This window comes from Rhodnius prolixus, unplaced genomic scaffold (assembly GCF_049639745.1).
Source record: "Rhodnius prolixus isolate KJV_2025 unplaced genomic scaffold, Rpr scaffold_14, whole genome shotgun sequence".
In the NCBI taxonomy this organism is placed as follows: Eukaryota; Metazoa; Arthropoda; class Insecta; order Hemiptera; family Reduviidae; genus Rhodnius; species Rhodnius prolixus.
The window spans coordinates 8,251,953-8,308,429 of record NW_027411594.1 but is presented as its reverse complement, the minus strand read 5'-3'; the positions used below and the strand labels follow the sequence as shown (position 1 = coordinate 8,308,429).

The following is a 56,477-nucleotide window of genomic DNA, read 5'->3' as shown; positions in this document are numbered from 1 at the left end:
CAAAATTTATGCTATGGTACGCGAGAATCTTCTACATTCATAATGTAATATACTCGTATATGCTTTGATGAAGTGAAACTAGCCTATGGAAGAAAACAGCGAAACATGCCTATTCAAAAAGCGATTCTGCTCCATGACAGAACGCTCGGCCACACACACACACACACACACACACACACACACACACACACACACACACACACACACACACAGCTGCATTAACCCAAGAAACATTGGACAGAATTCATTGGAAAACACTGGAACATCCGCCCTATTCCTAAAGTCTCGATCTGTCGCCGTGTGACTACCACCATGTTTGGGCCACTCAAAGAAGAACTGGGGAGTCATAACTTTGACGACGGCGATGGTGTTCGTGCGCAATTGGTTACCGACGAGACCAGATTCAGAATTTAAAAAAAAACAAAAAACTTCTGATTCGGTGAGAAAAATTTGTGAATAAAAGAGGAGATTATATAGAAAAATAACGGTTATGATGCAACAATTATGATGACGAAGCTCAACAGTAAACTCCACAAATTTTACAATACCCTGAAGAAGGTAATATACTGGGTGCTTCAAAAAAAAGTATACACACTTTGAACTATTGTAGTTTTCCCGCTCTACAAGGTTAATGTTATATTTCTTCGCCAGGTGCCAGCATGATCGTCCCTCTATGTTATATTATCAGTTGGAATTTGTAATATCAACATGGGGGACGTACGTTTGAGTTTTGAAGAACGTAAGCAGGTTATTAAGTGGTACTGGAAGTTTGAGAATGTAAATGAAGTTCAAAGACAGTGGAGAAGGGAGTATGATACAGAACCACCTTCAAGATTAACAATTACACGCATACGAGACAAATTCGAAGTTCATGGAACAGTGTGTGATGTGCATAAAGGTCATTCAGGTCGGCCTCGAACAGCTACAAGTGATGAGTCATCAACGGCAGTCTTGGAACTGTTTCAACGCTCTCCTAACAAATCTTCAAGGCAAGGGACACGTGAAAGTGATGTAAAGTGCTAGCAGCGTGCTACGCATTCTGAAGAGAGGAAAGTATCGTGTTTACATTCCAAGGCTGGTGCAACAGCTAAATGACGACGATCCAGATCGAAGGTTGCAATTTTGTGAATGGATACAGGAGATGGTGATACGTGAATCGGGATTTATGGGTAGCATCATTTGGTCGGATGAAGCCCAATTCAAACTTAATGGAACTGTCAATAGGCACAATTGTGTTTACTGGTGTAAGGAAAATCCTCACATTACAATTGAAAAAGCTGTAAATTTGCCTGGTGTAAATGTGTGGTGCGGTTTGTCTTCAAGGGGACTCATTGGACCTTTTCGATTTGAAGGCACTGTAACTGGTATTAATTACCTAACAATGCTTGCTGATTTCATATTTCCTGCCATTCGTGCATTATACGGTAATGATGATTTTTATTTTCAACAAGATGGTGCTCCGCCGCACTATCACAGGGACGTACGAGCTTACCTGGATCAAAATTTGTCGGGCCAGTGGATAGGACGCAGGGGGCCAATCGAGTTTCCAGCACGCTCTCCAGACCTTACACCACTGGATTTCTTCTTGTGGGGCACAGTAAAAGATGAGGTGTACAAACGTAAACCACGTAACCTAGACATTCTTTGGAATGAGATTCAAGCAGTGTGTAGAGAAATCTCATTGGACGTTTTGATACGATGTACAGAATCTGTGGTGACTCGTACTCAGAATTGTATTGATGCTGCAGGTCACCAATTTGAACAGTATTAACATTTGTTATTTATGTTTCATTTACATTGGACTTTCAGCTTTCTATTTTCCTGAAATTTAACTTTGTAGAACGGTAAATAAATTTTCTATGGAAGTTCAAAGTGTGTATACATTTCTTTGAAGCACCCAGTATTTACCGAAACGTTGGTATGAAGGAACAAAATTTGTTTTTGAATTTAAGACCACCTCAATATCAATATTCACGAAAATCATCAAAAATCATAGAAAAATAAGGTGTATTCAAAATTTTATTTACTGAACCAATAAATATTCTAAAGTAAAAGTCCATAGTATGGAAGGGAAATGAAATTAGTTAAACAAAACCCGTGCCATTGATAAGTATGAATGGCAGTGTCGAGTCTATTCGACTTACGCTCATCAAGTGGCATGAAGTGTTTCGACTTACGCTCATCAAGTGGCATGAAGTGTTTCGACTTACGCTCATCAAGTGGCATGAAGTGTACGTAAGGGTTCTTGGTTCAAAAAAAGAAAAATTGCTATTGTGGATGTTCTTTTGATGACTCGAGTTTTTTGGTTATGCAGCGAACGCAAGGTGATGTGCGCTTGGAGTTTGGGTTCAGTGAACGGACTGTGGGTGATTAGCGAAGTTTCTATAGAGGTGTGTATGGAAATTGTTTTAAATGTGAGCAGTATGCTTGGAGGAATTAGATTGTTGAAATTGATGATAACAAGTTTGGTAAAAGAAAGTACAATAGAGGAAAGCATGTGGATGTAGATGGGTGTTTGGTGGTGTGGAGAGAGGGAGGCGTCTAAATGCTTTTTCAGGGTCGTCGAAACTAGGGATAAAGGAACGTTGCTAGATATCATTAAGACTTTCATACTGCCAGGATCCACAATTTACTCGGACTGTTGGAAGTCATATGACTGTCTGGAAGACAAAGGATTTGAACATTTGAAAGTGAACCATTTCCTAAATTTTAAAAGACCCAGAAGAAACTGGTGTGCCCACAAATGTAATTGAGGGCACATGGAGCTCAATAAAAAGGCACCTTCCAAGAAGGACCGCCACTGGCCAGTTTGACTCCTATTTAGCAGAGTATATGTGGCAAAGGAGTAATTCTTCCCAGGGGCGATCGGATGAGAGCATTTATAGAAAGAGTGAGGAAAGTGTACACTCCTCAGGATAAGGATTTCACTGAATAAGGTAACTTTCTTTTTGTGTTGTTCTTTGTAATAACTGTAATGAATCATGTGACTCAACTATAAAATTAAGGGTGGTTTTGTAGATCAGAAGGGGTGAAAAAATAAAAAGTAGATCTGGGGAATGCTGGATCAGCAGGCGTGGGACGTCAGGAGGCGTAAAATTTAAATAAAATTATCAATTTTTAAGTAATAATTCGAAGTGATTTTGATTCGCTGTTAAAATGTAACCCGCCAGATTTAAATGTAAAGATAAAATTAAGAAATATTTGAATATGACGGGTTACATGGTAACAGCGAATCAAAATCACTTCGATATTAGGCCACACCTCCCAGAGCTATTGTAAAGATTTACCTATAATACCAGTAAATCTGGTGGACAGAAGACCATTAGAGGTGGCAATGAGATTTCACCCCTACTTTAGGGGTAAGGGGTGTGGGCCCGATCTTCGTCGCGCTGCTCCTAGTAAGCAGGTTCCTCAGGGAGATACGAAAACTCATCAGCAGAAACGCGACAAAGAAACGACCACAGCGAGGTGTACTCATGGCTTATCCAGCAGAGCTTGTTACGGAACGTACCTACCCCCCGGTTGAACTTGGGTATGGTTTATTTTTGAAAAATCCACAACATACTTTTCGGTAAAACCTAACATGAAGCATCGAATGTTGAACAAATATCTGCCGAACGTCTTCGGGAAGAAAATGAATGATTTTCAACATGGCCACGCAGAAAGGATAAAACAGGCTCGCGATCGTCAATAAGACAGCGGTTCAACATTATTTTATTACATCTTCTTATAGATTTCGTACAATTGCAACAAACCCAGTAAATCTTACTATTTAGTATTTTTTTTACATATAAAATGTACTAAATTAAAATAAAACGTTTATTCACGCTTTAAAGTCGATTAAAGTTGAGCCAGAGTTAGTATTAAGTGCTGCCTTGAGAAACTGAACTTCATTTAAGTTTAATGAAGTAATTTAGCGAGTTGAACATATGGTTGAGTTCACAATGCCATAGTGTTGAGAATGTTGTTGGCTGCTCTGACTTACCTTCACTCTTACTTACTTCTTAACCTCTAATAGAGAAAATGTGGTGTTCACATATATATGTACATATATCTAAGTTTGTTATATTTCTTTTATTAATAAATTATAAGATAATAAACTATAGTGCAAACAATGTGTTGACTTATGCCCAATGTAATACAACTACAACAGGTTATGGGCCCAGAATGCTAATATTCTTGGAGTGCTAACATTCTCATAGTTTAAAGTAATCTTTTCGTGGTTATTCTCACATCAGCGATTCTGTTTAATTTGGTGTGTAAAATAGTAACATTTATTAACCTTAAAAGGAATAAATAAAAACAAAATATGTCTAGCTCAAGAAATACTGCTTATCCACAAATAGAAAAATTAATTGGTCGAGAAAATTATTCAGATTGGAAGTTTGCTATTTGAACAACTTCTGAAACTTGAGGATTACTGGAACGTAGTTAAAGGCACAGAAAATGACGAAAAGAAAGACGTCAAAGGATTTGCAAAAATAATTCTCTACATAGATAAAGTTAATTATTCTCATGTCAAAGGAGCAAAATCAGCTAAGGAAGCTTGGAAAGCGTTGGAAAGAGCTTTCGAAGACTCAGGTCTAACTAGAAGAGTTGGATTGCTTTGTACTTTAGTAACAACAAAACTTGCTGACTGTCAATCTGTAGAAGAATATTGTGACACTATCATTTCTACGGCTTACAAATTAAACGACATTGGATTAAAAAGGGGACGAAGAATGGATAGGCACACTATTATTGGCTGGATTGTCTGACGACTACAAGCCTATGATTATGGGTATTGAAAGTAGTGGAATAAAAATAACAGGAGACTCAATTAAAGTTAAAATCCTTTAAGACGTAAGACCACCACAAGAAGTGAAACCCTCACAAGACAGTGAAACAGCATTATATTCTAAAGGTAAGAAACAAACTTTTAAACCTAAGTGCAATTACTGCCACAAATTTGGTCACGTTATGTCAAAATGTATAAATAAGAATAAAACTAATTTTGATACTAAGCCTGATAAATGGACTAAAAAAAACAGAAAAATAATGCATTTCTTGCATGTATGTCATCAGAAAATTTCAATCAAGAAGCCCCTGGTATCTTGATTCATGTGCATCCACTCATATTACCAAAAGTAGTGAGGAAATGTATAACAATACACCAGCTACTAATTTGCAAATGTATATCTAAGTTTGTTATATTTCTTTTATTAATAAATTATAAGATAATAAACTATAGTGCAAACAATGGGTTAACTTATGCCCAATGTAATACAACTACAACACATAGTACAACTACCTTTTAGAGGACACATAATAACGATTATAGATTTCTAGTCTTAAACAAAATAAATAGTTCAGATACATATATGATTAGCAAACTTTTGCAAAAACCAACAAACTTAGGCTTTACAAACAACCTAATTGTTCACAAATCTTAGGATTCTCTACTAAACCACAACAGAGAAGGTACTTAGAAGCATACAAGAAACTCACCACTGAAGAAGAAGAAGACCTCACATTCCTAATCAAATGTAAAAGCAACAATATTGAGTACATAAACAGTCAGGACGAAAGACACACCAACTTTTGATGTAAGGATCTAAATAATATTATAATTGTTAATTGCCTAAGCCCTGAAAATGACCTTTAGGTCGAAAGCTTGGCATAAAAATATAATGGGCGCATTCAGCAGACAAGAGCGCCGCTACCAGATCGCTCCCAAAGGGAGCGCTTTATTTCTCTGGACGCTTTGCTACTAATAGAGAGAAGCCTGCTACGAAATAAACATCAACCTTTTTTCGAATTGTTTAGTGAAAATCAATTATTATAAAAAATGAATATATATATATATATATTGATGTGTAGTGAAGTCTGGTGAAGAAGTGACAAAGTTCCAATAGAACAAGGAGTGGGGAGTGAGCTGCTGACTAAAGCGGAGTCAGTCGGGCTAGGTGTGTATAGTGAATGAGATGCTAAGTACAAGGGTGCACCCAGATGAATAACTTTAATTAATTTTAAGGTAAAATTAAGTTTGATTTGTTCTATTCTTATTTGAGTAACTTTTATAATAATTATAATTATATGTAAAATTAATAAAGAGTTGTTTTGAATTTATTTTGTACGAATTGTAGTTTTCTTGTTGATCCAAGAAACCAACCACATTTAAATTGCCAACGGACAGAGCAATATATTGTCTGTGTCAGATGGAATATTATTACCGACTAGTATTGTTCTTTGTATCGTCGGTAAAGTTACTACATGTAAGTTTTGTACATTTCTGTTAAGAACAAATTCATTTGATATCCCCTGTCTGGGGGGCTCATAGTTATTATTATTGAATTTATGCCTCGATACCCTGTGTGGTATTTATTATGCGCATAGAAAAGTCCCCTGTGCACAGCCCTGTACATTTATTACTGTAAAGCTGAATCTTTCCCCAATACCGTGCATGGTATTATTACTCAAAGAGAGTCAGAGCTCCATTAGTCTATTAATTGCCTTTAAATAATTATCCCCAAGTAGATATAAAGTGGGGATCCTGGCGCAGGGCAAATGAGCCAGGCCCCCCAGCCACCTCCGGTTTACGTTATCCTTACCCCTCTCCCTAAACATTGTGCAGGTAGTCCCCCTCTACCCCACCACCACTTTTTTTAAGTGGTTTCCGCATCCAACTTTAAAAAGGTTGCTCTGGTTGGTTTTTTACTTTTATTCCAAGTCTTAGAGAGGGGGTTCTCCGGCGTGTACAAAATAGGCCGGGTTTAGATGGAAGACATTGCACAACACCTGCACATACCGGACCATAATGTAAGTAGAAATAATTTTCTTGTTTTTTTTGGTTTAATTGTTCAGACATGTATAAAGTTCAATAGTATTTTTTTTTTTTTTTTTTTTGTGGCCAGGGATCTTTGTCAAGCCCTCAATTCTGCGAGCGCTAAAGGTGCGGTATACATAAAACCAGCAGATTTAATAACAGGAAGGAAGTATAGAATAAAGGAGATAGGAGTGCTGGACACCAGGTACGGGAAGTCATTGAGAGTGACTATAGCATACGACCAAGGGATCGCACATCTCTTCCTACCCAAGAGGATTCTTCAGGCAATCGATGAACAGCTAATTAACAGTTATAAAGGTAATCTTAACCTCATTTATCTGGGGGAAAAAGGAGGGTCCCAATTATACAAATTTGTAACTGTGGCTGATAAAGAAACGCAGTCGGGATTGGAAGAAGAGGAAGAGGAAGAGGAAGAAGAAGAATAATTAAAACGTAATAAGACATGTCTATTGTAAATTTAAATTGGAAATCGTTGTTACACAGTTTGTTTGTTTTTTAAGTGGTTTGCGCATCCAACTTTAAAAAGGTTGCTCCGGTTGGTTTTTTACTTTTATTCCAAGTCTTAGAGAGGGGGTTCTCCGGCGTGTATAAATAGGCCGGGTTTAGATGGAAGACATTGCACAACACCTGCACATACCGGACCATAATGTAAGTAGAAATAATTTTCTTGTTTTTTTTTGGTTTAATTGCTCAGACATGTATAAAGTTCAATAGTATTTTTTTTTTTTTTTTGTGGCCAGGGATCTTTGTCAAGCCCTCAATTCTGCGAGCACTAAAGGTGCGGTCTACATAAAACCAGCAGATTTAATAACAGGAAGGAAGTATAGAATAAAGGAGATAGGAGTGCTGGACACCAGGTACGGGAAGTCATTGAGAGTGACTATAGCATACGACCAAGGGATCGCACATCTCTTCCTACCCAAGAGGATTCTTCAGGCAATCGATGAACAGTTAATTAACAGTTATAAAGGTAATCTTAACCTCATTTATCTGGGGGAAAAAGGAGGGTCCTAATTATACAAATTTGTAACTGTGGCTGATAAAGAAACGCAGTCGGGATTGGAAGAAGAGGAAGAGGAAGAGGAAGAAGAAGAATAATTAAAACTTAATAAGACATGTTTATTGTAAATTTAAATTGGAAATCGTTGTTAAACAGTTTGTTTGTTTTTTAAGTGGTTTGCGCATCCAACTTTAAAAAGGTTGCTCCGGTTGGTTTTTTACTTTTATTCCAAGTCTTAGAGAGGGGGTTCTCCGGCGTGTATAAATAGGCCGGGTTTAGATGGAAGACATTGCACAACACCTGCACATACCGGACCATAATGTAAGTAGAAATAATTTTCTTGTTTTTTTTGGTTTAATTGCTCAGACATGTATAAAGTTCAATAGTATTTTTTTTTTTTTTTGTGGCCAGGGATCTTTGTCAAGCCCTCAATTCTGCGAGCACTAAAGGTGCGGTCTACATAAAACCAGCAGATTTAATAACAGGAAGGAAGTATAGAATAAAGGAGATAGGAGTGCTGGACACCAGGTACGGGAAGTCATTGAGAGTGACTATAGCATACGACCAAGGGATCGCACATCTCTTCCTACCCAAGAGGATTCTTCAGGCAATCGATGAACAGTTAATTAACAGTTATAAAGGTAATCTTAACCTCATTTATCTGGAGGAAAAAGGAGGGTCCTAATTATACAAATTTGTAACTGTGGCTGATAAAGAAACGCAGTCGGGATTGGAAGAAGAGGAAGAGGAAGAAGAAGAATAATTAAAACGTAATAAGACATGTCTATTGTAAATTTAAATTGGAAATCGTTGTTACACAGTTTGTTTGTTTTTTAAGTGGTTTGCGCATCCAACTTTAAAAAGGTGGCTCCGGTTGGTTTTTTACTTTTATTCCAAGTCTTAGAGAGGGAGTTCTCCGGCGTGTATAAATAGGCCGGGTTTAGATGGAAGACATTGCACAACTCCTGCACATACCGGACCATAATGTAAGTAGAAATAATTTTCTTGTTTTTTTTGGTTTAATTGCTCAGACATGTATAAAGTTCAATAGTATTTTTTTTTTTTTTTGTGGCCAGGGATCTTTGTCAAGCCCTCAATTCTGCGAGCGCTAAAGGTGCGGTCTACATAAAACCAGCAGATTTAATAACAGGAAGGAAGTATAGAATAAAGGAGATAGGAGTGCTGGACACCAGGTACGGGAAGTCATTGAGAGTGACTATAGCATACGACCAAGGGATCGCACATCTCTTCCTACCCAAGAGGATTCTTCAGGCAATCGATGAACAGTTAATTAACAGTTATAAAGGTAATCTTAACCTCATTTATCTGGGGGAAAAAGGAGGGTCCCAATTATACAAATTTGTAACTGTGGCTGATAAAGAAACGCAGTCGGGATTGGAAGAAGAGGAAGAGGAAGAAGAAGAATAATTAAAACTTAATAAGACATGTCTATTGTAAATTTAAATTGGAAATCGTTGTTACACAGTTTGTTTGTTTTTTAAGTGGTTTGCGCATCCAACTTTAAAAAGGTGGCTCCGGTTGGTTTTTTACTTTTATTCCAAGTCTTAGAGAGGGAGTTCTCCGGCGTGTATAAATAGGCCGGGTTTAGATGGAAGACATTGCACAACTCCTGCACATACCGGACCATAATGTAAGTAGAAATAATTTTCTTGTTTTTTTTGGTTTAATTGCTCAGACATGTATAAAGTTCAATAGTATTTTTTTTTTTTTTTGTGGCCAGGGATCTTTGTCAAGCCCTCAATTCTGCGAGCGCTAAAGGTGCGGTCTACATAAAACCAGCAGATTTAATAACAGGAAGGAAGTATAGAATAAAGGAGATAGGAGTGCTGGACACCAGGTACGGGAAGTCATTGAGAGTGACTATAGCATACGACCAAGGGATCGCACATCTCTTCCTACCCAAGAGGATTCTTCAGGCAATCGATGAACAGTTAATTAACAGTTATAAAGGTAATCTTAACCTCATTTATCTGGGGGAAAAAGGAGGGTCCCAATTATACAAATTTGTAACTGTGGCTGATAAAGAAACGCAGTCGGGATTGGAAGAAGAGGAAGAGGAAGAAGAAGAATAATTAAAACTTAATAAGACATGTCTATTGTAAAATTAAATTGGAAATCGTTGTTACACAGTTTGTTTGTTTTTTAAGTGGTTTGCGCATCCAACTTTAAAAAGGTTGCTCCGGTTGGTTTTTTACTTTTATTCCAAGTCTTAGAGAGGGGGTTCTCCGGCGTGTATAAATAATGGCGATTTTGTAAAAGAATGCTTAGAAATTGCCGCTAAGAAAATGTGTCCAGAAGCAGCAAAAAAGTTTGAGAAAATTCAACTGAATCGTATGACTATCCAAAGACGAATTATGTCTTTGTCAGGTAATATTGCGAAACAATTAATTGAAAAAACTAAGATCATTGAATTTTTTTCATTAGCACTCGACGAATCCACTGATATTAGTTCCACAGCTCAACTTCTCATATTCATACGAGGTGTTACTCAAGATTTTGAAGTCTTAGAAGAGTTATTAGGAATGTGTTCATTGAAAGGTCAAACCAAAGGAGTTGATATACTCAATGTACTTTTGGATGAGTGTTCAAAAACTGATTTGGACATCAAAATTATCGGGAGTTGCGACTGACGGTGCTCCTTCGATGATTGGTGTCAATTCCGGGCTAGTTACTTTGCTGAAAAAGCATCTGCAAGAAAAAAAACATAAACGCTGAAGATCTCATGCAGTTTCACTGCATTATACACCAAGAAGCCCCCTCTGTTCTAAAAAAATTGAATTTCAAAATGTCATGAAAGTGGTAGTTTCGACTGTAAATTTCATAAAATCACGAGGACTCAATCACACACAATTCAAACAATTCCTTGATGACATCGAAAGCGAATACGGAGATTTACTGTATTATACAGAAGTAAGGTGGCTAAGTCGTGGATTGACACTGGAACGATTTCTAAATTTAATAGAAGAAATTGGAATATTTCTGGCGGAAAAGCAAAGGGATGTCCCGGAACTTAAAAATCCTGATTGGTTGTGTGATTTGGCTTTTTTAGTTGACATTACAAATCATTTGAATGTCTTGAACACACGGCTTCAAGGCAAAAATCAACTGATATCCCAGCTCTACGCTCATGTATCATCCTTTCAATACAAGCTGACACTTTTCAGATCACAATTGAATTCTGGAAATTACAATCATTTTCCGAATTATAAGAAAATGGCTGAAAAATTCAACAAAACTGCGATTAATTTCAGTTATGTAGAAAAGCTAGATATTTTGATTCAATCTTTTCAAGACAGATTTTCGGAGTTTAAAAAAGTGAAACCTCTGTTGGACAAATTCAGCAATCCTTTCACGATTTCAGTTGAAAATGCGCCAGAGTCAATGCAGTTAGAAATTATCGACATTCAAAACGACCAAGATTTACGCAACAAATTCAACGAAGGAGACTTGCTGAACTTTTACCGCTGCATTGATAAAAATATGTACGAAGAGTTGCGCATAAACGCTCTGAAATGCAGTGGCGTACCTAGGGGGGGCGGTGGGTGCGGTCCGCACCGGGCGGCACTTACCTTGGGGCGGCATTTTTTATATTTACTTATAGTTGTAAAAAGCAACTTATTCATTTCATATTTATTTTCTTTCTTGAATAATAAATGATTATTATAAGTTTAATATTTGATTTATATAAATTATGATTAACTATATGATTTCGAATATTATTCCTCAGTGTATATAAATGCATTTTAGTGTAAATTTTGAATTCTAATTCAAGAACAAGATAATAATTTTATTTTATTGTATTCATTAAAATTCGTTGAATTCGTAAAAGGATCTTTACGATTTTGTTCGGCAATTTTTCCTAACTAAAATTTTTTGATATCAGTTTATAAATGTCATTTCTTTTGAAAAGTTTATATGATTACTTTGAAGTGATATATCAATATTTTTTTAAATCATCGATGATCGATTTTTCTTTTGAAAAGCAGGGCCGGCGGAAGGCGGTCTGCTAGGTCTGCAAAGCATTAGGGCGCCGGCATAAGAACTATCTTTTTCAAACAACAAAATCTAAACGAGACAAAACAAAAATACTGACGAAGTTACAATTTCAGGAATCGCAAATAGATAAATATACTCAGTCCGTTTTGAAGAATTGTATTTGGAATGATAAATTGCTTATAAACCATTTTGTTCATTCGCGATTCAATCTTTTAACAGTGAAGAGTGAAACAAATTATTAGGGTGCCAGTGCATTTGGAGAGTTTATTATAGGTAAGTATATTATATTACGTATTATAGATATAGATGTTATTCTAAATGCTATTCAGAGTAGTAAAATGACTTTGCCGTTTTCTATACATAATATACTATTTATTTCGACTTTCGACAAGTTATATTTTTATTATATATCCCTAGGATGAAACGAGTAAAAGAAAGTGGTGCGTCATTTAGAAAGAAAAGGAAGAGAAGGGAGGAAATACAGACTAAAAATACTGGAGCACTACTCAAATATATCTCCCATAAGTCAACTTCTAGTTCTTTTAGTATTGTTGCCTCAAATACGGGCGAAGAAGCAACCCTCGAAGGCGAAAAAACATTTTCCAATGTTGTTTGTAATGGTTTAGGAGAGAGATGTTGGTTGTAGATGTTGATTGATAAATAACACTTTTAGTATCGGTATAAGATATTATATTTATATGTGACTGACTGCCAAGGACTGTATACTTTACACAAGAACCGAACAGACTGACTGACGTGGCTAAACGATGTGTACAACTGAAGTGTAAGACTTTGAGCAGAAACTTCGAACTCAATATGTAACGCAATATCAATATGATCTATCACTGAATTGAATCCCAGTTGAATATCCTCTTGTTCTTATATACCTTCGTCGAGCCTCCCTTCTCTGTGTGCCAAGGGGGCTGAACCTCTCCCTCTGGCTAGAGTGGATGAGTGGTGGGGTTTCACTACCCCTACGCTAGGGTGGATGAGTTGTGGGGGGGTTCACTACCCCTACATGTTCAAGAGGAAAGACCTGCTTCACATACTGGCGAAGAAGTAGAAAGTTCATCAAGTTCTGATGAAGAATCTGCTGCACAAATTATTCCATCTATTTCTATGAAAGATATTGGATTATGGCCTAACAAAATTGACGACAATACAAGAGTATTTCTGGTACGTCAAGGTCCCTTTGCAATTCAAAATTTGTACGCCGACTTCAGCGAAGGAGTAAAACGTCCTAATAATTCAATCAAAGCCAAAGGTGAAACAAGTCAGGACTGGTTTTTTCAAATTTTGCCTAATGGCGAAAAGCTCTTAAGATCGTGGATGGTATATTCACCATCGAAGAAAAGTATTTATTGTTTCTGCTGCAAACTGTTTGATAATCTTTGTCAAGCAGGTTTTAATACGGAAAATGGTTTTAACAAATGGTGGAAACTTAATCCCAAAATTAGTCAACATGAGGTGAGTCCACTGCACATTCGATCATATTCCAAACGGAAGGAATTAGAATTAAGACTTGGACGTGGCGCAACTATTGACAAACTACAACAACAGAATATTGATAAAGAAATAAAAAAATGGAAGGAAATTCTAACAAGAATACTTGATATAATTAGATTCTTAGCAGAACAAAATTTGGCGTTTCGAGGACATCGTGAAAGTGTTCATCAGGAAAACATCGATTCAATGGAAAATAGAGGAAATTTTCTTGAGCTTGTTGACTTATTGGCTAAGTACGACCCAGTATTACGAGGACACGTAGTAAAAATTAAGATGGGTAATAAATATAGTATCTCTTATTTGTCGCCGAAGATTCAGAACGAATTCATAGAGCTATTGGGAGGCGCAGTCAGAAAAACAATTATGCATCAAATAAAGCAGGCTAAATACTTTTGTATTATATTTGACAGCACTCCTGACATTTCACACAAAGATCAAACCAGTCAAATTATTAGATATGTAGTTATTGATGGTAGCGAAGTTAAAGTTGTAGAATCGCTTATTGACTTTGTAGAAACTAAAGGAAAAACTGCTGGTGAAATCACAGATATAATTTTAACGAAATTAGAAAATGACGGTTTAGATATAAAAAATTGCAGAGGACAGGCTTACGATAATGCTGCCGTCATGGCAGGAAAGCACAGCGGTGTTCAAATTCATATTAAAGAAATAAATCCAAATGCAGAATTTGTAGCATGTACAAATCATTTTTTAAACCTGGCATGTTTACACGCAGCTTCTACAGCTATCAATTCCATCACATTTTTTGGAACTATCGAACAGTTGTTTTCGTTGTTTTCTTCTTCCACTCATAGATGGAATGTTTTACTTTCTGTCACTGGTCAAGGTGTTAAACGCAGTGTAGAAACTCGCTGGAGCGCTAGAGCTGCCGCGGTAACTATAGTAAAAAAACATTTTTTTAACATATTAAGCGCTTTGGAAAAATTGACATCTGAAGAAGAAAATAGTAAAACGAGATCAGATGCTGGAATATTACTCAATTCTATGCAATCTTTTTCTTTTCTATGTTACCTTCATTTATGGGAACCCGTCCTTTTGGAAATTAATGACGCTCAAAAATACCTGCAAATAAAAGGGTTAAATGTCCACCAATGCCATATAAAACTAAATTCTTTGCAAACACATTTCATGGAACAAAGAGATACGCTAGTACAGGGGTCGGCAACCCGTGGCTCGCGAGCCGCATGCGGCTCTTTTATCCCAATTGTGTGGCTCTTCAGCCTGCCCAAAATATAATGTATATTTTAATTTTATTGAAACGAATGAAAACTCCATTTATTAAAGGTATTTTTAAAAAAAGAAGATCAAAACTGGTGGAAGTACTGAGCAAGAACAAAGGGTGGGAGACCATCTGCCAGATTTCTGATATTATCAGTGGAACAGAAGTCACCTCAGAACATCGTGTACCCTTTACAACCAACGAGATAACTTCTTTCAGCAAGGCACCTATAACATCTGTAGATGTTGAATGATCTTTTAGTCGTTACAAGTCCATCTTACGCCCAGATCGTCGTCACTTTACGTTCCAACATTTGAAATTTCATGTGGTTGCAAACAATTTCGAAGAGTGAAGTTTTCAAAATTGAAAATTTAACACATCTTTTTATAAATAGTAAAAATGTTCTTTGTTGTATAAATCATTATAACTTGTAAAAACAAATTATTTTGTTCCTAATAAATTATTATAAATTGTAAAAATGTTCTTTTCTTGTATAAATAATTATAACTTGCCCCCCCCCAAAATAAAATTCCATTTTCATAAAAAAAAAATGTCCATTTTACTTAAATATTCCAGAAAATATTTTAAGAAAATCACATATTTTCCACATAATTGACGAAAATAAATGCATATTTTAATTAAATATTTGGCATTTTTAAATACATAAAAATCCGTTCCTTAGTGATTACAAATGATCTTCAGAGTTGTTTACACTCTATCACCCTTGCGGCTCTTGGTAAGAATTATTAAAATTATTTAAGGAGAAATGGCTCTCTACTTAAAATAGGTTGCCGACCCCTGCGCTAGTACAAAACGCTGTTATAGCAGCCAAAATAATTTGTGAAGATTTGGAGATATCGACTGAGCGTCGAGTTAGAAGGAGAAAAAAATATGAGTGGGGAAAATTCGCGAGACGTGGGGCTATCCTTAGAAGAAGAAGTACGAAGAGAAATGTTTTCATCTATGGACAGAATTATAAAGGAAATAAAAGAACGCTTCGATCAGTTGCATGGCCTTGTAAGAAAATATTCGTGTATAATACCGTGTAACCTACTAAATGAAGAATTTGAATGTCAAATAAATGACTTGATTGACATTGATAAAGAACAGTTCCATATTGAAAGAAAAAGGATCCAGGTTTTTATGGCTGTACCTACACTAAAAGAAGAGGCAAAACATTGGAAAAACGGGGAGAAGGGCCCTCTTGATCTGCTAAAATTTATTCAGCAGTATAGGTTGGAAAATTCTGTTCCCAACATTGTAATTTTGTTAAGAATTTTTTTTAACAATTTCAATCAGTGTCGCTAGTTGCGAAAGAAGCTTCTCAAAATTGAAGTTGATAAAAAATTAACTTCGTTCTACAATGAGTCAATTAAGACTACAAAATCTTGCAATATTGTCAATAGAACAAGAAATTACAAATAATATAAATTTTGAGAGCATTATACACGATTTTTCTAGTATGAAAGCTAGAAGAGTAGATATTATATAAATATGTTTACGAGTGCATACAAATATGTCTAAAAAAATTTACTCTGTGTATTAATTTATATTGATTAAATAACTTAATAATTTATTTATTTGTATTAATTTATAAAAACCACTATTTGATTGACTTATAATAGAAAGGGCGGCAAACTGGAGATCGCCCCGGGCGGCAAAAGTTCTAGGTACGCCACTGCTGAAATGTGCCAGCTCGAAACCGCCTTGCAAATGAAAGTTTGGAAGCAGTTTTACGTGTTGCTACAAGTAAATTTGAGCCAAATATAAAAAAGATTGTAAGCACTATGCAGTGCCACGCTTCAAATTAAGAAATTCTTTTTCAATTTTAATAAATTATTATCAATTCTTTATTGTCTTTAATTACCTATACTTCTGGCGGCCGGCCCGCCATCAGTTCATGATTTGCCCGAGTGGCCCCTAGTCTTATTAAGTCTGTGCAACCAATGATTTAAAATAACTCGCAAGAATTTCTCCAACATTTTTTGAAATTAACTGCGAAAAACGGAAGAAGAATTCGAACTATTTCCATATTAGTAAGTTGTCTCTTTATACTCCGGTACAAACCAACCATAGAGGGGGAGATGTAAAAGTGCCGTCAGAGGGTGCTGACGACAACGCCACACAGCCTGAATGTTAGGTTATAGTCTGGGAAGGTTTAGCGTCACTTAACGAGTGTTTACGTTACATAGAGTGTTTTCGTAGTGTTTAACGGCGGTGACATATAAACTAATAATTTAATTATTCGACTAATGTAAAGAATAGCCCACGGAGGTGTGGCCTGTTTATTTTTAGGGCATGCGCAGTTCAGCTCAGTTCCGCCAATGTTCAATATATTCTTTTTAAATTTCTTGCCTATTTATGTTTAGCGCGCATGCGCAGTACACTTACTGCACAGTAACTGCACTGCGCATGCGCAGTACACTTACTGCACAGTAACTGCTTCCTTTTCAATGTATTATCAGTTCCCGCCAGTGGCTACATGTGCAACGTTTTCAGCAAGTTTTGTTACTTTGTAGGTGCCTATTTTTTGAAACTCCATTAAAAAGAGCGTTTTGAATTTAGAGTCCTTGTACTTCTTAAAGCATGAATATAGTTTGAGTGAGGATGGAGAAATGAAAGTTTTGCAATTTTGTATGGATGTTGCTTTAATTGGTAGTAGATATGTATGCCCGAAGTGTGGATGTGATATGAAATTGAGTAAACAAAATAGTGCAATTGATAAGTATGATTGGAGGTGCCGAGCATATTCGACCCCTTTTCACGATCTGAGAAGAAGTGTGCGTAAGTGTTCCTGGTTTGAAAGAAATAAGATTGCTTTGATTGATATCTTACAGATGACTTGAGTTTTTTGTACAAAAGAGGACGCAACATGATGTGTATTTTGGATTGGGTTTGAGTAGAGTTTCTGTGTTTGACTGGCGAAGTTTTTATAGAGAGGTGTGCATGGAGATTGTGATTAATGAAAATAGTATGCTTGGAGGCGTCGGTAAGATTGTTGAAATAGATGAAAGCAAGTTTGGTAAAAGAAAGTACAATAGAGGAAAGCATGTGGATGTAGATGGGTGTTTGGTGGTGTGGAGAGAGGGAGGCGTCTAAATGCTTTTTCAGGGTCGTTGAAACTAGGGATAAAGGTCCCTTACTAGATATCATCAAGACTTAACTGCCGGATTCCATAATTTACTCGGACTGCTGGAAGTCGTACGACTGACTGGAAGACAAAGGATTTGAACATTTGAAAGTGAACCATTCCCTAAATTTAAAAGACCCAGAAGAAACTGGTGTGCGCACAAATGCAATTGAGAGCACATGGAGCTCAATAAAAAGGCACCTACCTTCCACGAAGAACCGCCACTGGCCAGTTTGACTCCTATTTAGCGGAGTATATATGGCAAAGGAGTCATTCTTCCAGGGATGATCGGATGAGAGCATTTTTGGAAGGAGTGAGGAAAGTGTACACTCCTCAGGATAAGGATTCCACTGAATAAGATAAGTTACTTTTTGTGTTGTTCTTTATAATAATTGTAATGAATCATGTGACTCAACTATAAAATTAAGGGTGGTTTTGTAGATCAGAAGGGGTGAAAAAATAAAAAGTAGGGTAGTTACCCTTTGTTTCATTTTACGTTGCGGCTTCACCTTAAATATGTTCGGAAAGTATTATCGTTACGGACGAATTTAATTAGAAAACGCATAGCTCTATATATGATGCGAGAAGAAAATTGGTTGGTTTAAAGAGATGTCAGAGTTGTGCAGCCAACATAATTTTGATGCCGTTAATATTTACAAAGATGATGATAGATTACTATAATCAATTTGTGGAGATCCTAAAAATTGATTTTCAGAACTCTTTAATCTCCAAAAGGGACCAAGCGAGTTTTTATAGTTTGTAAGTGATTAAATGTTCAACTCGCAAATAACCATTACGTAAATGACAGTAATAAGCGGTATTTTATGTCCATTTTGATGAAAGTGAGAGGGGGGAATTATTGGGATTGAACTGCTCTGTAACTAGATCCGAACGTGTGCACAATTGCTCATTATGTAATCTTGATGTTGTGGAAGACGTCTATCATTTCATTGCTGAATGCCCTATTCTGCGAGGGTTTAGAAAGGCAGCTTTAAATATGGAAACTTTAGATTTTAATAGTTTCTTTTTATATTTGAATGGCCGGAATTGGCAGAATTTGTTTATTTTTGTCGTAAATGCATTAAAGTATAGACTGTTGGAAGTCATATGACTGTCCAGAAGACGAAGGGTTCAAACATTTGAAAGTAAATCACTCCCTACATTTTAAAGACCCGAAAAGTGGAGTGCACACGAATGCTATTGAGGGCACATGGAGTTCCATAAAAAGGCAGCTACCAAGAAGGACCGTCACAGGCCAGTTTGACTCCTATTTAGCGGAGTACATGTGGCATAGGAGTCATTCTTCCAGTGGCGACCTAATGCGAGATTTTCTGGAGGGTGTAGCTGCCGTATATAAGCCGTCTGAAAGGGATTAGCCACATTAAGGTAAGCTCTTTTTGTTTCTATCATTAGTTGTTTGTGAATGTGAACTCTTTTAAACATTAGGGAGTTTTAGGGCACGCTTTATTGGTATGCCGGGAAGAATGCACGATGCGCGTGTATTCAGAAATAGTCCACTTTTTCGACAGCTAACGATGGACCAGAATCCACTTCTTCAGCAAAATCAACATTTGATTGAAGATTGTGCCTATCCTTTGATGGTCAATCTAATGACTCCATTTCGGGATTATGGACACTGTTGGATCCTCGCAAGGAGGTGCGGCCCCCCTTGTGGGAAATTTAGATTGATGCAGTGGAGGGTTGGCTGCATTGGAGATCTGGAAGGAGAAAGGGACTGCGTACGTGACCAAGCTCAGGCAGTTGTCCTTGACTTCACAAGGAAGTTAGAAGTGTCGTTTTGTCAAGTATAAGTTTTTGTCTATATAGCGTCATTGCGCCAAGTTTGTTTTGTTTTTTTTACAAATCGTCAATGTGTTTTTGGTCTAGCCAGTGTAGTCTGCCTGGAGTTAACATATTAATACAAGTATCTGTGGAAAATAACTCCCCTTTTGACATTATTGTCATTTATGTTTTCTCGGCATATAGTTGCCCCTTCAATGTTAAAGGCCTTAAATCTGTAAGTGACAAACATTGTACGTACCTATTTGTACTCCCATTTGGAGAGATTTCCCTTGTCGCCAGGCAAGAAAATTGTAAATTTGTTCGCATTAACATTCCCTCCGCCAGGAAGGATAAATTGTGTAATTGTCAATTGTATGTTGTCTAGCCAATTAGTATTGTATTATCAATAAATAATTGTTATTTTTTGTAAGGCATTGGCGAAGGTATTTTGGGTGGCTGTGGCGTCCACCACATTTTATTTCCCCTCCTTTCAATACAACATAATTAGATTAAACTGCTCTCCCACATTTCGTCCTCGCCTTGGATATTTCATTTAGCCCTCTTCGAGTATTTTTCAGACACCTTCTCACATCTCAAGAGCGCTACAATAAGAGATTCGAGTTTAATTCGTTCAATTATTGAACGGGCATTTGCGACTCCTAAAAGTAAGATTTCGACGTCTCAAATATACTGACTGTAAGGGTCAGTGGACTATAAGGGTTGCAAACTACGGTGTGAGAACCGCTAAGTCGACACCGTATCAATAAAACTGGGCTACTGGCTGGCCACGACCTCAGTTGTTTTTCGGAGGAAAGAAAAGACCCAGGCTGCTGAAGGGGTTCGTCGGCTGGCTGGTGAGTTATTGTAGCCGTCCAGTAGTAACTTTAATTGCGGTAATTGTTGAGCCCCAGAGTGGCCGACTCAGCGGTTGCAAGGACGGAATTGGTGGCTTGTATCTGTACGATTGTAAATGTAACTTATTGATGTGCTGAGGCGCTTATTTGTAATAGGTTAGAGTCAACTTAGATATTTATATAATTGTATGATTATGTTCAACTATTAGGTAATAAGTACGGGAAGAATCATTGGGAATAATTTAATTTGGTTATTTGTTGATAATTTGTTTTGTCCTTTAATTAAGAATTAATAACGTCGCAATCTACCTAATAATAAAATATGTATCAATAATATTCCACTGTGGGAGTTATTCACTTAGTAAAGGGTAGGATTATTTGGTACAAATTCATTTTGTTTGTTGCTTGTTGTTGATAATGTATTTTATTTTTGTGTTGTGTTACCGACTAAAATTCGGGTAACAAAATTTAGTTATAATTTTAATTTTAAATAATTTAATCTATAAAGCAAATGCATGCCTAGCATAAGCAATACGTAGTTTTTATGCACAAAACAACAGAAAAGAGTGAAGGTGTACTTCGGACTGCTGACGAAGGGGGAAAAAAAAGCAGAGCGGCGCATAGTTAAGAGGTGTGAGGGTCAGTGAGCGCTGGAGCTGGGTGCGAGGCACATGGCCACCTTTTCCTGCGGCTAGGCCGGATTTGGACCTCTAATTTTCCTGGTTGGGAAATTAGGGAAGTTCTGGAAAGGAAAGGGCTAGGAGGACAGTGTGAGAGCTAGCGTGTGGTGTGAAGGACCGGATTTTCCTTTTTCTACGGCTAGGCCGGATTAGTATACCTAATTTTTTCCTTATTAGGAAATTAGGAAAAATTGTGTAGCGGGTGAATTACCAGGGGTAGTAGTAGTGCCGTGGTAATATACCCCTGAGCAGGGATTGTACGCTACAAAATAAAAAGGGTGAAAAGGGAAGAAGAAAGTGCGAGGAGGACTGCGCTGGAAAAAGCTCTGGAACAGCATCGTGGGGATCCCGAAGAAAGAAGACAGCGGTCACCTCCGTAAATATCACTCTATGAATTACACCAAAAAGAACAACAACCCGGCCTGGGGTAAGTCCCGTTTTGATTCAAACTGTTTCCCGGAGAAGCGTCTGCTGACAGGCTCTGTTTGGATAATCAAAGAACTTTACCTTTTCTTTTAGTAGTTACTAGTTTTACTATTTCGATTCTTTCTTTTGTTGCATGTAATTCATTTTTCTTTGTGGTATTAAGGTTTTCATTATAAAAAGTGTTTCTAGTATTTTTGTGTTAACATTCAGCTTATATATAAGTTCTAGTTTTTTTTTGTCTGTGTAAGGTAGCTTCCGTAATTAAGGTAGTTAGCGTAACGTTCAAACTTGAACAAGTAAACTAGGTTGCATTTGCCATTATTTCTGTTTCTTTGTGCTTAATAGTTTTTAATATACGCATTAATACTCCTACTTGCCTTTTCTTTGATTTTCTTCCTGCTCCCCCTTCCCACGTAGGTTTCGCCGTTTACTACGGAAGTTCATGTTAAAACGGCGTGGCGCCCAAATATAACGCAGGTATATAATATATTTCCAATTTTTATACACTTTATTTTATTTTTCATTTATTTATTTATCTCTGGTGCCTACACCTCGGCCCACCACGTCTCCACTGAAGCTACGCCGGGGTAGCGGAAGTTTAGTGTAACAGTTGTGTTAATAATAAATGCTGTAATTGAAGACTAACAATATGTATGGTGTGCAGAATCCCAAGTTGGGATTATTGGTCCTTCCTTTTTCGAGGATAATGGGCGAACCGTCACTGTCACCGCAGAGCGCTATGTGACAATGTTGGAAGAGTTTTTCTGAACCTGAGCTGCAAGAATTGAGTGAAGCAAGTAATCTGGGAGACATTTGGTTCCAACAGGACAGGGCTACATCCCCCACTGCTAGGATTTCAATGGCGAGATTGAGGCAAGTGTTCCCCCCCAGTGCCTCGTCTCTCTCTTTGAGGGGTGATGTGGAGTGGCCTGCGCGCTCACCATATTTGAGCATTTGTGATTTTTTTTTTTTGGCGGTACGTACATAAAGGAAAAAGTTTTTAAACATCGTCCACATACCCAGGAAGAACTTAAGGACAGAATCAGAGAGGAAGTTACGGCAATACCCATCGAAATGTGCAGAAGAGCGGTTGAAAACTTCAGAATTCGCCTTCAAGAGTGCATCGCGGCTGACGGCCGCCACCTACGTGATATCATCTTTCATACTTAATGTAAAAAAAACTAGACTCTGTACTGAATTAAACAATATAAACATAATTTCTGTAAGTTGAATTGTTTTTGTTTGACATCCCTTTAAAACCGGTTCATACCTTTGGCCCCACCCTGTATTATACTGAGTCGTGATTGGAGTGATCACTTCCTGTTTCCTCAGCGTGCGCGTTGGCTACACCCCCTTACACTGATGGAAACTATCAAGTGTATTATTTCATTAAAAAGATTTAGATTCTTACTTTTTCCAGCATCCCAAATGAATTAAAAATTAAAAATGTACTTAGAGAATCTAGCTTTCAGAGACTGATGGATTCGCTAGGTTGAGATGATGATGTGCTTAGTAGCTCTTCGCCAAAACGCCAGTAGGTTCTCTTAGGCTTCATATGCCTAAAAATATAAAATCTCGTTAAATAAAGATTTATTACAAAAAAAAAAAAAGTTACAAATAGCTTTATAAGGAGGATATTATTTTTTTAGGATTAGCGCCTCTAATTTCCGTCTCTTCTGGGACTTACTACTTCTTAAGTATATATTCAGTTTGTTAATAAAATTTTGTACAATTATTAATAGTGTTGATATTGTGGGTAAATTCGCTGAAGTTTTCATTTCAGCTTGTAACTTATAACTGCCTTAAAATTAATTTTCCGATAAGAAAAGTTGCCAACAAACTTAGTATGAATTCATAGTTAACATACTAAGTTTAAATAATTCCAAGAAAATCCGTTACCATCGGGAAATTCAAGCCCTCCGTCACGCTCGTTTCTTTAAAATCGAAATACAGCAACTCATTTACCTTTGTTGATATTATTAAACAAAAACATGTGTGCACAGGTTCAGTACCTCGGAGGTACACAACACTATGTCCAATTTTAAATTTTTTACAGGAGAGCAAATGAAAGAGTTTTTTCACGGTTTTCTCTTACTTATAAGCCCACGGGAGTTATTTTGCTTAAATCTTTGATCAATAATAAGTAACATAGATGCACCATGATGGTTGGGTAATAAAAAAAGATATTTTGTATTAGAAACATTAAACAAATAAATTTTGAAAAAATGGGCTTAGTGTTGGGTACCTCCGGGGTACTGATGTATAGAATAGTTAATGAAAATGATTTCAATTTGAACTAAGAATTAAAACCTTTCGACACCTTGATATGCTTAATTTTCCTTTCCAATCTTAAAACGATGTTATTAGGAATGGATAGAGGCCCAAATATAATGAGATTAACGTTGTTTTGTAACATTAATTAATGTAGATAAAGCAAAGTAGAAAATTGCAACTTAATGAATATCTAACCTATGGGTGTCAGAAGTTGAAAGAGGAAATTATTTGTTTTAACCAATGCTTTGTTAATTGTTAATAGTTTTAAGCTCCTGAGTCAGAATAGAGTTTCCATGAAAAATGATTAAAATGAAAGCTCTAAGTAGTGAGTACACAAAGTTTTTAAGAAAATTTCTTAGAACAATTTTTGAGAAAAATGTAAAGAAAAATGAAAAATCTTATCAGTGATATTTCCGGTTGGAAATATGGATAACTTGTTGCATTTCCCATGAAAACACAACATCGAAATTCTGCACAATTCTTCTTTGGTGGGTTAAAGAAAAATAAATAACATACACAGAATAGGAACTCTTGTAATATGATTAACCGAGCTAGCAGTCAGGGGCTACCATACAAATATAATTGCACTCGCCAACTAAATTGGCTTACTAAAATTGGCTTAACCACCTCCATTTTGTTTTTGTTTTTTTTTTCTCTTTTGCTCTCTTCTTGCTGACTATTAAATTTGCTAAAAATTGTATCAGTCTTGGAAAGTTTCGCAGGAAGTTGGTTAGCAAGAAAAAGGAAGTGATATTTTGAAGGGTGATCCTCGTCTTGTTTAGCATATTATACATGAACTAAAGGTATGTATTGGTTACTCATTCAATAACAATAGTGTAACATTTTTTTTCACATTAAAGGCAAAAAAAAACTACAACAGAAAAGAATAAGTGACATTTATTTTAATAAATATAAGGGACAGCTAGCAATAAGTGAATACATACGTTTTCATGTGAATTTCACTTACTTTAAATAATGATTTCTAAACTTAGTCTAAGTAGAGCCAAAACGGAACACCAAGTTTGAATTATTAACAACTTCCTGCTTTTTTGACATTCTGTTAACGCACACTAAATAAGAACTGCCGATGAAAACTTAATTTTGTAAATCAACCATGATCGGAAAAAGAAAACGGAAAAATTCCCAGTTATAGTATTTAGAAAAGAAAGAAAACCAATAGTGTTAAGGAAAAGACAATAATTTTAAGTCGTTAACAGCTTTTAAAATTTAGTATTTTACAAACTCCTTTGGTGGCTTTAAAAGTCACCTCTGTTCAAGGAACTCTCTCTAAGTATAAAGAAGAAGTGCTCCATTTCATTTGGAAGAATGTGATGTAGGATAAAACTTTAAACCTATCTAATAAAACCTAAAACGTATATAAGTTTCATTCTTTAAGGGCGGACAGGCTAGCCTAAAGTAGGCTGATTACTTTCACTTCTTAACTTAAAATAAAGCTAACTCTGCACATACTTAAAACAAAATTTTAATAATTTTTGTTATTTTATACACATTTTATGATTTCCATCAGAGATGCCGCCAAAGGATCCAGAAACGCTTAAGTTCAAACAAGAATTAGAAGAATTGATAAAAAAATGTCAGGTAAGAAAAAAAAACAAAAATATCTGAAAAGTCGGCATTTTCTTCGCTTTTAATTAATATGCAAATTTTTCATTTATCAAGTGCATGGGGAACTCTAGCGGTTTTTCAAAAAGATAACTCCAGTTCTAAAGATACATCTATACAGATCTCTACTCTAATGAACTACGATATAAGCTTGTACGTGGTTTTATTTCGACTGGGACTTAGGGTAGCTAGAATTGAAATAAAAAATTACTGCCACGGCAATGAAATTGTCTAAAAGAATGCCCACTTAAGGTCCATTTCACATTTAAGCTGAGAGTGCATACATACTCTCATCCGGACCATTTTCTAAAAGCCATTTGTTTGGAATCAAAAGAAAACGGGCCTTACTTAATATTTGAAGCTTTAACTCGATATCAGAAATGTGAAATAATTGCAATACCTTACATAACGGTGAGAAAGTAAAAAATTAGATAAAAGTATACCAGCACCTTTCGACAACATCCTCGCGAATCTCCATTATCAAAACATATGTAGCGTCTCGATACTTGCTGCATGAAATCTGATTCTATTCCAAGCCTTTGAACAAAATAAAATCAATTAATAAATTACAAAATGAAATTTAAAGGAGGCGCAAAGTAAAGTTGCTGACACAAAATTGGAGGATGCCTGCTCTGGTATAGCTGAAGCTCCCAAAGTCCGGCTTTCTACCAAGAAGTTGCTCAAAGGGCATATTAACAAAGTAACGGCTGTCCACTACAGCGGTGATAGCAGGTAAATGGAAACATTATTTACAAGTAATAGCATTAAAAATTGACTATTAATTACTTCAAACTGAAGTCTTAAACCGTAAAAAGCACAACCAGGGTGGTACAGTGATCAGAGTGCACTGATCTAAGGAATGACATTCTGGTAGGCCCAGGAAAACTGGCCACATGGCTTCAGGTAAAGATAGATACTACCAACTCTTAGAAAAGGAAGATCAATTAGTTATAAATTTTCTGAAACTGTGGATTAGGTACGCAATGCTGGGTAACTCTAGGTGAAAGATCAAAACCGGTCGGGGTTACAACCGCGTACGACGGATAGTCAATAATATAAGTCTCTTAGTTATTCAAACTTTTCTATCAACATAAGAATAAGACGGCACTCTGCACGGTGAAAGATAAGTCCCCATGATACCCTCAAAGGGCCTGAGCCATTTACGGGTATTACTGCTAAATGCTAGAATAGTGCAGCGCGAACTAAGTATGAGCGCATAAGTAGTAATAGCAAATGACAAAAAATAACGACCCCTTGGTTTCTTAATTAGAAAAATGAGCTTTAACTTTTTTTTTTTTACTTTCACAGGCATTTAGTTACTGGATCTCTTGATGGTAAACTAATAATATGGGACACCTGGAGTGGTAACAAAGTCCAAGTGATACCATTAAGATCATCTTGGGTTATGAGTGTAGCCTTTGCAAAATCTGGAAACTTTGTGGGTAAGTTGCAGGTTAAACGTTTTAAGCAAATTTTTCAATGGAAAAGGCGTAAGACATCACAATTTTTCTGAATACCAAAGATACTTTCTTTTTAAAGAATATCTTGGAAGAAACAAAACCTGGCACAGACAAACACCAATTGGCATTGTTTTTTCTTAAACTATTAAATACTTCAGTCTAATAAATGCTATTTTATAAATTAACTGGTGTTTATGATAAATTCTTAATTGCTGAAAGTTTTGCAATATTTTTATTCCTTATGAATTGTTCAATTTTAAAGCAATAAGATTTAAATTTGCTTCTAAAGTTGAGAATTCAAAGAAAATGCCTAACTGGATGAATTTCTTAAAATAAAATTTATTTATTAGATTTTTCCAGAGTTTGAACATACACTAACACCTACAACTTATTAAATGATTGGCTTAAAATTCTTTTGAGGGTAGTTTCAGAAGGAGTGTAGGGTGACATTTTAGTTGAATGTATTCCTTAATAAATAGTTAATAATTAGAAAGAATAAAATAAGTATCAAAAACACTCCGAGCTGGAAAAAATGTACCTTAAAAAATTTCAGGAAAGCTTTCTGATTCCTTCAGAAAATTTTTTTTATTAATAACTACTTTTCTTTTTTAGCTTGCGGAGGCATGGACAATATGTGCACTATTTATGATGTGAATAACAGGGACGCAAGTGGATCAGCGAAAATGGTACGCGAGTTGTTAGGCTATGAAGGTTTTTTATCTTCATGTAGATTCATTGAAGACAACAAACTGATCACTGGCTCGGGGGATATGAAAATGTAAGTAAAAAAAAAAAAATAGGACTTACCACTTTCAGGTTTTCTTTTTTCAACCACCCAACTGCTAATTTTGTAATAACTCAAGTATTAACCCTAAGAAAGAAGGAGTTAAAATTAAAAGAATTTATAATCTAATAATAACAAACTTAAATTATAAAAAAGTTGACAAAATTGTCCACTTACTTCACTGCAGTTTAAAAGGTAACTTGTGATCTTCTTTTTTGACTTTCATAACTTTCTTCTTCATATAACTTTGTAACTTCCCTTTTGACTTTAGCTCTTCATATTTATCAACTAATTCTGTCAATCTCTTTTCTGACTTCGTTCGAAAATGAACCGGTTTACCTTCCATTAGTGACTTCTTTAGTTTTTCACTTTGTTCTATCCTCTTCTTAGCTTTGGCTCTTTTCTTCTCGTTTTCCCTTTCTTGATCTTTAATTCTCTTCAGAAGAAATTGTATCTGTTTTCTTCTTTCAGGATTTACCTCTTTTTTAAGGCTAATCTCTAATTCACGTCTTTCCTTTTTTTTAATATCATCTATAAAACTGTAATTCTCTTGGTAAAATGTTTCATTAAACGTGCCACATAAACTATCAAAACGTGGATCTCTCATTTGTATTTTTCTACTCCTTTCCAGATGTACAGGCTTAACCGGAACTTTCGAGGATTCTTCTCTAGGTCTGTTCTTATTGGAACGTTTATTATTTACCTTTGGTTTTGGTGATTCCTCTTCGTGAAAGATTAATTTATTTCTTGTCTTACGATCAACATTACTTTGAAGATGTACTAATTCTGCTAAACTCAGCTCATTCTTCTTAGCCATGGTACTCAAATCTGAAAAAGAATGTAGAAGTTGTTGTTCAAATTAACGTTTTCCTTCCAGTTTTCGATGATCAACCCTTATAAAACTATCCTACAAGAAACGTTTAACAAGAGAAAATATAGATATTACTTTTAAACGTTAGTTAAAAAGTGTAGACTATTCTACCAATTACCACGTGATCAATAATGACTACAGAAACAAAATATTTGTCTAATAAAATGACATTAACTTACAGAAAAACAGGAATATCTTTATGTTAAAACTTTGTTTCGCAATAAGCGAAAATGCTTCACATACACAAACAAACTTCTCAAAGAGCAGCAGTTCTTGACTGAGGACGAATTTGTAATGGCTGCTCGGTGCCTGCCAACATGAAGCCTGCTAGCCCAGCGACAGTTACGGCGCTTGCGCACAAACTACTTGAGAGTTGGCAAGCACGTCTGTCGTAGCATTGTTAGATCACCTGTGTAATTCAGAACGCAGTGCCTTTTATAAAATTACAAAATAATATAATTATTAAGAAACTGCAGTTATTTACTAATAATAATTTATATTTATAGATATTATTCCTAAATAAAATATCGGATTAATAATATTCAAAAAATACACGAATTTGATTTTGATGAGGATTTTTCCGTTTTCTGAATCTCTACATCCAAAACCAGCCGACCTAATGTGTATAATATATACTTGGCATTGAAAGTACAATGTTATAGAAACAGAAATTAAAGAAATTCCAGCAAAACTAAGAATGATTTTGTATTTTTCTCTTTTTTCTGAATCTCAATATCCAAAATCAGCCGACCTAATGTGTATAATATACGCTTGGCACTACAGTACATATTATGTTACAACCAGAAATTGAGGAAATTCTATCATAATTAATGATGATTTTATATTTTTCTAAATCTCGTATTGCGAGAATACCCGACTTAACTTTTTTAAGAAGCTCCCTAATAAGTCTCCAATTTAACTTTCCTCAAAAACTTCAATATACTCTTCGCTACCCAACTAATTCACTCTCACACTTTTACTTTCCGTAGTTGTGTTTGGGACATATCAACAGCCAAAAAAAATTTAGAATATGAAGCTCATGCTGGCGATGTTGTTACTATATCCCTTGCTCCAGACATGAACACTTTCATCACTGGAAGTGTTGACAAAACTTGTAAACTGTGGGACATCAGAGATGGTACATGTAAGCAGACATTTTTTGGTCATCAAAGCGATGTTAATTCTGTTTGTGTAAGTAACAGGTCCATTAACTAGATTTTATACTTAAAAAGCAATAATAACAATTAATTAACGATTTTCCAGTACCATCCCGGTGGCTATGCATTTGTAACTGGTTCTGAAGATAAGACAGCTCGGTTATTTGACATCCGCTCAGACCAACAAGTCGCTGTATACAAACCACCTTCAGGTCAACCTGGATTTACTTCCTGTGGTCTATCTTTTTCTGGAAGATTTTTGTTTTGCGGTAGTGATGATAATAATGTTCATATATGGGATGTACTAAAGGCCCAGCATAATGGTATGTAAAAATAAACCTATTTTCTAATGATGTTTCATGGTTTTAGAAATAAATCTTGTATGAATGTGTTTTGAAACTTGTTGCACTGAAAATGGTTGCAAAAAAAAGGTATACTCAGTCGATATGGTACCATATTTAGAAGCTACTGTAGTCGCGAGTGGGTTTTAAGAGCACATTCCTCTTTGCAGCTGTGAAGATAGTTAACGGAACTTACTGTGGAAGCACCCTTACGCCTTTAAGAAGTTATATTTTTTTTTTTTATTTTATTCATTGACTTCCTAGCGATTATTCAAACGCTTACATCCTCAGTGTTCAAGAGGCCAACAGTAAGCTAAAGATTCATAACATGGTCATTGTGGAATTCTTAAACACTAAATTTTCGAACTTTGAATAAGAATTTAAAAAACTAAATTTAGTTGCGAAAAACGATTAATTGTGTGGCATTTCTTTAAATGAATTTCTTGTTTTTTCCAGGTATATTATCAGGGCATGAAAATCGCATTACGTCCCTCTGTGTTGCGCCCAATGGTGTAGGGACAGCAACTTGTTCTTGGGATCAAAATATAAGAGTCTGGGGTTAAAAATTATTTTTATTTATATTAAATAATGCAAGTGAAATAAATATTTATCTATGTTAATATTAACTGGAATGTTTTTAATTCCGAAATTGTGAATTCTCGTGCCAATATTGTCAATATGCTTGTAATTTAATAATTTCATTGCTTAATTTTTGAAGTTAATAAAAATAATCCCGTTCTTTCAATCACAAATAATCCAACGAAAATCCAAAATAGGACGCTACTAAATGATATAATGTTATAATTTGTTCTTAATTTCTAAACATGTGATAATTGTAACCTATCATAATCCATTACAAAATAAAGAATTACAATTGAATTAAAATTATTAACCCTGTGAACCGACATTTCCATAGAGCAGGAACCTTTTTGAGGCAAAGGGCAAAAAAAAGAGTAGAAATTCTCAATTTCTTAGGACTTAATCTGACAACTGATGACTGATAAAACAACGAATAATTTTCTCTCCGCAGCAAAATTGAATTCTCTTCACTAAACTGATTAATCTACCTCTGGTGATGGATGCAAGTTCGAAACCGGAAAGGGATGCAAGAAACATGCATGCTACGACGGATAAAAATAAAGATATTTGATAGATTTGTTTGGGAGTGGCAGTAAAGCCATTAGCACTGCGATCAGAACCTCCAACTGGGCCTACCTTAACTGACAATGAGAGTTAATAAATTATAGACGAGTATTAAGTGTGAGTGGCGGATGAATTTATGATGAACTACAGATGACCTGTGGGTTAGTTAAATCCTTGCAGATGCCTGTAGCAACTATGTATCTCTACAGGCCCTATGTATATATTGTGTGAATGTCAAGGATGTCAGTAGAAGCATTGTTTGCGTTGTTAGGCTGGGTTAGCCTCAGGGACGCCAAGATCCCTGAAGAGTTGGCTACTCCACTACCCCCTATGGAGTGACGCTAACGTTGTAGCACCTCCCAAAACCCCATTTCTTTTTTTTTTTTTGAGGTTCGTTAACCTCATCTTATCTTGTGTCGTATCTTAATGTTAGCATGGTTTCCTCTGCATCTCGTCCTAAGATGTTACTTCACTAACTGAACGTTAACAGCTAACATAAAATGTTCTTCCCGCAACTCTCCTGCGGTATCTGAAAATTTTCAGAATATTAATAGCAAACATCCAGACGTTTTACTTCATTTCATCGAACCAAAAATCTTGCCGAACTGTCTAGTACTATTAAGCCCTTCCAGGTTTCTCTCGGTAAACACTCTTGCCCCAATTCGTGGTAAACCGTGTCCATGATACTATATCTCCATGAGCGTTTGATACAATAACTAGATAATAATTCCTAATACATTTATAAATAATTTTTATTTTAAATAAGAGAACCAAACTTAAACAATAAAAAGCCAATTCGACTGGCAGTCAAATTTTCTACGTTTCGGCTCCGTTTAACAGAATTGTTTCCAAAATTACCGAATAGATTAATACCTCGATATCGATACTGATAAGATAGACAAAACTACATTTTAACATAACCTGGCCATACTTGTTATTTTTTTTCTTAAAATTTTAAAGTTACCTGCCATAACTTGACGGTATTTTGAATTTCTATAGATCTTTAATATTTAAAGAACGTCTTCAAGTACCAGGATTGGATTCAATGAATAAAATAATTTCTCTTATTTTATTTGTTTATTTTATACAGGTTTGTACATGTATGTATTCACAGGATATGTAAGTTATATTAAAATTTTAAGGTGTAGCAATTTTGTATCTGATTAAGTAAGCCACAATGATTATATATTTCGATTTTAATCAACAATTTGCATATAAAAGGCAGCAGACATTTAGCTATTGCTAAACTAATGCAATAATCCAATTAAATTTCTATTAAGGAAGAAGAGGACGGGTAAATTTCCCTCTTAAAGTGTCGCTTCCATGTAATTTAAGATCTTATCAATCATGTAATAGTAAACATTCTTAAAAACAGATTTTTTTTTTGCTTGTTTTAGATTCTCTCAAATAAAGCAGCTACCATTTCCACCAATCTTTGCGTATAAATTACATATACATTCGATTTAAAACTTTTATTAAAATAATTTCATGGCAATTCTAGGGAATGGGCGGGAATAGACATCCCTTTAAGTGTGTTTTTCCATTAAAATGTATAGTCTAATTTAAGCATTAATTAATTCAAAAATTTGACGTTTAAAATTTCAAGATTTTCTTTAATTTCGAATAAATTTGCATACGTATTTACCTATAATACGTAATTAAATAATTTTTCTAGTTGTAAGCTAGATCTTGAGGAAATTAGTGGGGTTTAGTAATTCATTAAAGTGTCGTAATGTTATAAGATTTAGTAAGAATGACATATGTTTCACAAAATTCTGTGTCCAAAGAAAATTTAAGCATTTGAACCATGAGAATTTAATAAGATACAAGTTGTATGAGTGCCTGCGCCAATATATTTAGGCAAAAATTATTTTTACCAAGGTTTCTTCTCTGAAATTAACCTTTTCTCCAAAGTAACCATTTAAGTATTGTAAGTTGCTAAATGGTTTGAGGATGAATTTTATATAAAATTTCGAAAAGGAAGAATATATCAGCTTACCGAAAGTGTTACTGTTTAGAATGGCACTAATAAGTGAGGTTCTGAGGGAGCTTTATACCTCAGATCTTCAGGGTTGGGGGAACATATTTTACATATTTAGTAAGGTGAACACATTTGTTTCTTTAAAAATATTTTCCACGGCCAAAAAAGATGAACTAGTCCCTAAGTCGATAGCTTGGCATAAAACAAACCTTATTAATTATTATTATTTTTAATGAAATTAAATATATTTTAATAAATTATATTTTAATGAAATTTAATCTTGCTTCAACTTAAAAAGAAAATTCTAACAGAAAACAGCCTTTTATTATAACCCTTAATTGACTTTTCCATGCCTCAACAATTTTTGAGTCATAAAATTCAGAAAACTTTCTTTAAGTAATGAGTTTTGATTCTCTCTTATTGACTAAAGAGTTTTTTAACATTATTCATGTTTGACGGCAATAATTCTACAACAGATTTTATGTTACCCTCAGAAACACTAAGCCGAAATCGGTCAGATGGTCACCTAATCCGGCCTCTATTACAATCCAAATTATATTTAAACCCAAACATAAAAAATAGGTATTTATACCTAACTTAAAACTACAAATACTTCACAAAATCAATAATGATACAAAAAAAGGTGATATCACAGCATACATAATTAAAAAAAAGGTGTAACAAAAAATCAGTGCGTTTCATTCTCATTCTCTCTCTCTCTTCCTTTTCTCTCTTAAACGTCAACCCCCTTCGTACTTTGAGTTTTTGAAAAAAATATGCTATTTGAAAAAATGGCCAAATTAAATCTGGAGAAAACTAAGTGTGATTTTGCGTCACTATTTTAACAAACAAACGCCGTTTCCTAAATTAATTGAGAAGAAACAGATCTGTTTTGATTGACGAAACTTTCAGGTGAATTAAGCGTGTATTTAGAATCGAAACCATTCAGCGAGCAGCCGGCATTGATGCCGAAGCATTTCGCATCTATTTATGTCCATATACTTTGTATCAAATGAAGTATTACTCATAAAAAGGTAAGATTTATTTCTATCAGGGGAATAAAAAACGAAACAAAAGATGAGAAGGATCAGAGAAAAAAGTAAACTCTATTAAGAAAGTGGATACTTCATCTCGCTGAAGAATATATTGCTCTTCGGTAATTCAAAGAACAGTACCCTTTAAATATAAGGACTTACACGTATCGGCTCTTTTGTTCTCAACAATTTGAAGAGCCAGCTCCACCCAATGAACCGTCCATTCTTGGCTTCCTTTGATTATTAACTTCCACAATTCTATCATCCATTTGTTTACAAAACAGAAGAGTTTGATACAGGATGTTTGCAGTTTTTGCTCCTAAGAAAATACTTCTAGAATCAGAACAGCATAGAATTGACGGTTTACGGTAGGTACAAACTTCAGAAAGTGATAGCCTACTTTCCGAGGTAAGTAACCTCTTACTCTTATCAGAAAACATACTCGTTTTTGAAAAACACACTGTTGTTTGTTACAACCTGGTAAAAAAAATAATGCATTTTAAAAAAAGATATCCAAATACTTATTTAAACTAAATTATACAGTTATTTACTAACTAATTGTTAATAAGAATTAAATAATAAAAAATTAAAGCATACAATACCACAACCAAGATTATTAATATTCAAAAAAAAAAAACCTAGTTTGAGAAATCTTTGATTTAAACTAGCTACATGGCTTTTTTAGTCCTATAATAATTAAAGTAACTATTTCTACTTTCTAATATTTCTTTAAATAAATAATAGATTACCTAATAACCTTTAGCCCAGTATATGTAAGGACATCAAGTCAAGCTTCAATTTTATTAGTTGTAAGGAAAACGTCCTTGAAAGACAGCTGACTCACAATGAGTTCTCTTGAATGATTGTTGCATTCCAAAATTAATTAAATTTAAACATTTTACTAAGAATACATCAAAAATCTAATATGCTTCTTCTCAATAGATTGAAAATTACAAATTATAGAGAATAGTTTGTGTAAATATAAAAATCGTTCGAATTTTGGGATTAAAAATTACTATATTTCATTTTAAAGTTCTGATAATGTAATATTTACTTTCCTTTACTGTATCAAGTAAGTAAAGCAAAGCGAACTTGTCAAATGCTTGAAATTCAGTTTATCCGATAAATAAATAAGTTTGGTAAAGTCACACGCTTTTCCATCCCTGACAATCCAACTTGCCGATTGAAACGCCAAGTTATGGAGTTAGATCTGTCTTGGACGCCAGTAATTTGGGCTGATGTGGAAAGGCCTCTAGAACGGTTGTTGGGCGTTCAGCTACCGAGTAAGTCCATGTTTTTAGACTCCACCTTGTTACGAAGACGAGAGCCCTCTTTCAAACCTTGAAACTTTTAATTAGATACTGCTTAAACCAACTTCCTAGCATTATGCTTTTAATAGGGGGCTGTAGCCTAATTAAATATTTTCAAAAGGGGTTCCGCGGTGGATTGGTGATATCTAAGTCAGGAAGAGAGGAAACAAGTCTCTTATATCCTGTATGATTGCAATCACTAGTTTGCAATCTGAGACTTAAACGCAAAAGTGAATGTTGGGAAAACGTTTAACCTCGTTAAATAATCCTCTTTTGGCTATAAGATCTTGGAGAAATAATATCACTCCATGTGTTAACCTCAAACTACGTTTCCAAGGAGACACTCAATAAAATAAATTCGAGTTTTTTTAATTCTAGAATTTTGAGTTACAATGTTTCATAAACAATAAAAGAATTTACTTTAAAAAATTTGAGAGGTTCAAAGCACTATCTCGTAAGGGGAAAAATCAGCTTTTCTAATCCTTTTCCTTGAGTACAATAGGCTTTTACATCAAATGAAGATCTAATAGTTAATTTCAGAATTTCAACCATTTTATTTTTTTCAATGTATCATTCGTTTCATTTATACACATAAATTTATAGATATATTCGAAGTATAAAAATAAAAATAAGAATTACAAAAAAAAGAAGCAGTACGAGTATGTATCTAAATACATAGATAAACTGAAATAAGTAGTAATTTAAGTAGTAATAATGAAAACTATAAAAATAGTTTTGCCAATAGTTAATGCTAGAAGTGTGAGATAACAGAAAACAAAGGTTTGGATTATTTATTAATATTAAGTATTTTCCAAAGAAGTAGTATTGTTTTCTTTGCGAGGGTGCTCTTAGAGCTATATAAATTCATTTTAGTTCTTTTTCTAAAACTTAGATCTGGAAATAAACCACTAACTGAAAAAAAAGGGTCAAAAGTTCTTTTACAAAGAACAAAAGCACAGTATTAACAATTTAAAATAAAGTCTTGAGATACAAAATCATTTTGTAAACTTGAAAAAAATAATAATAACAGAATAAAAAAAGAAGTCTTACAATGATTGTAAAAAAACAAAAAAAAAATCCAGAAGAACGATCGTAAATAAAGAATTAATAATATTTACCGGTAATTACAATAATTTTACAATCAACAGACTTATACCAGAACCACACGCAATACCAACTCCAAGAAATGCTGCTAACATTGTGGAAGCTACCTCTTGTTCATGAGCTGCCACAATTCTGAAATTTATTAGGAAAAATTATTTTATTTTACATATAAAATACGAAGTAAATGCTTAAAAGAAAACCTTTTTCAGAATATGAATTTATAACTTTTTCAGAATGATTTCTTGTAATAGCTTCGAAGGAATTACTACCAATTTTTTAAACTATTTGGCTATTTGTTGGATTTCTTAACTAAACCTACCATAATTCTTGCTACCTAACCTGAAAGATCATGAAAGACCAACATGAGAGACTTGCTATAGTATTTCATTAGTTGGAATCTGTGACTCTTAGGAATGTGGCCAGATTTCCAAGCTGAGATTAATGGCATAATGCTTAAAGCTGAAGAAGTAGAGGCAACTATTCAAATTCATTTTTCAAGGTTATAACAATCCATGGCTATAACAAGATATGAGCCCTATATCTTTAAAATAACGTCCAGGTTGTTGACTGAATTAGAATTTAACAACCAAAACAACAATGAAAAAGTTTTTTAAAAAGCATCTAAGAACACTACAATGGTATCTTTAAAAAACGTAACTTAACAGAAGAAAACTAAGAAAATACTTTACTTACTTTGGTACCGAAATAAATGTAATGTTTGCCAGATATCCATTTGATAAGCCGAAAGCAATTATTATGAATATATAAAGCCAATCAGATGCAATGACCACTGGAAGATGATGCCGCGGTTGGGCATTACACATCATCACTAAAGGGATGAAAACTGTACGAACAATACTAATTACTGCAATTATCCAGCTCTCCTTCTCCGGCTGAAAATCAAAAAAAGAAAAAAAATATTAGTCTTCAACAGAAAGCAACAATATAGATAAAAACTATGAACAATTAAAGTATTGATTATATGGAGAGGAAAGAATTGGCGCACTTATAAAACTTTTCTTATAATTATGGGTTTAACGTAAATGACATAACTTTTGACTACCTTTTCAAACTACTCAGAACAATGAAGAACACTATGTTACCAGAAAAAGTACTTAGATTAGATTAGATTAAACTAGGGCGGCCTCAAGGCCTACGCCACTGCGACCCCTTTGGATCTATTGTGGCTCCCCTCACTCTAAAGCTCACCCTCCAGATATGTCCTTTTAATCAGACTCTTGATGCTGGAGAGCGGCTCTTGGGTAAAGCTCACAGGCCTTGGTTTTTTCCTCCCCGAGAAATAACATCTTTAGCCATACGAGCCCCTCGCACTGACACAACACGTGCAGTGCCGTTTCCACCTCTTCCTGACAGAACCTGCAAAGGCTATCATCTGCCAGGCCCATGCGATGCACGTGTTTCCTGAGCCTGCAGTGGTCAATTAGTAGAAAAAGAAAAAGTACTTAAACAAATCACACAAAAAAAAATTTTAAAAATCATTTCAAGAAAGGGACACTTTCGGTTAAATAGCAACCTTAAAACCTTAAACAACAACCCTAGTGATGCTTAAACGAAACATAATTTTAACGCTTAAGCACAGTCGGAATGACAAACCTTTTTTTTTTTAGAACTCCGAGAACTTCAAAACCTGCAATTCTAGGGAATAGTTAATATTTAAACTCTTACGAAGAATAAAAGAGGGTTAAAAATATAGCTTACCCACTGAAGGAAACCAGAGATGATACGTCCCAAATAATCGCAGAAACTATAAAGCAGGAATGTTACAACAGGAACAAAATATACGTCTGGAATTTGAATAGAAACATTGAATAATTAATTATTTTTGTATATGATTAAATCGCAATAAACTGGTAATTATTTTTTGCAGAAATTGTTTTCTTTAATTATTATTTAGTTTTTTCGTTTCCATGTTATTGTTATGAAGTTGAAAACTCTAGTGTGAATGTTTACACGTCTTTCTCCCACTGGGAAGGTTTTGTTTATTGTTAATTTGCGACTGTACATTAGTGAAAGTGTACATGACAGGAACTTGTGGTATAGATTATGTCATCGGGAAGACTAGTTGAAGGAACAGGTTGGAAAGCGAGAAGATAGCGGGACCAACGTCGTTTTAAAAGACTTGGGAGGATTATCAGGAGGGGAATGTGTGGATAAAGATTGGTCGAGAGGATTCAGGAGATGGAAATTAGGAATCAAGTGTGGATTACTAAGTAAGTAGTAAATAGTAAGTAAAATGAAAATTTGGACAAAATCTGTGTTTATTTAAGTAAATTATTATGTTACATTTAAATACTACATACCACCCCATTCAGATTTGTTCCCTTCATCCACGGATTTCACTAATACTGTGACAGCTGGATACACACAGAACATCACTACAAAACAGTACCATAACGACATACCGTGCACCCAGATCTAAAAAAAAATGATGATACTCAAGTATACTTTCTTTAAATTTTTGACAGAAGCTAGATTAGGTATTCTATTTTTTTTTTTTTAGTGTAATTATTCAAAAAATTAAAATAAATACCTTTCCAAGTATGCCTGTATAAGAAATATCTCGTACAATTGGGCTTACACTTTTATCCAAACTATGCACCGGCTTATACTGAATCGAGCCGTCTCTTGGTAATTCTTTACTATGATATTTAAAAAATAACTGCAAAATATAATTAAATATATGTAATTATTAAAAAATGTACAAAGTTAATTCCAACAAAAATTAATTCATTAGCCAATCATACGAAAAAAAAAGTCCTTATCCTGAGACACATCTAAATTTAATGTTGTATTAATTTTTTGATAAGTATAAGCCCTGAAGATGATCTAATCTCTAAGTAAAAGCTTGGCAAAAAAATAATTAAAAAATGTACTCGACTCGTATGACTGAAATTGGCAATGATCATTCTTCCTTTTAGATTAATGGATCAGCCTCCAAAAAAAGATGAACAACGCTCTATAACAAACCTCTTTGAAACCCCCAAATTTTTTAGACATATTTAGTTAGTACCAATATTGTACAGTTAATAAAATCGTACATTGTATTGAAATGTAACCCTACAAAAAAGACTTGCTCCCCAAAAATGGCTTGCTTCAAACACGATTTTAGCTACAAATTTTATCATCTTTAACACTACCTAAAGTATAGGAACATCTTAAAAACGAAACTTCAAAGGGAATACACCCATCCCCTCTCTTAATCGCAATTTCTGAAAAAAAAAGTTTCAGATAAAAGTTTTAGAGAAAGAGAGAGAGAGAGAGCATCTGCAAAAATCACTTGTTCGTACTCAGGGGACCCAAAAAAGTTTATTTCATTTAAAATATACTGACCGTTGAAGCTAGAAACATGTAAGATAGTATAGATATCACGATGAAAACGTCCGCCATTATGAAATAGACCAGAGCTGAAAGCATTGGTGATGCACCAACTGTGAGTGATACAATTTGTGCTACAGCTGCCATGATACCGCCCAATGCTTGTCCGCTAACCGCACCAGAAATGTAACGCGACGGAAATCTGCCAACTACGCCAAATACTGCGCTCTGTAGTATAGCTGAAGCAACTATAAACAATTAAAAAAAGAAAAAGATAACTAATTATTCACATTATTATTAAATTAATGATAAAATTGGTGCTTTTATCGATCTTAGTACCTTAAATCGATCTTGATGCCTTAGTACCATTATTAGTACTCATAAATTGAGCAAAAAAAGCATTTTTACCAATATTTTAGCAAAATTGATTCGCCTTCTTCTGAGTCTGGTAAAAGAATTAGCTTTAATGCTGACTATCAAATCTACATTCGTGGTGTCTTAACCCTTGGAGGAACCTGACACCCCCAACGAAACCTTTCCAACCGTCTTTGCTGTTACCTATTGCGCATACCCGGAAAATTTCTCACATTTTTGACAACACTGTCTGGCCACCACTAGAGTCTTTTCTGGTCATGTCCGCCTCTTTTCCGAAGTTCTCCTTGTCATTGAACATTCTCCAACCCAGATCAATGTGTCAAGCACTAATCCGCTTTTCCGTACAGTCCATACATCTTATTGTTCTTTACAAATTACTCGTCAAATTACTAATCTCTACAAATTACGTTCATTCACTTCAGTTTTCAATTTTACTTTAATTTTCCTTTCAAATGCAAGGAGTTTATTTTAATCCTCTTTATAATGGTTCTGGAGAAGCGTAGGTTAAGACTGGTGGAATGAGCGAAATTTTGGTTTCCTGGTGGATCAGGTACTGTACTTCATAAGCCTAGTTATTCTCGTATTTGCCATAATTCATTTAATGCATGCCTGACAGATGCTATTTATGAAATTAGCTAGTAAACGAGGTAACTAAATACATGCCCTCTCCGAAAAATACAAGAATCTATTTTTTCCATGGATTTTTCCAGGGTTTGTGAATTTTCTCCCTGAGGGTGGATCCTCTCCCAAACATACAATGCACTTTGTCTTATCTTCAGTTCTAATCAGACTAACTGAAGTTGCCATAGTGCAGATAGCAATATAGGTAAAACAAAAAATTATATAATTAAGCAAGTAGTTAAAATTTGTAGCAAACAACGGGAAGTCGTACTTGCTCAAAATTCAAAAGAATGCTGTTAATTTAACTCGTATTTAAATGAATTTTTAAAATAGGAACATTTCCTAAATATTTTTTCATCGAAATTTGGTTTAAAAAAAAACACAAACGTAAAGATAAGAAAACGTAAACAGACTAGAAGGTCAAATTTGCGATATTATGGAATACTATGTTGTATAATAAAAATCCATCAAACATTGAAATATAACATTAATAATAACAATAAATAATAAGTACTTACTGTTTAGAACCACCACAATTCCAAGTGTGAAAAGGAAAAATTCATTTTGCCCTGGAAATAACCAAAAAGGAAACAGTTTTACGTCATTTAAAATAAAAAATATTTTTTGGAAAATTAGACTGATTAGTTGAATCATGGAAAAAAAGTCAATAAAATCTTTAATTTTAAGAAAGTAGATGTTTCAGCTCTTTCCAGAACCCTTTAAATATCAACTATCTCTGTGTTGACAAATGTAAAAATATAGGGGCTCCTTCCAATAATAATAAAAAATTACGAAAAGCAGTAGGGTAATAATAATAAAAAGAGTTAAAACTGGTAAGATATCCATGCCAAAAGGAATTTCTTCTTAAAAAAATTTAAACAAATAAAAGAGATCAACTAAATCATGTGATAATAGTTAGCACTTACATGAATCTGTATTAACTTTCACAAAAACTGTCGTCACAATAAATAGTATCAACATAGTCAACAAAGAACCAATCATTCTTATATTCAAAGAAATTCTGTGGAGAAAAACAAAAATTAATCAAGAAAGTTGTCTAAGACGATTTTGTAAATAATAGTTGAGCAAATTAGATGATGAATAGAGAGACTTACTTGTGATTAATTAATGGGTTAATAATTAAAAACAACGTTGAAGGTACTGTGGCAGCAATAGTCATGTATGAGGTAAAACATGCTTGTAATTCAGATCTTCCATTTTCTGTGAGAGTTACATTTGTATTCAATGCTCTAAATTTGTACATCCAGAACTGTAACAGAAAATTAATAAAATGAACATTGCACATACGTTTCTGTCCTTTTTATGAGTACCAACATTTCGGGGGGGGAAAAAACAGGTACTGTGAAGAAGATGCCTAGGTGAAGCTACTTAGTCATCTGTCCGATCCTGAATGTCTTCTGTGGTAGTGCTTCTGACGAAAAAGAGCTGAGTCCGAAAGGAGCAGCTTTTGGAGAATACGGTGAGTAACAAAAGCTTTTCCATTTTGAGCCACATTCTTAATAGACAAGTGAACATTTGGACTAGTTTTGCTACTTAAAATTTCCCTCTCATTTCGGTAATTTTCCTTCAAAGCTTCTTCAAAAACCAATTGTATCCATAGTGCGTCCAGTAACAATACCAGATGCTTTTAGTAGTTTGTGGCATATAACCCCCTTTTTGATTCTATCAGAAAGAAATCATAAACAACGAGCTAAACATATTCTGGATCAACTTGAATAAACCACATTCACCTGTGCTAGTTGATGCTTGAGATGGACATCATTAATCCAAAGAAGCGATTTCCAAATAAAAAGGCCAGAGCAGCAGCTCATCACACCCTTTAGTCTGCTCTGCTAACTTACCATGACTTTCTCCAGCAACATATCCATAGAATTAGCAGTGCTGATGTTCGTCGCACGATTTAGAGAATATGATGATGGCAAAACGTCTATTTAGAAGTTCAGCATTACAACATATTTATCCTGACGACCATCGCTCTACTATAATTAAATATAATTGGACTGTGCTTTATAAAACGCCAGTAAGTAAGACTATTTTGGGGGGAGAAGGGGTTCACAAGTTGTGTCGATGAAGAACTCGCCGTAAATTTCCACAAGCAAGCAGTATGCCCCGTCGGCTTTTCTTCGAGACAATATAATAAAATTTTCCGTAAGTGCTGCATTACCTGAATAAAATTAGACATTTAAAAATCAAAAAGTCAAAACTACTATTTACTAATTGCTTTTAACAAATATCCCATATTAATTTGAAAGCTATCGGTGTTAGATTCATGACATGCAAGGATACTACTATCTACATCAGTTATAGAAGTGCGGAGTCTAATTATTTCCTCTATAATGTTAAAGCCTCGTCATAAAAAGACTGTCATATGGAAATACAAAAAAAAAGTGGGAATTCCTACCTCTTCGGCAGTTATGAAGAAAAACCAAGGAAGAAGGATGATCGTTCCTAATACATAGAAGATTATATACCCAATATTGTATCTAGAATTAGAAATTTTCGTTGATAAACTAGTACAGGAACATTCTTATAATTTAGAGTAGTTCTGAAAAACAATTACCTGTCTGTGGGTTCCCAGGTATTGAACAAAGGTCTAGTATCCTTAATGTCAATTTCATCATCCAAACCCTCTTTCCTAACAGCAATAGGATCTTCATCAAAATCACTGTCTGTGTCACTTCTTTGTAAGAGTGGCCTCGTGTTAGTAACAGTATCCATGATCTTAACACTGTTTTGCTTCAACAAATGGGTTGACTGATTCTGTCCACTTAAGTTAAATTTACAATTATAAATTTGGTTAAATAAAAAAAAGGTTAGCCATGAAAATAATTCTTTCTTACCTAGTTAAAACATTCCTTACTTTAAAATTGAATCATATTTACTGGCGTTCTATAATAAACATAACGGCACGAAACTAGATAAACGAGTTATTAATTTAATGTAATATCGTCCTTCATTTCTTAAAGCATCCTATAATTTATATAATACAAAACAAAACGTATAACAACTATCATTGGCCTTATCCCCTCTTCTGGCACTAGGCTGCATATCGATAATAAGGAAGGCTTTACTTGTCTTGTTTTTCTTGTTTACTAGTCAGGTTATATTTATTCAAGTGTTGTGTTTACGATTTTCAAGAACCCGGCCATGACTACTAATAAAGATGCCAACATTGTCAAAATCGCCGTGGAAATGGACGATCAAGTACCACAACTTATATTATTTAATCAAAAACAACCTTTAGCTGGTATCATACAAGATCTTTGCAATGGGTGGGGTCTATCCGAAGCTGATCAGTATGCACTACAATTTTCAGAAAAAAATAACACTAATTATATAACTGAAAAAAATAGAAATGAAGTAAAAAATGGTTCTGTTTTGCGTTTATCTTATTCTCCTTCAAAAACTGCTACAGACATACTTCATACATTACACAATGGTACATTAGAAGAAAAAACTGATTCATTGGAAAAATTAACTGATCTTAGCACTGATGTTACATTTGCACAAGAATTTATCAATAAACAAGGTCTATCGTTAGTAATATCTTTAATCGGCGGTGGAAAGATGAAAGGAAACATGCTCGCATTTCTTCTGAAATCATTTGTTGAACTAATGGACCATGGTATTGTCTCATGGGAAATTCTTGAAGGACCTTTTATAACTACAATCGCCAGTTATGTAAATAATAGTCCTGTACAACAAGATGGTAAAGTAATTCAAGCATCACTCTCAATACTTGAAAATATTATCGTGAATAGTTCAGGAAAGTATGCCCAAGTAGAAAAAGAGGTTCTATTCCACATATTAGAAGTACATTTGCAAACGCAAAATCCAGTAATTCAGCAAAATACTTTAGCTTTAATCAATGCATTCTTGGCGAAAGCTGATGCCAGTAAACGTAAAGCACTCGCAGTAAAATTGTGTTCTAAACAAGTTAGAAATGCAATTCTAACTTATATTATCCAACCATCTGGTCAAGTAAGTTTCAATTTAATGTCAGTTTACTTTCCGTCAAGTGGAATATTAAAGTTTTTGGGAAATTTGAAGCAAATCTTTTGACTTTTTCTTGTAGGTTGGCGCAGAGATGGCTCATCAACTTTATGTGTATCAGACTTATCTGCTAGGTTTACTTGAGCCAAGGATGCGAACAAAAATGGATACCCAGGTTCATTTATTGATTAAATTTTATAAGATTTTTAAAACTAAAACACTTGTTTTCTTATTATTTATCTTATCTGCAGGACCAAGATGCACATGATAAGATTAAAGAACTTAGAAAAATTGCATTTGATACTGAAGGTACAATTGGTACTGACTCAGTAGCAAGGCGGCAATTAGGGGTTTTTGCTAAGGATTACAAGAAATTAGGCTTCAAATATGACATCAATCCTGCTTTAGATTTCACTGAGACTCCACCTGGGATGCTTGCCCTAGACTGTATGGTTTATTTTGCTAGAACCCAAACTGAGAATTATACTAAGGTAAGTCAAACTGGATGATAAACTTTGAAAAAGATACAAAAAAAAAAAAGTCACACTACTTAGGAAACCTAAGGTGATCGAAACATTAAACTAATAAAGTTCCATGTTATTAAGCTTTGTAGTTAAATGCTAGTCCTTCTATGTAATAAGGTTGGGGAATTAAACAATCCCATTCTGTCTTTACATACATTGTTTCTTTGTTAGCTCATGACTGCGTCCATCTACGCATATTAAATCTTCACCAAATTTCACTTGCATATCCAATTGAGCATCATTAACTCAATCATCAACTAGCACGAAATCTTGTTCTTCTAAATCAGGACAATTAGTGTAAAAGCTTACCTTGAAGCTTGAAAATTCTTACGACCGCTTCTTTTGATTGAACTTCTTCAACCGCTGACTGTTGAACCTCCATTGCTTTTTTTTCTTCTTTACTCTGTCATTATCTACATGTATTAGACTTATGTTTATGTCTTTGGAGGTTTCAAAAGAATTATTACTTTTTTCTGAAATCTGTTTACTCCTTAATTGCATAATTAGTGTAATTGTCTGTACGTGAAAGTGTAGTTCTAACATGCCCTGGTAGGATTTTGAACATTCCTGAAGTTTAATTAAACTTGTTTTAGTATTTTATAAAAAAGATTAATATCTTTCGTCACTAACACTTGTTGTTTTAGTTGTTGCAAAATAATTTTATTTAACTTTCCAAAATAGGACTGAATAAATGGTCAAAAATATGAAAAATTCTTCGTTGGAAATTTTTTTTTAGTTTCTTCTGTGATTTAAAAACAAATAAAAGCTAAAAAGAACTAAAAAACGAATGACATATCGATTTATAATAATTGTATATTCTAAATTCTAACCTTGATGGAGGTTATAATTCAGTGATTATTTGTGTTTGTGTAGTTTTCAAAAGTTCCTGTAGTGTTATTATTGACGTTATTTAACTATCGTAAACACAAATGGATGGAAAAGAAGACCGTTATTATTGTAAAGATTGTGTAAAATCATATACGCATCGAAATAATTTAAGGCGGCACGTCAGAAGTGCTCACCTTTCTAACAGATCAATACATAAAAGGCCAGCAGTTATTTTCAGCTGTCCAGAAACTTGTTGTGATTATACTAGTGAAAAAGATGATATGTTATCCCATTATGAAGATGACCACAATATAGAAATAATGTATGAAAATTTTACTTTTTTATCTATGGCTGCATTTGAGGTATGGAAAAATGATATTGAACGTAAAACTATTGCTCAGTTTGTTAAAGTTAGACAAAATCGTGTTAACAAAGGAGGTACCACAAAAATAGATTATATTTGTCATCGTGCTGGATTTTCTAGATTAACTGGTAAGAATATTAGAAAAACTAAAAAAGTTGGAAGCAACAAAATTAATGCCTTCTGTCCGGCAAAAATGAAGGTTACAATTTCTCCAAAAGGGGGAGTGCAAGTGGAATTTATTAACACTCACGTAGGTCATACCATGGATTTAGTTAGGATAAATCTGAACAAATTGGAACGAGAGGAAATAGCAAAAAAACTGGCTGAAAATACCCCATTTGATTGTATTCTAAATGACATTAGGAACTCCATAACTAAAGATAATCTTGAAAGAGTACATCTTTTAACTCGTTCAGATCTTTATAATATAGAATTGTCATACAATCTGAGCCATGATTGTGCCCGGCATAAAAGTATTCCTGATGGTGTAGAATCTTGGGTTGAAGAAGTTCAATCAAAAGAAGCGGTCGTAAGATTTTTCAAGCCTCAAGGTAAGCTTTTACCAAATTGTCCTGACTTAGAAGAACAAGATTTCGTGCTAGTTGTAATGAATGATGCTCAATTGGATATGCTAGAGAAATTTGGCGGAGATTTAATATGCGTAGATGGAACGCATAGTTTAGGCTCAGTGGATTATCAACTTTTTACCCTCCTTGTTATAAACGAAATGAGACAATGTTTCCCTTGTTCGTTTCTTGTAACTAGTCGAAGCGATGAAACAGCCCTTTATATATTTTTCACAGTTCTAAGAGAATCGCTACGTTCTTTGAAGCCTATAAAACCAAATGTATTCATGTCAGACATTGAGGATGCTTTCTATGATGCGTGGAATTGTGCTATGTTAGCTCCTACCACTAGACTATACTGTTCGTGGCACGTTGACAGGGATTGGCGGTTAAATTTACAGAAAATCAATAGTAAGAATAAACAAGCGGAGGTGTACAAAAAAATGAGAATATTGTTGGATGAAAGAGATGTGATAAATTTCAATATAATGTTGAATCAAGTATTTGAGGAAATGGAAACAGATCCTGATACTGTCAGTTTTGCCGAATATTTCAGCCAGTACAAAGACAATCCGCAAACATGGGCTTCATGTTATCGTCAGGATACTGGTTTAGATTCCGTGCTTCATCTTGAAAGAATGCACAAGACTTTGAAATATATTTACAATCGAGGTAAAGGTGTGAAACGATTGGATAAAGTGATGCATGCCATTATGAGATTTGTAAAAGATAAATTGTTCGATCAGTTTGCAATGTTTAATAAGGCTAATATAACAAGTGCTCTTCGAGAAGTGGTGAAAAGACACAAAGCTGCCGCAGAGCTTTCTTCAAGTGGTGCCGAAGTAGAACAAGACGGTGATTCTTGGGTGGTGCTATTAAAATCTAATACAACTGTTGGGAAACATAAAGTGACACCAGCTCATCCTGACTGCTTGTGCAAACTGAGGTGTGATTCTTGTTCTGTCTGCATACACGCTTTCGTGTGTTCTTGTCCAGATTCTTCAATCAGGTAATTATCATTATTCTGTGGTTAATTAAAATTCAAAGAGATTGATTTCTATCAAAGTTCATATTCCGAAACACAACCCAAGAAACAAATAATATACTTTAAACTCGATGCTACGAAGAATTATCTCTTAGATTCTGGCAGTTTTTCGTCTTAGAATGCATGTATTTTTTGTGCTAGAGGTGTTTGGCTTCATATGCCTTCAAGCCAATTGCTCTGTTTCCTGCTTAGTCTACTCTAAGACCACCAATGAAGTAATTTTATTTAAACGCAATTTTTAAAATACGCATTTTATGACTCTCATAGAAATCAATCTTTCAACGAACGCTTTGAATGTGTTTGTTTATTTATGATATTGTTATTTTGTGTAGGTGGAATATGTGTAGACATATACATCTTGTCTGCCAGGCATTAAGAAGTCTTCCAGCATTGTTACCAACACTTCAGTTAACCACTAGTACAACGGATCAAGAACAAAATACTACAACCCAAGTGATCGTTGCATCACCAACTCAACCAGAACTTACTCTTACCCAAGAAGATAAAGATAAGTGGGCAGAAGTATTGGAAAATCCACCGGAACACATAACGATTGCCACAAATACCATAACACAGGATATACATATGACAGAAACGAATGACACCCCAGTACAAGTTGTAGTCACACCGGATACAGTTTCGCAACAATTAGTAGTTACCACAACTTCTGATCCTAATCACATGGTTGTGACTACGGTTACAGCAGAGCCTGCACAAACTTTGGAAATGGTATCCGAATCTAGTTCCACACCGCAGATGGATCTTATGACAAATGTTACGGAAGCGTACATTTTACAAGAATTGAAAGCTACCGTAATGTCTGATCACGATTATACGGAAATCTCTTCCTATAAGGATCGTTTGAAAACGGAAATCTGTTCGATTATTGAAAGTGCAGACAGTATCGATGAGCTGAATCTTTTAGAGAAATTAATGTCACCAATTAGTCAAACATTGTCCGCCTATCGTGCTAAACATTTCTGTTGTCATGTACCTGCACCAACTTTAGAAACAAAAACTTACAGTCTGCATCTGTGAAAGATATTACTTTTCATTTTGAGCTGTTGAGACGTTTAGTGATCTCATAATTTTCAGAGAAAATAATAAATAAAAGTCAGTAAATTTATTCGGAGTCAATTAGTGACATCATTTGATTACAAAATATTCTTCATCGTTTTAACATCAAACTTATACGGAAGAATTTTTGGGCTCAACAGCAGTAATCAGTCTGCATATTGCCTACAATTTTTTTTGAAATAAAAGCAAGCGTTCTAATAATTTCACAAATAGGTTTGAAAAGAAAGGCTTGAGAATCATATATGTGCCCTTTGCCTGTGGAGATTAAAGGATGTAATGAATCACTAGAAATGATTGTTTTAACAGCTGTAGAAAGTAATTTTGAAGAAACATGACCAAGTCATTTCTAAAATTGTCGAGTAATTCATTTTTAAAAAAAAACTTGAATTAATATTGACAATATTAAGAGCTTAGGAAAGTATTGTAAATGAATCTAAAAAGGCTTCTTCTTTTTTGTCTTAAATGTTTCATAAATTTAGAAGTTGGATATTCGTTGATGTGATCTCAAGTTTTATCAAAAAGGTATTGGTGAATCCACAATTTTTATTAGTGTATGTTACTATTTTAAATTCAGTCGCTTAAGTTCATTTCCACATTCACAAATCATTTCGTTCTGAGGTTATTTGCTTCTGGAACTTCTAGTCCTACCAGTTGATGCTAGTGTTCTCTCATTACTAAAAATCATACTATTACAGTCTCCCGGAACATTACAGTTCCAATTTCGGTGAAGATAAAAACTTGATTAGACTTTCAGGGTGGTCAGATCATCCTATTGTTGAAAGTTGACTTCCTTCCTGTTCATTCGAAATTACGAAGAATAACATAGATCACAGACTCGAAGGCAGATGTCCATTTATCCAGGAACTCCGTCCAAGTGTTCTCCGTCCGCTCTTAGAATTTCTATCTAATTCTGGGGCCATGATTATTGTTGGGCAGGGTCAGAGCCCGGCCTAATAAAATCCCAATGGGCCCGCGTATAGCTTCCTCGGTGTGGATTGGCTGTAAGGCTGCATGTGTATGAGTGAGGGTATGTATGATGGTGAAGCCTAGAGGTGCCTGTAGGTTCGCTAAACCCAAGTAGCTGCAAGCAACAACTATCTCTCCAGGCCGTCTTATGTTAGTAGCGTGTTTTGGGGGTGTAAGTGCAAATGTTCGTATTGTTAGACTGGGATACCCGCAGGGAAGCCGAGATCCCTGAAGAAGTGGCTATTCCACTTACCCCTAAAGGGGGGGACTGTCCCTATCCCCTAAAGTAATTTTCAAACGAACCCTTTGTTAACCAATCATCATTTAATATAACTTAATGCTGTAAGAATTACCAAAAGCCAATCAGTATCAAGTGACACTGCCAAAAAGAAAGTCTATGATGCATACCCACCTCTGTCTCAATAACTTATTATTGAAATACCTAATTGAGTTAAGTACAGCAATCATTTAAAATTTAAAACGTAAGTTCTGCTATCAAAATGTAAAAAGTGCTCTATCAAAAATCAGTTAGTAGTTTTAATACAAACTTTCTCTGCATTCCAGGTTGTATTGGAGAATTCTTGTCGAGCCGATGAACATGAATGCCCATTTGGCAGGACTTCTGTAGAATTGGTGAAATTATTATGTCAACTGTTCCATATCGGTGATCCTCCAACCGAACAAGGAGCCGTGTTCTATCCGATGTTTTTCACCCATGATTCACCTTTTGAAGAATTGTTTTCCACTTGTATTGTTCTGTTAAACAAAACTTGGAAAGAAATGCGCGCTACAATTGAAGATTTTACTAAGGTATTGTACTTATTTGTTCTTTCAATAACTAATACAATTTTTACCATATTTGCTGCATTATCTAGGTTTTTAATCGGAGCAATCTAAATGTGGAAGTTTTCAATTTGTTCTTTAACAATTTGTATAAATGTAAAAGACAAATAGTCTATTCTCTCACTCATCACGAAATCCCCAAAACTACAAAGATAGCAGCCAGCATGAAATTTGGCCCATAGGTTTCGCTTGGGGTTCTACATGCTCGCTAAAATGTTTTTTTTTTGAAAATTCTATGTCATAAAAACGTAAAAGTGATAAATTCCATCACAAAGAAAAAGCTTAGTTTTAAGAACTGAAATTTCTCACAATTTTTGTATTTTCTTTGACTCTATCAGTAAGAGAAGATATTGTGATGGTTCACAGTTTACGCTAATATGAGATTTCCCCGGAAATCGTTTTAAGGTCCCCTGCGCATGTAAAAGTGGTTTTTACAAATAGGTTTGTGTGTGATATCCGTTATTCAAAAAAACGCTAAGTTCAAAGTTGATATTACGATTGGAGGCCGATAAAGGGTGCCACAATAAGGTCAAACTCCGGACGATAGGAAGTATTTCTTTACTGAAAGACTTTTCATTTTAAAATTTATGATTACAATGTTTATGACGTTGTTAAAAAATTAAAGATGACTAAAATGTTGGGGGGTTTGAATCTTGAAAATTGAACCTTATATTTTTTGTTCAACACTTTTAATGATTCGAATGGTGATTTATTCAAAACTAATTACCTTAAATATTACTTCTATTTAATATCTTTTTTTGTTCAGGTATTCAGCGTTGTGAAAGAGCAGATTACTCGTGCCCTAGCAAGCCATCCTATAGCTTTTGATAAGTTTCGCTCTCGGTTGTTTACTTTGACCTACAATGAGATCACGAATCTATGGCAACAAGAGCGAACCTCGCGTGAAGAATGGGAAAGCCATGCCACGCCTATAGTACAATTGAAGGAAATGGTCACGCCGGAGATACTGGAATTAATTCAAAGACATAGGCTTGGTTTTCTAGTAGACGGGACAAGATTTACAAAGTATTCCCAGCGTGGACAAGTAAGTAAACTATTCAAGTAAATAAAATATCAATGTACGTTGTTAAGGAGCAGCCAAACATCTAGATAGATAGATAGATAAAAAAATTTATTACACATATAAAATACATATATACAGAGTGGAGTGCCAGTTGTGAACTATAACCTCCAGACATAGTTTCTTACAACTAATTTATTAAATTATATTGTATATTAAGGGGAAAACAATGAAAAACCCCTAGCTTTTAAGAAATATTTCATGTCAGGGAGTCCCTAACTCTCCTGTGCCTGTGCACCGTGTCCACATTATAGTCACCTATTCGTCTGCAAAGGTGGTTGTGACCTGGATTCGCATTTGCTGAAAAAACCAGTAGCGAGGTACTTTATGTAGTGTTCTACATAATCCATGTTGGTGGTAGAGTGTAAGTCTATAATACGCGTGTAGCGGGCGGAAGTTGTCACAAGCTTGAGGAATTTATTTTGAATTGTTTGCAGCGAGGCGATGTTGAATCGACACGTCAAATTCCAGGAGGGACAAGCATAAAGTAACATGGGCCTAACCACTACCTTGTACAGCAGGAGTTTATTCACTGTGGACAGTTTAGAGTCCCTGCAGAACAGCGGGATTATCACCCGAATGGCTGTCTTACCTTTATTGACTCTGTCCTTTATGTGGGGGAGTAAAGGTCAGCCCACGATCCATTATTACTCCCAGGTACTTGATAGTGGCAGCCCACGGCACAATCCGTCCCCCGAAGTGGACATGTCGATACAAGATCGGCCTGCGCTTGGTGAAAAGGATAGCCTCTGTTTTTAAGGGATTAATTTTTATTTTCCACTTCGTGAAAAATCGGTCCATACCTGACAAGGCCCTAGTAAGCCTGCCGACTATCGTGTCTAATCTCCAGGCCGAAGCATAGACAGCGACGTCATCAGCGTACAAGGCCAATCGAACATCCTTTGGTCGAGGCATTGGGAGCCAAACATCTTTCTTTTAAAAGATATTTGTGATTAATCAGTTAGTGGCATAGACTTTGACATCAGCTGTGTTTCTGTCATACCTTGCTAACTGAATGAGGAAGGTTACATGGTGTGTATGTAATATCTGCAAATGAAAATCATTATGAAAAATGAAACATTTTTAGAAAATTATTAAAATAAAATTATAAAAAATAGTTAGCATTTTCAATTACTCTTGATTCAACTTCAATAATATTGTTGCACCCAATGAGTTTATTAAAAGACAATATAAGTGTTTTTATATCAATTCTGACTACCAATATAACAACATACAGATGTATATTACAGAAAAAAAAACATCCTTGTTAAGAAATATAAAGTTTTTTAAATTTTTATTGTTTATTTAATTTTTTTGTTTTCTAGAGAATCAAAGATAAATTTTGGTTTGTTCGTCTCTCGCCAAGCCATAAAGTTTTCCATTACGGAGATTGTGATGAGAAATCTTCGCCTAGCGTTGAATCGTTGCCCAACAAGCTGGCTGTGGTTGATATTAAAGCGTTGGTCACTGGTAAAGATTGTCCACACATGAAGGATGCAAGGTATTGTAAATTTTTGAAGTTAATTTTTTGAAATAATGGCCATCTAGGTATTTTAATTTTTGACTGAAAGTTACCGTGATGTTTTTTTTCCTCTTTGTGGCGCTGAGGTTCTTGGTAGAACTAAGGACTATCTTCAACTATCTTCCACACTTCAAGATCATGCGCTTCTTTTCTCTTCTATCTTCGCACCCTGATCTTTCTCAGATCCACATCATCTGGCCATCTCATACGTGGTTCTCCGCGGTTCCTTCTTCTTTCTTCTTTCTGGATCTGTCTTCTCTATATGACCCAGTCATTTCAGCAGAGTTACCTTACCTAGTATACCTTACCTTCACCTGGTCGTTTTCCCTGACATTTTTCACGTTTTTTTTTTTTTTTTTTTTGTAACCCAGGACTCAATTATCTATCGGATGTATTATTGTCCTGGTACTAGACCCTACCACTTCTTGGTAAGCTACTGAAATTCATTATCTTCTGAAAAGCTTAAAAGCATCGATTTCCTACGATCATTATTCTTCCCTATTTTTTTTAATGATTTAAGGCGCGTCAATATCTTAGGTTATTGGCGCCCGGAAGCTTTTTTCAGTGCACTGCCGGTCTCCGGACAGTGTTCTCTCGTTACAGACAACACTGTCCATCACCGGACAGTGAGCTGTAAGAAGCTCCTAGGAAGGGAAAATCTCTAAGGGTCAGCAGCTGGATTCGAACCCGAGACCTCCGTGTGGGATTCTTCTCTATTATCTCTGTTATTATATTATCCAAATTTTAATTGATTTTGTTTCATTATTGCCTGTTTAGAGGAAGAAAGACCACTCATCAATTAGCATTTTCATTGACACTTGATTCAGTTGAGGTCACTTCATTAGATTTTGTTGCACCTGATGAAATGGTATTCGATTACTGGACAGATGGAATTAATGCACTTTTAGGTGAGTTTACTGCACCGTGTTTACTAAGTACTTGAAATGTTTTTTTGAAATTTGTAAGAAAATGTGTTATTGTAGCCGTAGAAAGTCTTAAGTGTGAGCACTCTAGATTCTTTTCTTTTCTTTTTAAAGGAAACAAGATGGTCAGCAAAGAAACAGATAACGATCTGGAAACTTTACTGTCAATGGATATTAAACTAAGACTGCTGGATGCAGAAGGAGTCGATATACCACAAGATCCGCCGCCTTTACCTGATGATCCACCAAACTATGATTTCTGCTGTGACATCAAGTAAAGAAAAGAAGCAGTATGAGGGCAGCTTTTCCATTAAGGTTTTTCTTTCTATTTTATAATTTAAAAAAATACCCTACACTAGTCAGTAGAAATTATTATAAGCCTCGAATTTCTATCAATCCTAAAAAAAAAAAATTTTTATAAAATATTTTTCTTAATATTATAACAAATTAACACATTCTTCGGACATTAAAATGAAAATAAGACTTTTCCTGTGGCTTTTGAAGGTTACAGTTTATTATTTTTTGTTGCTCTGAGAAATTTTTCTTTTTTCCTCCATTTTGCTTCAAAATAAACATTGTCTTCCCGAATGGCCAATAAGCCTTTTTCTTTTAAAATTAAACAAAATAGTATTTCCTCGATTATTATTTTTTTTTTTTAAAGTGTAAACGAAATTCCTATTTTCGTTTAATGTTTGTAATGGTGGAGTATTCACAGACACACCTTTTATTTTATTTCTTGTAAAATGTGAACGAATTAGGTGAAAAACAAAAATAGATGGAAGATAAAAATTGCCCAAAATCATTTGCCTAACGAGGTATAAATACCACCTACAGACAGAATGGAAAATGTACCAATTTCTATGCGAATAAATGAAATTAAATTTTTCCAGTTTTGAGGATTTTCTGAAAAATTGCTTTAACGAAACGCGCTAGTTGCATCTGTTTAGAAGTTTACTTTAGATTGGAACATGTTTTCCAAGAAAATTCGAATAATGGGCACTTCTGGTGGAAGGGGGGGTTTTAGATTTTCCTCCAAAGTGTCATTAAAGTTTGAGTACTGTCTGGCAATCTGTATAATATCATAAAGAATCAATCGTTAGACTTAATTTCTAAATATGAATCGAAATCAATTGTCCAGGAATCACCACTTTCCCAATCTATCACTGAATAGAATTTTCCCTTTTTCTTTTAGATTATTATTATTATTATTATTTTAATAAGGATGAAAAATTAATGCCATTTTCAGTTATGACAAACTTTATTCTGCCGCAGCTTTCGACCTAGGGTGACTAGGTCACATCTTCAGGGCTGTGGAACATATTTACAGAGTGTTAACAATAATTATATTACAATGAATATGTATAATGTAACGAAAATTTACAAAAAATATTTATCTAATTTACAATATACTGTTTTTTACATCATTAGAGGGTTAGTGTGACTTCTGTCTTATCTGTTCATGAACTGAATGTGATCGGTCTGTGTGTCTGATTGTGTTTGGTTGTAAGGAAGCCAGTGTTGCCAATTGTCACAAGTATTTTTGTAGTAAGTTGGCAGCGAATAAGTTGTTTAAATTGTTGGTATCAGTTTTGAAATGTAGACTGTTTTCTGTCTTAGATATGTATATCATTTCTAATTGTTAACACGCTGTAAATATGTTCCACAGCCCTGAAGATGACCAAGTCCCTAGGTCGAAAGCTCGGTAGATAAAGTTTGTCAAAATGAAAATGGCATTAATTTTTCATCCTATTGAAACTATGATTCAGTCACCAAAAATAATGAACAAGTAATTATTATTTTATTTAATAATCAATTACATAGCCAAAAGAAATGTACAAAATAAATGAAG

General features: G+C 34.7%; 6 protein-coding genes across 8 annotated transcripts; 4 read left to right on the top strand and 2 right to left on the bottom strand.

The window, feature by feature from the left end:
- Window positions 1-8,250: 8,250 nt before the first annotated feature.
- LOC141451818 (ribosomal RNA processing protein 36 homolog) lies at window positions 8,251-28,847 on the bottom strand. The gene is made up of 5 exons (XM_074123499.1): window positions 28,653-28,847; window positions 27,780-28,430; window positions 27,626-27,689; window positions 25,808-25,895; window positions 8,251-23,020 (listed from the first exon to the last, which is right to left on the bottom strand). Exon 2 carries the CDS (start codon window positions 28,417-28,419, stop codon window positions 27,781-27,783), a length of 639 nt encoding a protein of 212 aa, XP_073979600.1. The 5' UTR covers window positions 28,420-28,430; window positions 28,653-28,847; the 3' UTR covers window positions 8,251-23,020; window positions 25,808-25,895; window positions 27,626-27,689; window position 27,780.
- On the top strand, window positions 12,963-17,998 carry LOC141451812 (zinc finger MYM-type protein 1-like). The gene has a single exon (XM_074123492.1). The coding sequence runs from the start codon at window positions 12,963-12,965 to the stop codon at window positions 14,604-14,606; it is 1,644 nt and encodes a 547-aa protein (XP_073979593.1). The 3' UTR covers window positions 14,607-17,998.
- Window positions 23,111-30,856, top strand: Gbeta76C (guanine nucleotide-binding protein subunit beta-2). Its single transcript, XM_074123494.1, has 8 exons — window positions 23,111-24,538; window positions 25,264-25,334; window positions 25,945-26,090; window positions 26,667-26,800; window positions 27,431-27,596; window positions 29,463-29,664; window positions 29,737-29,953; window positions 30,428-30,856. Exons 2-8 carry the CDS (start codon window positions 25,266-25,268, stop codon window positions 30,532-30,534), a joined length of 1,041 nt encoding a protein of 346 aa, XP_073979595.1. The 5' UTR covers window positions 23,111-24,538; window positions 25,264-25,265; the 3' UTR covers window positions 30,535-30,856.
- Window positions 30,857-35,126: 4,270 nt separating this feature from the next.
- On the bottom strand, window positions 35,127-45,862 carry Ent1 (Equilibrative nucleoside transporter 1). Of its 3 annotated transcripts, none has more exons than XM_074123489.1 (12): window positions 45,723-45,862; window positions 43,457-43,663; window positions 43,298-43,379; window positions 41,991-42,145; window positions 41,802-41,896; window positions 41,394-41,444; window positions 39,895-40,127; window positions 39,095-39,223; window positions 38,865-38,979; window positions 38,263-38,348; window positions 37,237-37,436; window positions 35,127-36,675 (listed from the first exon to the last, which is right to left on the bottom strand). In XM_074123489.1, exons 2-12 carry the CDS (start codon window positions 43,612-43,614, stop codon window positions 36,564-36,566), a joined length of 1,416 nt encoding a protein of 471 aa, XP_073979590.1. In that variant the 5' UTR covers window positions 43,615-43,663; window positions 45,723-45,862; the 3' UTR covers window positions 35,127-36,563. The 3 variants fall into 3 exon arrangements, with proteins under 3 accessions (XP_073979590.1, XP_073979589.1, XP_073979591.1); XM_074123488.1 differs by lacking the exon at window positions 45,723-45,862 and adding an exon at window positions 43,737-43,947; XM_074123490.1 differs by lacking the exons at window positions 43,298-43,379; window positions 45,723-45,862 and adding an exon at window positions 43,737-43,921.
- Window positions 43,965-55,353, top strand: Ced-12 (engulfment and cell motility Ced-12). The gene is made up of 8 exons (XM_074123487.1): window positions 43,965-44,877; window positions 44,972-45,064; window positions 45,141-45,380; window positions 50,824-51,069; window positions 51,869-52,147; window positions 53,509-53,684; window positions 54,483-54,613; window positions 54,743-55,353. The coding sequence occupies exons 1-8, from the start codon at window positions 44,044-44,046 to the stop codon at window positions 54,904-54,906; spliced, it is 2,163 nt and encodes a 720-aa protein (XP_073979588.1). The 5' UTR covers window positions 43,965-44,043; the 3' UTR covers window positions 54,907-55,353.
- On the top strand, window positions 46,195-49,407 carry LOC141451805 (uncharacterized). The gene is made up of 2 exons (XM_074123485.1): window positions 46,195-48,180; window positions 48,549-49,407. The coding sequence occupies exons 1-2, from the start codon at window positions 46,343-46,345 to the stop codon at window positions 49,252-49,254; spliced, it is 2,544 nt and encodes an 847-aa protein (XP_073979586.1). The 5' UTR covers window positions 46,195-46,342; the 3' UTR covers window positions 49,255-49,407.
- Window positions 55,354-56,477: the final 1,124 nt, after the last annotated feature.

Excerpts from the sequence above, each read along its gene's own strand:
- LOC141451812 (XM_074123492.1), top strand. The coding sequence starts at position 12,963 with ATGAAAGATATTGGATTATGGCCTAACAAAATTGACGACAATACAAGA.
- Gbeta76C (XM_074123494.1), top strand. The coding sequence starts at position 25,266 with ATGCCGCCAAAGGATCCAGAAACGCTTAAGTTCAAACAAGAATTAGAA. Across the intron at positions 25,335-25,944 it reads AATTGATAAAAAAATGTCAG|GAGGCGCAAAGTAAAGTTGC; the intron begins GTAAGAAAAAAA and ends TGAAATTTAAAG. Across the intron at positions 27,597-29,462 it reads GGCTCGGGGGATATGAAAAT|TTGTGTTTGGGACATATCAA; the intron begins GTAAGTAAAAAA and ends TACTTTCCGTAG.
- LOC141451818 (XM_074123499.1), bottom strand. The coding sequence starts at position 28,419 with ATGGCTAAGAAGAATGAGCTGAGTTTAGCAGAATTAGTACATCTTCAA.
- Ent1 (XM_074123489.1), bottom strand. The coding sequence starts at position 43,614 with ATGGATACTGTTACTAACACGAGGCCACTCTTACAAAGAAGTGACACA. Across the intron at positions 43,380-43,456 it reads ACCTGGGAACCCACAGACAG|ATACAATATTGGGTATATAA; the intron begins GTAATTGTTTTT and ends TTCTAATTCTAG. Across the intron at positions 41,897-41,990 it reads AACCCATTAATTAATCACAA|AATTTCTTTGAATATAAGAA; the intron begins GTAAGTCTCTCT and ends TTTTCTCCACAG.
- Ced-12 (XM_074123487.1), top strand. The coding sequence starts at position 44,044 with ATGACTACTAATAAAGATGCCAACATTGTCAAAATCGCCGTGGAAATG. Across the intron at positions 51,070-51,868 it reads CAATTGAAGATTTTACTAAG|GTATTCAGCGTTGTGAAAGA; the intron begins GTATTGTACTTA and ends TTTTTTGTTCAG. Across the intron at positions 52,148-53,508 it reads AGTATTCCCAGCGTGGACAA|AGAATCAAAGATAAATTTTG; the intron begins GTAAGTAAACTA and ends TTTGTTTTCTAG.
- LOC141451805 (XM_074123485.1), top strand. The coding sequence starts at position 46,343 with ATGGATGGAAAAGAAGACCGTTATTATTGTAAAGATTGTGTAAAATCA. Across the intron at positions 48,181-48,548 it reads TGTCCAGATTCTTCAATCAG|GTGGAATATGTGTAGACATA; the intron begins GTAATTATCATT and ends TATTTTGTGTAG.